Source organism: Rhinichthys klamathensis, unplaced genomic scaffold (genome assembly GCF_029890125.1).
Source record: "Rhinichthys klamathensis goyatoka isolate OS25496 unplaced genomic scaffold, OSU_Roscu_1.1 h1tg000661l_1, whole genome shotgun sequence".
Taxonomy (NCBI): domain Eukaryota; kingdom Metazoa; phylum Chordata; class Actinopteri; order Cypriniformes; family Leuciscidae; genus Rhinichthys; species Rhinichthys klamathensis.
Genome location: NW_026607103.1, coordinates 622,123 through 686,064, shown reverse-complemented (window position 1 = coordinate 686,064; position 63,942 = coordinate 622,123). Strand labels below are relative to the sequence as shown.

Genomic DNA, 63,942 nt, shown 5'->3' with positions numbered 1-63,942 from the left:
GAAGTAAATGTATATAATTATCAGAATATTAAACAAATTAAATATACACGCTATTTTTTCACAGACGTCGCTGGAAAGTTTGTAGTTTGGTCAGTTATGGCAATAGCAAAGGAAGTAAAACGAGGAGCATATTACTAACGTTAACTGGGGAGAGAGAGAGACAATTAAATCGAGTTCTCTTTCATGTGTTATTGTGCTTGAACAGACAAATTCACACAAAATTATGTCAAAATTAAACATAAGCCCTATTCGCACGGGATTAGTACTATATGGGGGGGACCTCTAGTCATTTGTAATAATTGCGGAGGTTGTCTGTGTTCTTAATCCCGTGCGAATCGGCCATGTCTGTAATTTGTAAAGTGAAAATTCCCCCGCAAATGACCTACCATATTTCGCCGAACACCGAGGTCCTGAGGTAATATTAGTCCCGTGCGAATCGGCATCTCTGTGCTTTGGCGGGATCGTATAGAATTTTTTCAAGGTTTTTGTTTCATGCGCGCCTTTTTATCCATCTTTCGCGAAAAATGGAGCCTGCGTTGGAGTGTTTTGATAGTATTTTGGGTGCTGGATCATATCGCTATACAACTACTGCACAATTTGCAGAAAGAGAAAGCTGAAAATTATCAGAAGAGCAAAAACAAAAAGAACGATTAGATGGAGATGAGTGACATGTAGGCTATAGCAGCATGCGGTAAGGAACATTCTTCTGTTTATGATAGATCATACAGCTAGACCATAATAACGGCAAGATATTTCCTAGTAAAGCCTATTGACGTCATATCTGGGAGATAAGTCAGTAAATTTGAGTAAAATCACAGGCTTCGGTTATCCCGTGCGAATGCGCCACACGAAATTCAGATGTGGGGGGGCAATTTCTAAATCACACGTGGTCCTCAGATAGTACTAATCCCGTGCGAATAGGGCTATAGTCGGTTATGTCTTAAGTGAACGTAAACAGTTGAAAATAAAACACGTCGTGTGTATGTTGGTCGCGCTCATATTTAAATTGCGTAAGCTTATTTCATCAATTAGATCTAAAGATCTGATTAAGCCCAAGCCCATAGACCTCCCCTCGAAGAAATCAGGACAGAAGTGGGTGAAAGTGGCAAAAGACGGATTAAAACACCAGGTGTAAACAGGAATGTGTCTCCCTCGTCCACTTGTGATCGAATCTGGGCCATAAGTACAAACTTACATACGCATCAAACACTTGTACATACCAGAGGAGGTTAGGGTTAAAATACTTTGAGGGCGTCCTGATGAGATACTCTTTGCCTTCGCTCTCATTCTTCTTCTTTTCTTAGTCTCTTCCATATTCAAGCAGGAAATCTTCCTTATCAAACTCAGTGCAACTGAACACTCCTCTCCCTGCACAACAACAGAGAAGAAGAAAAATCATCACTGTAAATAACATATAATGTACATGACACAGCTTTATTAAACATTAATTTCACTTAAACTTAGCTCTATAAAACCATTTAACTCACCTTTAAAATCATTGATGAATCTGTCTTTGTTCTGAAGTGAAAACTACACCTCGTCCAGTGGCTTGGGCTTTCTCACTGTAACCAGTGTCTGCTGTCATAGAAAAGACCCTCATTAATACTGAATATTGCATTTCATTTGACATATTCAGCAGGTTTGTTTTCAGTATAAACATTAAGACTGACAGTTCTATTGGTACAGATTATATGTTATTACATTCAGGAGGAATAAGAGCACATCTTGACCAATCAGCCAGCAGAACTGCAGTAATATTTACAGTAGTCAGGATACTGTACTGGGGAACCCCTCCCCTTCACAGAGTGTAGTCATGAACTCCTTATTTTGATCATGGGTAGCCTATTTAATGTTACAATTACATTTATATTGCAAACTAACACTAGTTAAACTGACAAGCATCTCAGATTCCCTCCTGACAGTCTGTAAACAGAATGGCTATTATCACTGTGAGGCCGTTAGCATCGTTAGCATCAGGCGCTAGCGGCTTTATGACAGTAAACCGAGCAGCAAATAGCTTACAAGACATGCACAAACAAGACAAACTGACCAACAAGCGATTAAACAGCAGTACACCTTACCTTTCCAGTAATAGTTGCTTTAATCAGGTCCAAATCACAGGTGTCTTCTCTTCTCAGCTGCAGTTTCCATCCGGTCCAAACAAGAAATAAACGCGACGCTAACCTCTGATTATTAGACCATATGGATTATAATATAAACGAGATTGTAAAATAATAATACCATTATGTCTTTAAATAGCCATCTATGGTATAGTTTAAGCAGTTAACAGTGTGGTTAGGGTCGCGTTTCTCCATTAAACTGATTGATAACAGCTTTCAAGCTATTTTTAAATTTTTTATTCTTCTTTATATGATATTTAAGGATTACTTTTCATTGCAGGGTCACTCTGCATTCATATATTTCATTGACAATTGATAAATTATAAACAATAATGTTTAAATAGTTAGTCAAAAGCATTAACTCACTTGTATGAGGCAATCACATTAACACAGTGTTCTGACAAAACCCGACATTATGAGGACTTCCGGCGGTCACAGCCAATCACAAGCTGCGATTCCATACACAAGCGAATATTCATGAGGAGGTGCAGTACCCCAGACCCACCTACAGGGGCACTGTCTCGATACACACGTTTTACACAAAATCAGGTAAACGTGAACTATGGGGACTTGTGGAGAAATTTTGGATTAGAGCTCCCTCTATGTGTAGAAGCACTTCTACACTGTTAGAATTATGAGGACACCGGCCATGTCCTCATAACTCAAAATGTCCTCATAGTGTGGTGTGTATTCATATGAAATGTCCTCGTAAATCACAAAGACACACACACATGCTCGAGCTGGTGCAGACGACGCGCAGTTTCGTTTCATTTCACACACACACACACACACACACACACACACACACACACACAGTGCGAGTTATCTGCACAAACACAAATACTCTTATCTCGCTGAAATCTGGACGGATTTACAAACGGTTTGGTTTCTTACTAACGTTATTAACGTGGCTATACTAGCCTATAATGAATGTTAACATAATTAATACATAATTATCCATAAGTGTGCAGTGTCATAACTACATCTCTGACGTTTATAACGAACCAACCCATTTGAAAATCGGTAGAAAATTGAGCAAGTTATGGTTATTTAAAAAGTACATGCACCATAAACACAATGTTACGAGTGAGCGAGCAGCCTGTGACAAGATGGCCGCCAGGTGCGGACGTCCACCACCATTGGCCAACAGCGCGGACGACATCTAGCCTTTATATAGATATCTATACGTGTGACGCTCGACCTGTTGTTTTTGCCTATATGAGGACACGAATGCATGAACTTCCTCTCCAGACTCTAGATCCGCTCCGTGAGCATTTAACCGCTTCATTTGAGAAATCTATCGTCATGTCATAAACACAGAAACTCAAAGGTCTTCACGGCAACCCGTCAAAATAAAAGTTCGGTTTAACTTGACAGAAATATATTACTGTTGTACAGTAGAATTTAGATGCATCTCAATGTAATAATAATACTAACACTAATACAAATAAATTATGATCTCAACTTTATATTTTAAGGAATAATACATTTTTCTTCCATGTTTTAATTTTAACAGTAAAGCTCATTGTGCAGCACGTTGTTTGACAAAAAAAGTTTGTTCAATTTCATGATTAAAAGAAATGTAATTAATGTTTTGTCTTCATTTGATCATTTGGTGAAATCGTGAGGAACAGTTCTGACAAACACAGTAGTAAACTCACAGAAACAGCAGCTATATCACTAGATTAGTTACCTGAGCCCGTGGTCCAATTCCACTTCCCTCTGTGGGAAGGCCACAGGCTTCCCCGACCTCCTCGCGGCCGTGTAGATGGCAGAAACCGGGTGCGCCTGGTCATAATAATCTGCCATTTTGTTTTTTTTTGTTCCACGTTTCTTCTTCTTTTATGGGTGTACTTCTTCTTCTTTGGGCTTATTGGCGGTTCGCATTCTTAAAAAGAGCATTACCGCCATCTACTGTAGGTACCCAGATAGCAAGCACAGTTGGGCCGATTCCGGCTGAAATGCGTCACTGTCGGCATCGGTGAACAGATAATGGGCCAGATCCGTGCCGACTGTGCATAACACATCTGGCTGACTGACGGCTTTTTCTGAATGGGCCAGTATCGGCTGAAAGCAGTTGTACTGGTGTCAGGTCCACTCGGTGTAGCTGTGTGTAACGTTATTTACCATCGGCCCGAGTTCGTTTTGTCTCAAGCGGGCCACTACTAGAATTAAGGAACTCAGCCGCCTGAAAAAGTAGAGGTGGGCGATACTGCAAAATTTGGTATCGATCCGATACCAAGTAAATACAGGGTCAGTATCGCCGATATCGATACCGATACCAAATACTTTTTAATTTTAAAAGCATGCCCTTGAACTTAAATGTACTTTCTTGTGCTAGAGCAGTGTGTCATAATTTATGAGGCTAATGCATTATTAATATTAAATCTGAATACATTTTAATGACCACTAAAATATTTTGTGATTTTTGATCTCAACTCGCCTGTTTATATAGCCTAATTATAGTAAATGCACTATTGTACATTATTACTGTTCAGAAGTATGGGGTCTGTAAGATTTTTAATTCTCTTCTGCATTTATTTGATAACGAATATTATTACAATTTAAAAAAAATCTGTTTTCTGTAATTTATTCATGTGATCAAAGCTGAATTTGCAGCATTATTTTAATATGCTGATTTTCTGCTCAAGAAACATCTCTTATTATTATCAATGTAGAAAACCGTTTCATATTTTTGTGAAAACCCTGGTAAATGTTATGCAGAATTATTTGATGAAAGTCGAAAGAACAGCATTTATATGAAATATATTTTTTTTTTAACAGTGTAAAACCCTTGACTGTCACTTTTGAACAATTTAATGCATGAACCTTGCTGAATAAAACTATTAATTTCATTAAAAAAACTTACTGATGTCAACATTTTGAACCGTTATGTACACTTTTAGTTTCTTTATTGTGAAATAACTCCTGATTGTTTCTCTGTCATCTAACGTTAAGCATAGAGGGGTTTCACCAACGTCACGTTCTGGGCGGTAACCCGGATGCGCGGCCATTATGGAGGCACTCGGATGTAAACAACAGCATGGATTGCACTGTTTATGTACGACTGAACACATTGTTACACTAATAAACCACGGAAAAAACACGTGGTAGGTGCGAAATCATATAGAGAAGGACTTGGGAAGCAAGAGAGAGCGCAACATTTTGACAAACTAAAGTTAATATGTGGTAAAAATCCGAACGAGTTAGCTTCTCTAGCACGTAACATTACTGCAATTTTTCCATCTATTTATTATCCCGACATAGGATACGTTCAGATTGTCAGTCCAAAAAAGCACATGAAATCCGTTTCAAGTTACATCCATATGTGGTTTGAAATCCTATTCAAATCACATATCAGGACATCAGCCAGCCTCAGTCTGAACGATCGGATTTCGCGTGGTATGTCTTAAAATGCAAACGTCATTTACAGGAAACATGCTGAAAGTCACTGCCGAAACAATGCTGTGTTGTTGCAAATTGCCGGACGAGCAGAAAAGTATTTTTTCTGAAACCGGCGCAGACGAGCGTGGGGAAAAAGCAGTAACGTTAGCCTAGGCTACATACCAGCCTCCAGTAGTCCAGCGCGCCGGCTACACATTTCCATGTTGTAACATTTAAATAAGACAACATCTAACATTATATTGCAAATGCAACCCCCTCCATCAATGCAAAGTCATTGCCATATTACCAAATAACATGCATGGACACACACACGTCGGATCTGAACAGTTGCGATACACAGTGTGGACATCATTTTAGATCAGATTCCAATTTGATACAAAGATCATCGGACTTGGTCTGACAGTGTGAATGTAGCCATAGTTAATACGTCAACATTTTAGCCATAGTCAACGCTTCATTTACACATGTAGCTGCTGATGCTGTACCTCTCTCAACCACAAACGCCTTCTTTCATCAGTTTTTGCACTCTTCTCTTTAACTTTTGACAGTCTATAGCACTCAACATGTTTTTTCCCAATGTGACTGATTGGTACAGACCAAAACTCGACCATTTTTTAGCAGCAATAATCAGCCAAATTTGCAAGTCCATTCAGTTCAGTGGCATTATTTACGTTCTGTGCCTCCAAAATGGCCGACTTCCGGATTGATGACGCGTCGTGAAACCCCTCTATTGAGGCTTCGTTTCCCAAACGCACTGTGAGCCAGTGAAGCCCCAGTCCAGCGAACGCTCTCTGTGATTGATTTCGTCTTGTATTCAGATGACTAGGAGAAATAGTTCTATCCTACAAAATTCGCTTATTTTTCCACTTAGAAGCATATTTTACGCACTGAATTTCGTTCTAAATTAATAAAATGACTGTTAAAAAAACACACATTTGGATCGATATTTTTATTTGAGGATCGATCCTTTTCGATACCACGTTGTATCGCAAGTATCAATATTTTAGGATCGATCCGCCCACCTCTAGAAAAAAGGTTTTGGCGGTTAATTTAAATCCTGAGGAGCATCCTGCAGACGCAGTCAGAACATCGGTGTCGAGAGGAATCATTCAGCTGAAAAAACGAGTAAGTAATTTAATTAATTTATTGTTCTAGTGTTGTTTGATGTTTTAACTGTCAAGATAAAAATAGTCATATATATAGATGTTTGCGATGATTACTGGGCCTACGTAACGTTAGAATACCCATTCGGTCGCGGAGAGTGTTGATGAGAAGGCCTAACGTTATACGGTCTCTTTTTAGGATGATTGAGTAATTTTTTATTAGAAAAACTGCTGTGATGCACACTGTGCACTGTAATGTTAGCTAATGAAATGATATTGAGTTATTGTAGTAAATGGGATGCTATAGTCAAGGTTGTCCAGTAGAGGGCGGCATGGGTTTGCATATGGGTTACCTCTGGTGATGCACGGGTATAGAGAGCAGTGGGTGTGTTAGTCTGTGATCTGCTGAGCCGGTGTCAAGAGGCACGTTGTCCGCTCTGCATCTGTTAATAAAGATTCACATTTATTTATCTACCTGTCTCCTCATGTATGATCACCAAAGGATATTACATAAATGGCGACGAGGATAAAAAGGCACTGAAGAACCAGGCTGAAAAGTGTACACGGCACTGACCGCGTGCAGAGAAGAGCAGATTGTGGATAAACACGATGGCAGCGCTGTTAGGAACGGTGAGCCCTTTTGACGGTGAGACACAATTATGGGAGGAATACAGTGAAATGTTGGACTTTTTCTTTCAAGCAAATGAGATTACCGACGCTGACAAAAAGAAAGCTGTGCTATTAAGTGGGGTAGGTGCAGCCACTTATAGTTTGTTGAGAAGTTTACTATGTCCCATGACTCCAGGGGAAAAAACATATGAGGAGTTGATAAACGTGCTCAAAAGCCATTATAATCCGAAACCGAGTGAAATTGTGCAAAGATATAAGTTTAATTCACGCACACGGAAGAATGGAGAGACTGTTGCTGACTTTGTGGCTGAGTTGAGAAAGTTAGCACAACATTGTGAGTACTTTCGCAAATGCTGCGAGACAGACTCGTGTGTGGAGTGAATGATGACCAGATGCAGCGACGGCTATTGTCAGAAGTGGACTTAAACTTTGAGAAAGCATTTAATATCTGTCAAGGAATGGAGTCGGCAAACAAAAATGTAAAAGATTTACAAGGAATGTTAACAGATGAGACAGCGCAAGCAACGAGGATGCTGAAAGGACAAACACCGGTGCATAAAGATGCGCAAAAATGCGCATTTCCTGCGCATGCGCGTGCGGTGTTTGTTTGTGTTTAGAGCTCCGTCGAATTGATTCATTAATCCTTGATTTTCTTCTTTACCACTCATTTATTAACAAGCACTTTCTATTTTTATATCGTGTGAACCTATCCTCGATACTATTCCCTATAAAAAACAATCGGATTGCTTTGATATCGCTACTTAGATCCAACTTTGCGAATCTCGGCTACTAGCCTTTAGCCCGCTAGCATTTCACGCGTGGGCTCACCGAGCATCTGATTTTACACCCGTTTCACTGAAAGGATACAGGTTATATCCAGCATTCCAGTCCTAAATTAGTAGTGATATTGGTAGTATCACTGCTAATTTACTGTTCATCTGTTATAATGGCGAACATATCGGATGTGTGTCTAACGTTACCTCTGAGTGCAGGTGAGGACACATTCGAGCTGATGTCCGTACGATTGGAACTGGAATCGGTGGAGAAACAGATCCGTGGTCTGCTGGAGAGGCAAGCCGAGCTGCGGGATCGGCGATCAGCGCTTGAAACGTCACGCGCCGATGCTCACAAGTCAGTGGTTAGTAACTTTTTGACTCCGACTTCCTCTACTCCGTGCGTTTCTCTGCCCAGGAGGACGCGATCATCTCTGGCTTCATTCACTCCGGCACCGACACAGCACCATGGACCCTGGGTGATCCCACAGCGGAAGACACGAGCCAGGACCAGAGCAAGAACCTCTCCGCCCCTCCCGGTCTTCGAGATCTCCACTCGGAACCGCTTCTCCCCTCTTCGCGAGTCGGAACGCGACGACGCCGTGATCATCGGCACTTCCATGGTCCGTCATGTCCGCGCTACCTCAGGTAAGGGTAAGGTGCGCACTCACTGCCTTCCTGGTGCTCGTGTTCTTGATGTCGCCGCACAGGTTCCCGAGATCCTGAACGGTGACGAGCGCGTCGGAGCCGTTGTCCTCCATGCGGGAACGAACGACATCAGGCTGCGGCAGACGGAGGTTCTGAAGAAGGACTACAGGAGCCTGATCGAGACGGTACGCAGAACAGCGCCTGAGGCAACGATCATCGTGTCTGGACCGCTTCCCACGTACCGACAAGGACAAGAAAGGTTCAGTAGACTATTTGCTCTAAATGAATGGTTAATGTCATGGTGTAATGAACAGAAACTGCTCTTTGTAAATAATTGGAATCTGTTCTGGGAGCGACCTAGGCTGTACCGTGCTGATGGCCTGCACCCCAGCAGAATCGGAGCGGCTGTTCTGTCGGACAACATCTCCAAGACGTTGCACACCATCTGACTAGTAAGTCAAAGTCCAATTCACAGTCTTTGCTGTCCCAACTTAATTGATATAAGTAGTGTAGAACATTATATAGAAACTGTGTCTATTCCTCGTCTAGTGAGGCCAAACAATAAACATCTTAGTGTAGGATCTAGGAAAAATCTTATTGTAATTAAACCAGAAAATCTAAATATCAGTGAACAAAAACAATTTCTAAAACTAGGTCTTCTAAACATTAGATCGCTCACACCTAAGGCGGTTATTGTAAATGAAATGGTCACAGATAATAGCTTCGATGTACTTTGCCTTACTGAAACCTGGCTTAAACCAAACGAGTATTTCGGTCTAAATGAGTCCACTCCGCCAAGATACTGTTATAAGCATGAGCCCCGTCTGATCGGTCGTGGCGGCGGTGTTGCAACAATCTATAGAGATATTCTTAATGTTACTCAGAAAACAGGTCACAGGTTTAACTCGTTTGAAGTACTTGTGCTAAATGTTACGCTCTTAGATGTAAGAAAGAAATCCCTATTATCTCTAGCCTTGGCTACTGTATATAGACCTCCAGGGCCATATGCTGATTTCCTAAAAGAGTTTGCAGACTTTCTCTCAGATCTATTGGTCAATGCTGATAAAGCAATAATTGTTGGAGATTTTAACATACACGTAGATAACACAAATGATGCGTTAGGGGCTGCGTTCACAGATTTATTAAACTCCTTTGGGGTCAAGCAAAACGTCAGTGGTCCCACTCATCGTCTAAATCATACATTAGATTTAATTATATCATACGGAACCAATCCAACCGATATAGATATTATACCGCAAAGTGACGATCTCACTGATCATCACATGGTAACTTGTATAATACGTACTGCTGAAATTTGTCATGTTGCGCCGCGTTATCGACCAGGCAGAACAATCCTTCCGACCACTATAGATAGATTCTCAAATAGCTTACCTGATCTATCTCAGCTGCTCAGTGAACCCAAACAAACAGATGAACTAGAGGAAATGACCAGCAGTTTGAGCACCATTTTCTCTAGTACATTAGATATTGTTGCACCAATTAGATTAAAAAAGGTTAGAGAGAAAACTAAAGCACCATGGTACAATAGTACTACACATGCTATCAAGAGAGAAACTCGTAACCTAGAGCGTAAATGGAAACAAACTAATTTAGAGGTCTTTAGAATCGCGTGGAAAGACAGTGTGTCACGTTATAAAAAGGCTCTAAAAGCAGCCAGGGCTGAGCATCTCCGCAAACTAATAGAAAATAACCAAAATAATCCAAGGTTTTTATTTAACACCGTGGCTAGACTAACAAATAAACAGACATCACCCGAGCAAATTATTCCGTTACAGTATAGTTGTAATGATTTTATGAATTACTTCAATGAGAAAATAGAAAGCATCCGAAATACAATTGTAAATGTACAATCCTCTATGGTGTCTTGTGATTCAGCCTCAATTATCGCCCCTCAAGAACAACTACACCGCTTTACAACTATAGGACAGGAAGAGCTAAATAAACTTATCATTGCATCTAAACCAACAACATGTTTATTAGATCCAATACCCACTAAACTACTGAAAGAAGTGTTACCTGTAGTGGAAGAGCCTCTTCTCAATATTATTAACTCGTCTTTATCTTTAGGTCATGTTCCAAAAATATTCAAGCTGGCAGTTATAAAACCTCTCATTAAGAAACCGCAATTAGATCAAAATAACTTAGCAAATTACAGACCCATTTCAAATCTTCCATTTATGTCTAAAATACTAGAAAAAATTGTGTCCGCTCAATTGTGCTCTTTCTTGCAAGAAAATGAGATATATGAAAAATTTCAGTCAGGATTCAGACCGCATCATAGCACAGAAACTGCGCTAGTTAAAATTACAAATGATTTACTTTTAGCTTCTGACCAAGGCTGTATCTCAATACTAGTTCTACTCGATCTTAGCGCTGCGTTCGACACTATAGATCACAAAATACTCTTGGATCGACTACAAAACTACACTGGTGTTCAGGGACAGGCATTAAGCTGGTTCAGATCGTACTTATCGGACCGTTACCATTTTGTTTGTTTAAATGGGGAAAAATCGAAGATAACGTCAGTAGACTATGGAGTGCCGCAAGGATCGGTGTTAGGCCCTCTGCTATTCTCAATATATATGCTGCCACTTGGTAATATTATAAGAAAACATGGAATTAATTTCCACTGCTATGCTGATGACACTCAATTATATATTTCATCACGACCAGATGAAAACACTAACTTATCTAAATTGACAGAATGTCTTAAAGATATAAAATGCTGGATGACGTGTAATTTCCTGCTATTAAATCCAGATAAAACGGAGGTATTACTTATTGGTCCTAAAAACTACCCACAAAATCTCTTACAATACAACTTTAATTTAGAAGGATGTCCTGTTACCTTATCGACTACAGTAAAAGACCTGGGTGTTATACTAGACCGCAACTTGTCTTTCGAAAATCATATTTCATATGTTACAAGAACTGCCTTTTTCCACCTTAGAAACATTGCTAAATTACGTAACATGCTATCTGTTTCCGATGCAGAAAAGTTAGTTCATGCATTCATGACCTCGAGACTAGATTACTGTAATGCTTTATTAGCTGGTTGTCCTGCATCCTCAATAAACAAGCTACAGTTAGTGCAAAATGCAGCCGCTAGAGTTCTTACTAGGTCAAGAAAATATGATCATATAACACCGATTTTATCATCTCTGCACTGGTTACCTATTAAGTTCCGTATCAATTACAAAGTACTACTACTGACCTATAAAGCCCTAAATGGTTTAGCTCCTGTGTATTTAATGGACCTTCTATCGCCCAGACTGATCTCATGAAATGGCGTATGTATGACACGCCAATTCGTATTTCCATTTTTGGCGTGCTATCAACACGCATAATCGCTTTTCAGCGTGTTTATCAACGCCTTTGACTTAACGTTATATTACTGTATTATGTATATATAAATATATGACCTACCCCAACCCCGTCCCTAAACCTACCCGTCACTGGGGTTAATACCATTTATGAGTCTTCTCCTACCATCCTAGGAAAAGAAATATCGCTCCACAGATGTAGATATAGATTTTGCTTCGTTTCGCTCGGACATTTAACGGCGTACACATACACGCGGAATCACTCGGACATTTAATGGCGTAGACATACACGCAAAAGATTTCGGCGTGGACATACACGCGGATAGCTGAAAATGCGTATAGATAACACGCCACTTGAATTGAAAGTGGCGTGTATGTTTACGCAAAGTCATGATGTCATGTTGTATCGCCCTACAATCCATCGCGTTCGTTAAGATCACTAAATTCGAGGCTTCTGGTCATTCCTAGGATATCTAAGTCCACTAAAGGAGGGAGGGCGTTCTCACATTTAGCTCCTAAACTCTGGAATAGCCTTCCTGATACTGTTCGTGGCTCAGACTCGCTCTCCCAGTTCAAAACTAGATTAAAGACGCATCTCTTTAGCCAAGCATTCACATAATGCTTACCTTCTATTGTTGAATCAGATCGAATGCATTAATACTATGAACAGCAGCTACGCTAATTATTTCCCATCTGCTTTTCTGCTGTTATCTCGGGACGCTAGTCCCGAGGTAAATAGCGTTCGTCAGCTCCAGTTTGTATCCAGACTCTCACGGAGACTTCAGATGCCCCAACACCTGCGATGAGACGACTCGACGCCTGTGAAGAGACGACTCAACGCCGGCGATATGTTATGCCCTAAATTAGTACATGATGACTAACTAACTATATTCTTCTATGTACATTTCTGAAATGCACTTTCTGTAAAGCTGCTTTGAAACAATATGTATTGTGAAAAGCGCTATACAAATAAATTTGAATTGAATTGAATTGAATAAAGTGTACTCAGCGGAAAGGAAAGGCCCGGAAAGAGACTTTGTGTGTTATAGATGCAAAGGAAATCATGCGCCCGAGGAATGCCGGTTTGTGAACGAACTCTGTCATAAATGTGGGAAGCGTGGACACATAAAACGAGCATGCAAGTCGAAGCAAGCTGGGGCTAGTTTACAGAAAGCACCGTTCAAAGGCCAAAGAGGGGAGAGAAAGGAAAAAGAGAAAGGTAGGAGGTCACATTTAGTCAAAGAGGAGGAAGTGAGTGAGGAAGAGGATGCAAGTGGTATCAATACAATTTACAGTGTATCACAAAACCTACCTAAAGTGGCTCCTATCACACCAAGTTAAAGGTGAATGGCATGGAAGTGGAGTTTGAAGTGGACACAGGATGTGGTGTCACAATCATCAGTAAGGAGCAATATTCTAAGCTATGGAAAAGAACAGACATGCCCGAGTGGAGATCATGCAAATTGAACTTGAAGACATATACAGGTGAGAAGATGGGGGTGCTGGGACAAGTCACAGGAAGAGTGACAGGCCAGGAAGTAGAAAAAAAACTGGCAATGGTCGTAGTAGAAGGGGCAGGACCAAATTTGTTGGGCCGTGGCTGGCTAAAAGACTTAGGGCTGCTGCCACAGCTGGTAAATAAAGTAACAACGACTCCAGCGCTAAAATTGTCAGGAGTTTTAGACCGGCACACTGAAGTGTTCAAAGAAGAGCTGGGACAGCTTAAAGGCACCACAGCGAACATTCATGTTAACCCCGAAGCACAGCCACGATTCTATAAGCCTCGACGTTTACCCTTTGCAGTAAAACCCCTGGTGGAGGCAGAGCTTCAAAGAATGGTGGAAGAGAAAATTATAGAACCAGTACAGTTTTCAGAATGGGCAGCACCCATTGTACCCGTGAAGAAGCCAGATGGCTCAATTCGAATTTGTGGGGATTACAAACTCACAGTAAACAGAGCATCCAGTGTGGAACAATATCCTATTCCTAAAGTGGACGATTTGTTTGCACAGTTAGCTGGAGGGCAGAAATTCTCAAAGCTGGACATGAGCCACGCGTATCAGCAGATCATGCTTGACCAAAGTGCCAAGAAATATGTCACTATCAATACACACAAAGGACTGTACACTTACTGTAGCCTACCATTCGGAGTAGCGTCGAGCCCAGCCATCTTCCAACGCACTATGGAAGGAATCTTGCAAAACATGCCACACGTCACAGTTTATTTGGATGACATTTTAGTCACAGGGACTAGTGAGGAAGAACATCTGAGAAACCTGGAAGAGGTATTGTCTCGGCTAGAAAGAAGTGGGCTGAGGTTGAAACGCAGCAAGTGTGAGTTCCTTGGAGAGGAGGTGGTATTTCTTGGCCACAAAATCAGTGCCGCAGGTGTGCATCCAGTCGCAGAAAAAGTCAAAGCGATCCAGGAAGCCCCCACACCGCAGTCTGTGAGTGAACTGAAGGCTTATTTAGGCCTGTTGAACTATTATCATAAGTTCCTGCCTAGTCTATCCACTTTGTTAGCACCATTACATGCACTGTTGAGGAAGGAGACAAAATGGGCATGGGGCTCTGAACAAAAAGAAGCCTTCGCAAAGTCAAAAAACCTTCTGCAGTCCTCAGCCATTCTAGTGCATTATGACATAAAGAAACCGATCATTCTGGCTTGTGACGCTTCCCCATACGGGGTTGGAGCCGTGTTGTCGCACATGATGGAGGATGGCACAGAGCGGCCGATCGGATTTGTGTCACGAACACTGAATGCAGCTGAGAAGAATTACTCCCAATTAGAGAAGGAAGGTCTAGCTGTCGTTTTTGGAGTAAAGAAATTCCACACATACTTGTATGGGAGGCAGTTCACCATTGTAACGGATCACAAACCGTTGATTTCATTATTTAATGAACTGCGAGAAGTGCCACAAATGGCATCGCCACGTACAGAGATGGGCTGTGACACTGTGTGGATATGAATACACCATTGTATACAAAGCTGGCAAGGAACATCAAAATGCGGATGGACTAAGCAGACTGCCGTTAACGGAGAAAGGAATAGAGACTCAAGAGGAGGAAGAAAGAGTACTTTTGCTTGAAGAAAATGATGTGCCCCTTGTCAAAGCAGAACAAGTGAGAAAACAGACAAAGATGCAGTTTTAACTCGAGTGAGAGAGTATGTGCTCAGAGGATGGCCAAAGAGAATGGACGAGTCCGTTTTTGGAGCATATACTAAGAAACGAGATGAACTCAGTGTACAGGGAGGTTGTGTTCTGTGGGGAGCAGAAACAATTACACATCAATCACCCTGGAATAACCCGAATGAAAGGTTTGGCACGAAGTTACATGTGGTGGCCACAGATGGACGCGGAAATAGAAGGCATGGTAAAAACTTGTGCCACATGTCAAGAGAATAGGAATTCTCCCCCCTGTGCACCTTTACATCCATAGGAGATGCCAAACCTGCCATGGAGACGAATCCACATTGATTATGCTGGTCCGTGGCTAGGGAGAATGTTCTTAATCTTAGTGGATGCCTACTCTAAATGGCTAGAGGTGTACCCGTTACATAAGTCTACCTCTACTGTAACCATTCAATGCCTGAGACAAAGTTTCAGCCAACATGGGATACCTGAAATGGTGGTGTCGGATAATGGCAGCAGTTTCACAAGTGCAGAGTTCCAAGAGTTTATGACCCGAAATGGCATCAAACACATCACCACAGCACCGTATCACGCAGCGTCTAATGGACTGGCTGAACGGGCGGTGCAGACGTTCAAAAGTCTGATGAAAAAGAGCACAGGAGATTCCATTGAGACAAAGCTTGCTAGAGCATTGTTCAGTTACAGGATCACACCACAGTCGACTACTGGGAAATCTCCTGCGGAACTGTTGTGTGGAAGAAAGCTAAGGTCTACCTTGGATCTCATCCATCCTGATTTTAAAAGTCAAGTGCAGGAAAAACAGATGAAACAAAAATTTTACCATGATCGACATGCTAGGGAGAGACTTGTGACTGAAGGTGACCAAGTGTACACTAAGAACTTTGGATCAGGGCCTATCTGGGTTCCTGGGACAGTTCAGAAACAGACGGGACCGGTGTCTTGTACGGTTGCACTTGGAAATGGCCAGATAGTGCGCAGGCACATAGATCAAGTGAGGAACAGGCATGTTGGGCCTACAGAGGAAACTCTGGTGTTGGAGGAACAATCAGGGAAAGAGGGGGAAGAGTTAACATCAATCGTGGGTGTCACAATCTCCAAAGACACTAATGTGGAGCAGACAGAGGAAACGACCAAGGAGGTGTTAAGGTCAGAAAATCCTGTGGTGAAAGACAATGTAGAGTTAAGGAGGTCGACGAGACCGAAGAAGACTCCGAGATACTTACAGGATTTTGAGTAGTTAGAAGTGAGTTCCCCAGCCACAGGGCAAGAATGCGTCCTGGAACTCACTGGGACGGAGGTAGTCCACCCAAAGTCCCTAGTTTATGTTGTAAATGCACACATGTTATGGTTTTGTGTGGTTTTCTTGCATATTACTACTTGGTCAAATTTACAAAAGTTATAAACGTGATATATTGTAAAGAGTAATGTAAATACTATTGGAAGCTAGTGTTATCTGGGAAACGGGGATGTAGTAAATGGGATGCTATAGTCAAGGTTGTCCAGTAGAGGGCGGCATGGGTTTGCATATGGGTTACCTCTGGTGATGCACGGTATAGAGAGCAGTGGGTGTGTTAGTCTGTGATCTGCTGAGCCGGTGTTAAGAGGCACGTTGTCCGCTCCCCAGCTAGAATTTTTTTGTTCTAAAAATGTTCTGAGAACATTACCATGCATTGTTCTAATAATGTTTTCAGCGGGTAGTTTTCTTTTTGTTCCCAGAATGTTCTCTTAAAAGTTCTAATAACATTCTTTAAAAACATTCTAAAAATGTTTAATGCTAACATTGTTAGAACATTATTCCCTAATGTTCTTATAACATTTTCAGCGGGTAGTTTTCTTTTTGTTCCCAGAATGTTCTCTTAAAAGTTCTAATAACATTCTGTAAAAACATTCTAAAAATGTTTAATGCTAACATTGTTAGAACATTATTCCCTAATGTTCTTATAACATTTTCAGCGGGTAGTTTTATTTTTGTTCCCAGAATGATCTCTTAAAAGATGGCATAACATTCTCTAAGAACACTCTAAAAATGTTTTGTGATGACCTTCTATAAAGGTTTAATCATAACACTTTTAGAACATTACATCCCCTAACATTCTTATAAAGTTTTTAGCCGGAAGTTTTATTTTTGTTCCCAAAATGTTGTCTTAAACAAAAAAAATGCTTAGCTATAACATTGTTAAAACATACAATTTTATTAATCTCAAAATTAAAACATCAAAATCTAACAGGTTTATAAATGGCATCCACATAAATTATTAGAAGTTCTGCGTACAGTAAATGCCCAACATTACATGAAGAACTCAGTAAAGTCACTCATGCGTCTTGACTGCTGTGTTTGCTCAGAGCGCTCATCATCAGTCTTTGCTTGTCTTGGTTCTTCAGAAGAGTAATCCAGTCATCTGTATTAAGATTAGGTGTTCTACTGTTCTTCTCTTCTAGTTGTCGCTGCTCGCCCAGTTAGCAGCATTGAGCTCTGTTCTCTGTGTGCATGGTAGTTTTTCCTCATAGCCTATACAAGAAGATCATGCAAAAGTGTAAACAGAAAGAATACAAATACATACATATTAAGATCACAAGCAATATTGACATTGACAACTTTCAAAATTAGCCAGCCTAATTAGTAATCAGAAATTATGTAAAGACTAATTTATTTAAAGTATAAATATGATACCTTATGAGTATCTTTTTTTTCTGTAATTTAAAACATATACTTAATCCATTATATACATGTTAATAACACAACTAGAGGCTAAATTATGTGAACAAACTATGATGTTGGCTTGAGAAGCCTGAACCTCGAACCAAGACTGGAACTCAGGTCGCCCTGAGCACAGCTCCAGCATCACAGCGCTCGTTGCCCACTGGGCTATTGATTAATTCAAAAGGCTGATCCATCAGCAATGAAACATTTAATTTTATTAAATAATTAATTCAAGTTAAGACAAATTAGTTGGACAGCAGCAATTAACATTTTGTCAAAAAATCATGATTCTCAATTTACCAGAATCATGCAACTTTATTCTTTTATTATATTAATTTGAATATTTGTATTAATTTGTAAAAAAAATAAAAATAAAAAATATATATATGTATGTAATTGTATTTTATAATACTGTCACATCTTACATTTGCTCTGATGTTCTGAGTTACCAGCAAGTAACTGATCAACCTTGTAATGTATACCCTTTCTCATTAATTGGCATACATTTTTTTCCCCCAGCTTTTTTAAAGTTTGATGTCCCAAATGTACCCGACAATGTGAAGGTTGTTGATGAATCGGGGACTGAGGTGGATGAGGATGTTTTTGAGGATCTAGTTAAAGATCCCTCGGTTGGTGTTCTCACCATAAAACATGGTGCAGGTTTGCAAATTTTTTTATTTACTTTCTATAAATTTTCTCAGTGCTTGCTTATTAGTATCATAAAGATTTTGACCACCCTATATTCAACTAGACTTGGAATCTGCCTCTCCACAAGCCTCTCCTGTGCAGTTAAATGTGTCACTGTCTTCATCAATCGACTCCACTGACTCACAGGATACAGTAATAATTGAAGAAAGCTCTTCAAGTAAAAGAACGAGACTAGATGATGAAGCTAAAAAGGTGGGCATCAAAGTAGTTCTTTATACATTTTGGGGGGGTTGGGGAAAGACTGTTAAAATTCATCAATCTGAAATAATAGCCTTTTTTTTATTACATATTTTTTTTCAGGTAATGTTTTGTACTTTAACATGCCATATTTATGTTTTTTTTTTAAGTTGGTGGAATCCATTCTTGTCCATAAACCTGGTGGAGAGCATATAATAAATGAATACAACCGATTTAAGACTTTGGGAGATGAAACGAGGAGGAAAATGGTGAACATCCTGGCAGCTGACATGACAGAAAAGAATGGGTAATCTGCATATCTTTAACTGGTGTATATGGTCTCTCAATGTAGTTCCATAATTTGTTTTTTTTTTAACCTGTGCTAAAGATAGATTATTTATTTATTATACAGTACATCACCACCAAGGCAGGTTAAAGAAAAATATGCCAGAGGAATTGTCTCTTTGTTCCCTTACCTCAGTGACCCCTTGTCCAAAAAAGGCTATGTAAGTATCACACCATTTTTGAATTTTAATTCTGTGTTGACATGTCTTAAATGCTGATGATCACACACAATACAGGTGGTGTATTTTGCTCTTGAATTAAGACTTTTTCTCTTTATGTATTTTTGTCTTTCTAAGGAGCATTACTATGATGGTGAGAGTGGCACTGGGTACTTGGCATGGAGAATCAAAACTATACAAAGAGGCCTGGCTAAAGAACGAAGAGCATCATTTGATGGTACAAAATGAAATTCAGAAATCACCCTTTTTGCTTTTTTTTTCCATAGCTCATTATGCCATCTATCACAGTTTGGAGTTTTGTTGCTATTGAGTTGCCTTAACTGACATTTTAATTTGTATAAAGATGAACATCTTTTACTTTTTTTTTTTTTTTTTTTTACTCCATTCTTCTTTCTTTTCGGTAGGAAGTGGTTCATCCCAGTCATTCTGCTCAGCTGAGATTTCACGAAGGAGAGCTTTTCCCTGCATTGTTATAGGAGCCACAAATCCTAAAGGGTCAAACAAACTGTTGACTGTGGCCAAAACACCTCTCTTAGTGTATGGTCTATCCTCTTGAGACACTTTGAATGTGAAACTGTCTGTTTCCAGGTTCCACAAGACCCCCAAGCTGCGCTGTAAGGGAGATCATCTGACGTGAGGTCCAAATCCTTCAGATCCTTGGCCCTCTCATCAGCTGGAAAAGCTTCCATAACCTTGTGACTGTTGGATGCTATCTTGTGCAATTTCAGGTTGGAGTCAGCTAGCATCTTCTGTGATCTTGTTAGGATGTCAATTGCTTCTTCAGGGGTTGGTGCAGATGCAAGTCCATCATCAACATAAAAATGTCTTACAACAAACTGCTTGGCATCAGCGCCATGTTCTCTCTCACCCTCTGCTGCAGCGCGCCTCATGCAATAAATAGCCACGGCTGGTGAGGGGCTATTTCCAAATACATGGACCTTCATTCTGTAGTCCCTCACCTTCTTGCTGAGATTGTTCTCTTCATACCAAAGGAACCTGAGGTAGTCTCTGTGGTCTTCGTATACAACAAAACTGAAGGGTTGGTCAAAATCCCTTGCCTCTTCAAATACATATATAATCATATATCCTTTTGAATGGTTATATACTTCCTTTATAAAAATCAATAATCAAATATATTCATTATCACATAATAATTTTTATATTCTTTGTGCTTGTGAAATTATATTTTCTTAAATGCATGTGATCTAAATAACCAGTTTCTTTTAGGTGCATTCCAATCTTACTTTGAGATTGCACGTAGTACACGCAGGACACGAAGGCCACGTAACCCACAAGGCCGTTTGTCTCTTTCTCTGGTATCAGTAGAGGGTCCTAAAGGCAGCGTGGACACATATGATTCTTCGCTGGACATATGGTCAAGCTATATTGAGTGTTACTATCAAACTTTAATTGTTGTATTAAAATGTATTCCTTCCAGTATATTTCCTTCCTTGGGAGTAAATGCCAGTGATCTGTTTTTCTCCCAAACGAGTGAATGTTTTAGCATTATGTTTTGGTATACTTAACTGATAATAAGGAGCTCAGACTCTCTTCAGCCTTGATGGGAGCTGTTATTTGCTAGTGTCTGTTATTTGTGTGTGTGTGCGTATGACATTCTATGTAGGTTCTGGACGGTCGGACCAGACACCCCGGCGCCCTTCTCTAACCTGCGAGGCCACCACAGACCTAAATCCAATGAGTGGACGACAACTATCGTGACTAATGGCGATAGGCACCCCTATCTCCTCACATGTGTTAAATTGTTTAGGCTTTCATGTTTCTTAGCCAATGAGAATCATTCAACCTGTAAGCAATGACGTAGCTTAGACCTTGGAAATGGTATAACTGCTGTGATCTTTGTAACTGTAAGCGGGGCGGCCTACGAACTCTTGTGTGAGTCTTGAAGCTGACTTCTGCTGATGAAAATGCAAACTATCTTCAGTAAAACTTTTCTTTAATTTTTTATAATTCTGACTCCGGGTCTTCATTCTTCATATCTGGTTCTGGGTCTTTGACTGTATACCCCTAACAAAACAATAAAACATTTGCTGTATATCAGCTGTGAATGCAATGGATTCTTTTCTGAAACGTAGAAGAACCCCCAAAAGGCTGTTATTCAAATCAGGACCACTAAGCAGCACTTTGTTTAAGGACACTCCTTCATATTCAGCACTTGAATCAAATACCACTCTTAGCTGGTCAGGTTTCTTAGGGTGATATACGCCAAATGAAGGTAAGTACCAGTGTTCTTTATGTTTCTTCAGTGGAGGAGCAGGCTCTGAATGCTCGTTTTCTAACATTTTCTGCATGAAGTCAATGTACTGCTTCTTCATGTCAGGTTTTCTGTCCAGTGTTTTCCTGAGAGAATAAAGACGCGTCATTGCTTGCTCTGTTACTTGGAAGGCACTGTCTGGTGGAGCGAAATGGTAATGGCGCCACCCAGCTGTTTGCTTCATTTTGATAGACTTCTCTGTCCATCAAATCAAGAAAAACCTGATCATCCACTGAAAACGCTGATTTTTCATCTTCTCTGGTTCTTTCAAAAACAGCAGATCCCAACATGTCTATACTACCACTATGGCACTCTTACTGTGTACAAGAGGCCGGAGAACAGCCGAGATGTGATGACTGACTGAGACTCTCCTTCACTAAGATTTTGTTTGGGCATGGGCTAAGAAAAGATGTGCGGCCGTTACTGAGCACATGTGTTTTCAGGACATTAACACTTGATGGCTTGTGAGTTGTTCCTAGGCAGATGTCGCCCACGATGACCCATCCCAGGTCCAGCCTTTGCGCATAAGGAGCACTGTGGGGTCCGTTAATTTGCTCTCTGACCTTGTGCACCCGCAGGATATCTCTTCCCAAGAGTATGAGGATGGGAGCGTCTGGATCCACAGGAGGAATCCTCTCAGCAACTCGCTGCAGGTGGGGATGACAACGTGCCACCTTAGGAGATGGGATCTCTGTGCGGTCATCAGGAATCATGTCACATTCAATTAAACTTGGTAGTGATAGTTGTATTTTGCCATCCATGGATTCGATCATCAAGTTTATAGCTCTTCTGCCCATTGCTTTGGTTACCCCTGAACAAGTTTTCAGTGTGTATGGGTCTGATGTGGTTGTTATGTTAAAAAGATTAAAGAATTCTGATTTAGCGAGTGACTTATTACTCTGTTCGTCTAACACCGCATACATTTTCTTTGCTTCCTCTCTTCTTCCAGCAGGATACACTATCACTGGACTGATTTTGGAGCAGGAATGTAGACCATCTGAATTGCCGCATATCTCTGTGCATTTGGATGTCACTGGTGTCAAAGCATTTCCATTCACCTCCCTGCCATCATCTTTGTCAGCTTCTTGGCTCCCTGTTGTAGTGGGTGGAGGACCAGGATGCAGTGCTGAGACGTGTTTCTCACTGTTACACTCTAGACATTTAAGTGTCACTCTGCAGTCTTTTGCCATATGCTGTACTGACCCACAACATCTGAAACAAATACGGTTCTCTTTCAGAAATGATTTTCTTTCATCAATATGTTTAGCTCTGAAGCTCCTGCATTTTTTTAGTGGGTGGGGCTTTTTATGTATGGGACATAACTTATCAGGACTTTCCATAATGTTCTCACCAGAGCTACACTGGATAGTCATAGAATCTTGTGGAACTTCTGTTTTGTGCACAGTTACAGAAGCTCTGTTGCCACTTCTTGTGTATTTCTCAGTTTTCAAGCTCTGGGTGCTGGAGGATGTAAAGGCAAAACTGGGGTCGTTTTTCACTCGTGCCTGTTGTCTTACAAAGCTGGAGAAGAAACGAAAAGGTGGGAATGCGACTCCATTGTCATCCTTATATTTGGATCCTGTGGCAACCCATCTCTCTTGCAAGCTGTAAGGTAATTTCTCCACGATGGGATTTACTCCACGAGCTGTGTCCAAATATGACAGGCCAGGTAAATATCCTCCCTCTTTTGCACACTCTATCTCCTGAAGAATGTCACCTAACTCCCTTAGCCTGACATTATCTCTGTTGGTGAGTTTAGGGAAATCTTCAACCTTTTTCAGCAGAGCATGTTCTACTGCTTCTGATGACCCATAACATTCTTCTAGTCTTTGCCAGACTAAGTTGAGTGCTGCTGTTGGGTTGAACACATGTACAGAGCGAATGCTCTTTGCCTGCTCTGCAGACTCCTCACCAAGCCATTTAGTTATCAAATCCAGTTCTTCCCTCGATGAAAGGTTGAGATCTTGGATGGCACTTTGGAATGATGCCTTCCATGCCCAGTAATTCTCAGGGCGGTCGTCAAATTTCAGGAGACCTGCACTCAACATTTCCCTGCGAATAAGGTATTTTGTTACGTCTTGCACACCTTGAGTGTCGGATAAAGGCTTCCCTTGAGGATGAAATGACTCTCTTGCAGGTTCTTTCTTTCTAACTAATCTATCTTCTTTCTTTCTAAATAATCTATCTATCTTTTATCTTTCTAACTAATCTATCTTTCTTTCTAACTAATCTGTTTTTTTCTTTCTAACTAATCTTTCTTTCTTTCTTTCTAACTAATCTATCTTTCTTTCTAACTAATCTATCCATCTTTCTTTCTAACTAATCTATCGTTCTTTCTTTCTATCTAATCTATCTATCTTTCTTTCTAACTAATCTTTCTTTCTTTCTAACTAATCTATCTTTCTAACTAATCTATCTTTCTTTCTCACTAATCTATCTTTTTTTCATTCTAACAAATCTATCTATCTTTCTTTCTAACTAATCTATCTTTCTTTTTTCTAACTAATCTTTCTTTCTTTCTAACCAATCTATCTATCTTTCTTTCTAACTAATATTTCTTTCTAACTAATCTATCTTTCTTTCTAACTAATCTATCTTTCTTTCTTACTAATCTTTCTTTCTTTCTAACTAATCTATCTTCTTTCTTTCTTTCTTTCTTTCTTTCTTTCTTTCTAACTAATCTTTCTTCTTTCTTTCTTTCTAACTAATCTTTCTTCTTTCTTTCTTTCTAATCTTTCTTCTTTCTTACTTTCTAACTAATCTTTCTTCTTTCTTTCTTTCTTTCTTTCTTTCTTTCTTTCTTTCTTTCTTTCTAACTAATATTTCTTCTTTCTTTCTTTCTTTCTTTCTTTCTAACTAATCTTTCTTCTTTCTTTCTTTCTTTCTTTCTAACTAATCTTTCTTCTTTCTTTCTTTCTAACTAATCTTTCTTCTTTCTTTCTTTCTTTCTCTCTTTCTAACTAATCTTTCTTCCTTTTTTTAGCTAATCTTTCTTTCTAACTAATCTTTCTTCTTTTTTTCTTTCTTTCTTTCTTTCTAACTAATCTTTCTTCTTTTTTTCTTTCTTTCTTTCTTTCTAACTAATCTTTCTTTCTTTCTTTCTTTCTTTCTTTCTTTCTAGCTAATCTTTCTTCTTTCTTTCTTTCTAACTAATCTTTCTTTCTTTCTTTCTTTCTTTCTAGCTAATCTTTCTTCTTTCTTTCTTTCTAACTAATCTTTCTTTCTTTCTTTCTTTCTTTCTTTCTTTCTTTCTAGCTAATCTTTCTTCTTTCTTTCTTTCTAACTAATCTTTCTTTCTTTCTAGCTAATCTTTCTTCTTTCTTTCTTTCTAACTAATCTTTCTTCTTTCTTTCTTTCTTTCTTTCTTTCTTTCTTTCTTTCTTTCTTTCTAATTAATTTTTCTTTCTTTCTTTCTTTCTTTCTTTCTTTCTTTCTTTCTTTCTAACTAATCTTTCTTCTTTCTTTCTTTCTTTCTTTCTAACTAATCTTTCTTCTTTCTTTCTTTCTTTCTTTCTTTCTTTCTTTCTTTCTTTCTTTCTTTCTTTCTTTCTTTCTTTCTTTCTTTCTTTCTAGCTAATCTTTCTTCTTTCTTTCTTTCTTTCTAACTAATATTTCGTCTTTCTTTCTAACTAATATTTCTTCTTTCTTTCTTTCTTTCTTTCTTTTTAACTAATCTTCTTTCTTTCTTTCTAACTAATCTTTCTTCTTTCTTTCTTTCTTTCTTTCTTTCTTTCTTTCTTTCTTTCTTTCTAACTAATCTTTCTTCTTTCTTTCTTTCTTTCTTTCTAACTAATCTTTCTTTCTTTCTTTCTTTCTAACTAATCTTTCTTCTTTCTTTCTGTCTTTCTTTCTTTCTTTCTTTCTTTCTAGCTAATCTTTCTTCTTTCTTTCTTTCTTTCTTTCTTTCTAACTAATCTTTCTTCTTTCTTTCTTTCTTTCTTTCTTTCTTTCTAACTAATCTTTCTTCTTTCTTTCTTTCTTTCTTTCTTTCTTTCTTTCTTTCTAACTAATCTTTCTTCTTTCTTTCTTTCTTTCTTTCTTTCTTTCTAACTAATCTTTCTTCTTTCTTTCTGTCTTTCTTTCTTTCTTTCTAGCTAATCTTTCTTCTTTCTTTCTAACTAATCTTTCTTCTTTCTTTCTTTCTTTCTTTCTTTCTTTCTTTCTTTCTTTCTTTCTTTCTTTCTTTCTAACTAATCTTTCTTCTTTCTTTCTTTCTTTCTTTCTTTCTAACTAATCTTTCTTCTTTCTTTCTTTCTTTCTTTCTTTCTTTCTAACTAATCTTTCTTTCTTTCTTTTTAACTAATCTTTCTTCTTTCTTTCTTTCTTTCTTTCTTTCTAATCTTTCTTCTTTCTTTCTTTCTTTCTTTCTAACTAATCTTTCTTTCTTTCTTTCTTTCTAACTAATCTTTCTTTCTTTCTTTCTTTCTTTCTAGCTAATCTTTCTTCTTTCTTTCTTTCTAACTAATCTTTCTTTCTTTCTTTCTTTCTTTCTTTCTAGCTAATCTTTCTTCTTTCTTTCTTTCTAACTAATCTTTCTTTCTTTCTAGCTAATCTTTCTTCTTTCTTTCTTTCTAACTAATCTTTCTTCTTTCTTTCTTTCTTTCTTTCTTTCTTTCTTTCTTTCTTTCTTTCAAATTCATTTTTCTTTCTTTCTTTCTTTCTTTCTTTCTAACTAATCTTTCTTCTTTCTTTCTTTCTTTCTAACTAATCTTTCTTCTTTCTTTCTTTCTTTCTTTCTTTCTTTCTTTCTTTCTTTCTTTCTAACTAATCTTTCTTCTTTCTTTCTTTCTTTCTTTCTTTCTTTCTAACTAATCTTTCTTTCTTTTTAACTAATCTTTCTTCTTTCTTTCTTTCTTTCTTTCTTTCTTTCTTTCTTTCTTTCTTTCTTTTTTTCTTTCTAATCTTTCTTCTTTCTTTCTTTCTTTCTTTCTAACTAATCTTTCTTTCTTTCTTTCTTTCTTTCTTTCTAGCTAATCTTTCTTCTTTCTTTCTTTCTTTCTTTCTTTCTAACTAACATTTCTTCTTTCTTTCTTTCTTTCTTTCTTTATATCTTTTTTAAACTAATCTTTCTTTCTTTCTTTCTAACTAATCTTTCTTTCTTTCTTTCTAACTAATCTTTCTTTCTTTCTAACTAATCTTTCTTTCAGTGAAACCAATCCTTCTGTCTATCTAACTAATCTTTCTTTTCTTTTCTAACTAATCAATCTATCCGACTTCAAACTACTTTAAACTTCTTCAAACTCTCTGGTCCGGCTTTCTCAAGCCAACTTAAAGTTTGTCTCATCAAACTTTTTTTCTAGTTCTTCTTCTTCTTCTTCTTCTTCTTCTTCTTCTTCTTCTTCTTCTTCTTCTTCTTCTTCTTCTTATTTTTCTTACCCAAAAAATTCTGACTGCTACTCCTCCTAGAGTTTTAACTCTACAAACTCCAAACTCGGGTCAGACCTTCAGACTGTTCTGACTCGAGTTGCTATATCTTTTCAGACTGATTTGACTTTCAGATTTCTTAAAAATTAATATTAAAAATCATAAAAATCCCATTGACTTTCATTGCAAAGTAGTCCCATTAGTGTACAACACAAACTCAAATCTAAACTCCCTGAAGCCCTAGACTCAATTAAACTACCATTCTATATGTACTAATGAACTTATCTATCTAACTATCTATCTAACTATCTATCTATCTATCTATCTATCTATCTATCTATCTATCTATCTATCTATCTATCTATCTATCTATCTATCTCTCTTTTTAACTAATCTTTCATTCTTTCTAACTAATCTTTCATTCTTTCTAACTAATCTTTCTTTCTTTCTAACTAATCTTTCTTTCTTCTAACTAATCTTTCATTCTTTCTAACTAATCTTTCTTTCTTTCTAACTAATCTTTCTTTCTTCTAACTAATCTTTTTCTTTCTAACTAATCTATCTTTCTTTCTAACTAACCTTTCTTTCTTCTAACTAATCTATCTTTCTTTCTAACTAATCTATCTTTCTTTCTAACTAATCTATCTTTCTTTCTAACTAATCTATCTTTCTTTCTAACTAATCTTTCTTTCTTCTAACTAATCTATCTTTCTTTCTAACATTCTAACTAATCTTTCTTTCTTTCTAACTAATCTATCTTTCTTTCTAACTAATCTTTCTTTCTTTGTAACTAATCTATCTTTCTTTCTAACTAATCTTTCTTTCTTCTAACTAATCTATCTTTCTTTCTAACTTTCTAACTAATCTATCTTTCTTTCTAACTAATCTTTCTTTCTTTCTAACTAATCTTTCTTTCTTTCTTTCTTTCTTTCTAACTAATCTATCTTTCTTTCTAACTTATCTTTCTTTTTTATTTCTAACTAATCTCTTTCTTTCTAACTAATCTATCTTTCTTTCTAACTAATCTATCTTTCTTTCTAACTAATCTATCTTTCTTTCTAACTAATCTTTCTTTCTTTCTAACTAATCTTTCTTTCTTTCTTTCTAACTAATCTATCTTTCTTTCTAACGTATCTTTCTTTTTTATTTCTAACTAATCTCTTTCTTTCTAACTAATCTATCTTTCTTTCTAACTAATCTATCTTTCTTTCTAACTAATCTATCTTTCTTTCTAACTAATCTTTCTTTCTTTCTAACTAATCTATCTTTCTTTCTAACTTATCTTTCTTTTTTATTTCTAACTAATCTCTTTCTTTCTAACTAATCTCTTTCTTTCTAACTAATCTATCTTTCTTTCTAACTAATCTTTCTTTCTTTCTTACTAATCTATCTTTCTTTCTAACTAATCTATCCATCTTTCTTTCTAACTAATCTATCGTTCTTTCTTTCTATCTAATCTATCTATCTTTCTTTCTAACTAATCTTTCTTTCTTTCTAACTAATCTATCTTTCTTTCTAACTAATCTATCTTTCTTTCTCACTAATCTATCTTTTTTTCATTCTAACAAATCTATCTATCTTTCTTTCTAACTAATCTATCTTCTTTCTTTCTTTCTTTCTTTCTAACTAATCTTTCTTCTTTCTTTCTTTCTTTCTTTCTTTCTTTCTTTCTTTCTAACTAATCTTTCTTTCTTTCTTTCTAACTAATCTTTCTTCTTTCTTTCTGTCTTTCTTTCTTTCTTTCTAGCTAATCTTTCTTCTTTCTTTCTAACTAATCTTTCTTCTTTCTTTCTTTCTTTCTTTCTTTCTTTCTTTCTAACTAATCTTTCTTCTTTCTTTCTTTCTTTCTTTCTTTCTTTCTTTCTTTCTTTCTAACTAATCTTTCTTCTTTCTTTCTTTCTTTCTTTCTTTCTAACTAATCTTTCTTTCTTTCTTTCTAACTAATTTTTCTTCTTTCTTTCTTTCTTTCTAGCTAATCTTTCTTCTTTCTTTCTAACTAATCTTTCTTCTTTCTTTCTTTCTTTCTTTCTTTCTTTCTTTCTTTCTTTCTTTCTTTCTTTCTTCTTTCTTAGTGCTTTACGCTTTTTAACTAACTCTGGTTACCGTACTCCTCATTGTACGCTGTATGAACTGGCAGGCTGGACGTCACTAAGTCTACGTAGACAACTTCATTTGCATATTTTTCTATAGAAAGCCGTGTTGGGTAAATTGCCGGCATATTTATGTAATCTCCTTAAAAAGAATTCCAGCAGTTTTCATCTCCGTTCCACCAGATGGCTCTCTTACCAGGTTCCAAGGGTTTTTACTGAGCTGGGAAAAAAAGCCTTCTCTTACTTTGCACCATGGTCCTGGAATAATTTGCAAGATTTGCTACATCTAAATGATCTAGTCCCATTAAACAAATTTAAGGCCATGTTAAAATGCCATATAACTCAAAAATGTAACTGCCATATGTGACCTGTTCTTTTTTTTTTTTTTTTTATGTGTGATGTTTGTTTGTTTTTGATTATGTTGTATTTGTATTTAAATTGTAACTGGTGTGCCGTCTTGGCCAGGTCTCCCTCGGAAAAGAGACTTCAGTCTCAAGGGACTTCCTGGTTAAATAAAGGTTAAATAAAAATAAAAAGCCCTGGAAAAAGCTGTTGAATTAGGACATCAGGAAATTGTGCTGACATGTGACTCAGAATATGTAGCAGATGGTTTGAACAAGGAATTAGAGATATGGAAAGCCAACGGTTTCCACAATGCCCGTAATAAACCTATGCCACAGAGAACAATGGGAGAAAATAGCTGATCTCATCCAGAAAGTAACGGTACATTGTTATCACCAAGTTAGTCACACCAAACAAGAAAGTGATAGACAAAACGCACTATTTAGGAATGGAATGGATGAGAGAAACTACACTCTTAAAAGAAATGGTTCTACTTAGAACCAGAAATGGTTCTATCACCCGCTTCATATATGGAACTCCAAAATGGTTCTATATAGAACCATTTTAATAGGTTCCATAAAAAGAACCCCCAATGGTTCTTTAAATCCAAGTTAGATGGTTCTATTTAGAACCATTTAAGGGTTCTATATTATTAAACCAGTTAATTATATGAATACAAAAATAACCAATCCAGAAAATTCCAAAAGTTTAAATTTATTCAATTGATTATACAAACATATTAGTGTCATACTTAAAATTGCACATCCGTATACTGTGTTATACAGCAAAACTTTTTTTTACATTTAAGATGTTAAATTACATTCAACCATTTAGTTTGAATTATTTAATTTAAGCATTTTCACTTAGCAATAAGCATACATAAGCTTGTTTATGTACTGTATGTACATATACAGTACTTAACTTTTACATGCATCTCTGAAATGAGGAAAAACCATACAATATATTTTTGATATTTGACAAAGCAGATAAAAAAACAATACATGAACAATTAAAACATCTAATAAATAGCACTACAACTTACACAAGTTGACAGTACATTTTTAGTACAGGTATTGGTGTTCTTGTGTCATGCTCTTGTTTAAGTTTATGCATATATTTTTGAATAAAAGTCATTGTGCGACTGCAAACAGGCATTCCACAGTCTTTGTCATGTCTGCCTCCATTATAATGCTGACACTCTCAGTCTTGAGGAGATCAGGAGAGCCGTTAAACACTGGTTGGTGTAGGACCTTTGGTTTCCTGTAAAACAAACATTTCACCTTTTGAGTGTTTTTCACCAATTAACAGAAGTCATCAAATAGACCAAAAATTACCCCATAATTTACCAACAAGCCAACCTATGTGTATGACTATTTCTTCACTTAAACCAAATCTGAGATATATTTAATAATATCCTAGCTCTTCCAAGCTTTGTAATGTGTTTGAATGTCAACATTACTGATGAACATTCAACATGCTACCACGTCAGCTCCAGTTTGATTACTTTGAATTTCATTGGTTCTTTCATTCTTGCGACTGAATCGTTCATGACAACACGGATATGACAGCTAGGCACGTGACACGCAAGAACCAACAAGACTCATAATTATTGATGTGGAGCTGATGTGCCACCCCATTGGATGTTATTCTCTTATCTATACATAGTCTAATTATAGCAACCTATCTTGGCAAATTTAATCTTTTTTTTTATCTCACTAACGTACCATTTGTATGTAACATTGTGCTTTAGAAGACAAGTATTAACCCCTGGAGTTGTATTTATTTTATGATCGATGCGAAGTCGACGTAAACTACACATTCGAGTTAATCGATAAAATCGATTTATCGCCCAGTCCTACTGACTAATTCAAGTCAAGTGCATCAAATGTTAATGAAAATACAGAAGACTTTATACTTACACTATCTACACAGTAGAGGAAGGTGGCGTTTTCTTTAAATAGTGCTGGCAATAAAATGAGTGCAGCATTCCTAAAGAGACCTACAAACAGATACAAATTATTGTCCATTAGGTACAGAAATCAATTAAAGGCATAGTCACCCAAAAATAAAAATTCTGTCATCATTCACTCACTCTTGTCATTTTAAACTTATATGGCTTTCCTACTTCAGCATAACACAAAAAAATATATTTTGGAGAATGTTGGTAACCGAACAATGCTGGTACCCATTCACTTCAATTATATGGACACAAAACTAATGCAGCAGGTCAATGGGCACCGCCATTGTTCGGTTACCATCCTTCTTCAAAATATCTTTTGTGTTCTGAAGAAGAAAGTCATAAAGATTTGAAATGACAAGAGGTGAATAAATTATGACAATTTTCATTTTTGGGTAAACTATTCCTTTAATACTTTCATTATTTTAATACATGTTTTCACTCATTCAATTTAACCTTTACATTGACAATGCAACGTTACACTGGGCATGGAATAGATAGGTTGGATGGGGAAAATGGTGGTTACCTTCTGTGGTTTCCTCTTCCTTCCTTCTTTTTTTACTTCCTTCTTTTGCACTCCTGATGATGTTTGGGCACCATTTCATTTAGAGATGTTTCCATGTTCTTCGCCAAGTCTGTTCCAAACCTCATCGTCATTTCATGCAGCATCTTTAAAAAATACAAAACATTTGTTTACTTCAGGTGCTTATATCCAAATTACACACTTTCAGCCAAACAAGTTCCTTAAAGTCAGCATGAACTGGAGGTTGCAATTGACTACCATATAGTGAAGCATTTCTGATAATGTTCAATAAGAAAAATACTGGGCGTGGTAATCAAAATTCTTACATGCGTTGAGTCCCACTGCTGGCCAAGGTTTGGCAACAAATGAGCCCTCATCCTCACAGGGTTCTTGTTTGTAAACATGAATACAATGATGAAGTCTTTTTATACAGGATATTCATTTTACTTGCCACAATACAGTCTGCTTAAACAGTTTAAACAATGTTACTTACTGAGTACAAGATATTTGAGGCACTTCAGTTTCCAGGCTGTTTGAAGAAAAAGAAAAAATATAAATTAAGATTGAGATAAGGATTTTAAGCTTGCTTAGCACAAGTTTGTTTATTTAGCAACAATGTTTAATATTTAACAACACAGACTTACTTTTTTGACTTAAGTTCTTTTTGTCAACCATCGTTACCTGGGGGGAAAAGAAAACAGAGCATAAATAACACTTCACAAACCAACTATGCATTAAACACACCTACACATTTAACCACGTGCTATCACCACTTTAATCCAGCGCATGCATCACGGTAAACAATGAACATAAGAGTATGTGCGGATACGAACGCTGCACTGACTGCAACCGTGCAGTTTTAATGGAGACCGGCCGGAAGTTCTCATTTGTAACGTTAGCAGTGTCCACTCACCTGCTGAGTTTAGCTCCAACCCTGATAAAACACACCTGAACAAGCTAACGTTAGTCAAGATCTTCGGGATTACTGAAAAGTAACAGTCTGATCTGGGTTGGAGCTAAAAACTGCACGAAAGTGGACCTCGCGGGCCAAAGTTAACAGTTAAGAACGTCTAGCAGCTAGCTGCTACACCTGTTAATATAGGCCTGGGAAAAATACTCAACGCAAACTTAGTAACGTTTGGATGTGTGAAACTGCGACAAACATTAACATATCATACACCTCCGTCTTGCACCCGGTTCGCTTTTAACGTTATTTCAATCGGCGCCTATCGTTAACTTACCATTAAAGAAAAACGAGCGTGCGCTTCATTGAAATTAAAATTCACGCTTCTGTCTCGAAGCTCGTCTCCTTATAACACAGCTGTCTTATTGTTATTGACCATTTCATTAACTAACGTTATAACAAGCAAATAAAGGGAGACTGTAACTTAATTACTTTAAAAACCGGAGCAAAATCAATTTAACAGGGCTTTCTGAACCGACGGCTGACGAAGCCCATCGGTGCTAAGTTACACAGCAGTGTTTTTAACTGAGGTAACGTTAGCTGCTAAATATAATCCATTTTGCTTCTAGTATCAGTATTTAACACAAGGACTATACTCTAACCAATAGAAATATTAACTGCAATACTAAATATTTCAGTAAAATGATTTCAAAAATGTAAAAACTTAACTTACCTGAGGGTATGAACGGGCAGAAATGGCGGACTCCTCAGTTTGAAAAATTAACTGTCACTTGTAGGTTCATCTTCGCCAATCCACCAATAGAAATTCAAGGATGATGCAACGCATATACGCCACCATGGGCATTTTTACGATTATTATTTTTAATGTTCCCTTCGATAGATTAAACCCATAACTATATGGTACACAAAATAAAGAAAACACTTTGTTAGTTTATTATTAGGCCTATAATGTTTTATTACAAAATGATTGGTCAAAAAGGCAAACTATAATGTATTAGGAAATATAAGTTTCATGCTAATGTACAAACGTGCATAAAGAAATCTCAAATCATACATTGACTAGATATTAACTACAGTCATTCTCATGGGTCTTCTTGACTCAAAAAGCTTTGTGAATGTGTTGTGTATAATTATTGTGTAACGTGAATCTTTAGTTTACACTTCAGTCATAAAACATGAATCATAGAACCATTTTAATAAAAAAAGGTTCTTTGCTCTCCAAGGGTTCTACATAGAACCATTTTGTCGGTAAAGGGTTCTATTGGCCAAGTATGGAACCCCAGGGTTCTATATAGAACCCCGAGGAACCCTTTTTTTTTAAGAGTGTATGTGCAACCGCAGCATCCAAATCATCGGGGCAGATAGCTTCCCGAGATGGTTTGATGAACCCAAATTATTCTTTGAAACAGGGGTCCAGGGAGTAGTCAATGCCACGACAGCCGTAGTCAAGTTCGTAACACAGGATGTATGGGAATGGCTAATAAGTTTCTTGATCAGACTAGGTTGGTATGCTCTATATGGTGCAGCAGTAATATTAGGTATAATGTTACTCCTAATTATAGTGAAATGTTCATGCAATGACGTCATATAACTGACGTCTTGGGACGTCTTTTGACCATACGTCAATATCCGCCTTTTTAGGGTACCCTTAAACGTCGGTTAGATTACGTTATCGGATCCTAACTCTACCCCAGACCTAAACCTACCCCGTCACCTAACTGACGTTAAAGGTAAAGCGTCAGTTGTATGACATCCCAGGATCGTCATATGCCAACGTTTAAGGGTACCCTAAAAAGGCGGATATTAACGTATGGTCAAAAGACGTCAGTTATATGACTTCTTGGGATGAGACTGTGTTAACTAGGGAGAAGAATATGCTCGAGAAAGGAGAAAAATGACCAACTAGCTGTCCTAGAAAAACTTGTGACATTGCAGAGCTCGCAGTTGAAGAGGAGGAGGAGTCATTCTGAAAAGCCACTCCTGTCATAGAAAATGGGCTATATATATATGAATATATACTATTCATGTATATATCTTTATGGGAAGAAGTTATAGGGATTACAGCGGTATAAAAATACAACACTTTGTATATTTATTTATGTATTTATTTATGTATTTTTGCTTTTTTTTACATTTCTTTGTATATTTATTTATGTATTTATTTTTTATTAAGTCAGCTTTGGCATTCCATACTAAAGACATCTATCCATAAAATTCCTTTTTCGTCTTCTTTGTGCTGCGTGGTGATTGGAGACCAACAGCCAATCACAATTGACCTTTAATTTTCCGATTGGTTGATTGTGGCACACTTATAACGCTGTTGCAAGTTGAGCGCGCGCGTGCGTCAAGAGTTGAGCGCGCGCGTGCGTCAAGAGTTGAGCGCGTCTTTTGACCATACGTCAATATCCGCCTTTTTAGGGTACCCTTAAACGTCGGTTACGTTAACACCACTAACCACTCGGTGAGTTGCACAGTTTTGAAAACGAACGTTAAGGGTTGTTTTAAGGACATGTTTGAGCATGCCGGTCGACAGCCACTCTGAAGCGCTCAGAGGCGATTCTAAAATATTCAAAAAGTCGAGACAGGACCCATCGTCAAAATTTCTAAGTCCACCACTCTAGTTCACCCAAAACAAACTAAAAAATAGACTCAAAGTGTTAAATACCGGAATTATCCTTTAAGAGGTTGAGAGAGAGAGAGGGACTTGACAGGAGCGCAGAGAATAAGTTTGTGAGAGAGCACCTGAGTAAACTGCGTGAGAGGGGTTATTATTGCACGTTAATATGGATAATAGCAAATACATTTATTGAGCACGGAATCGTTTTTTCTTTGCTCAAACCATTTTTTTTTTGCGATTGTTTATTTCTGTTCAAAATATAATGCAATGTGCTTGCAAAATATTGTTCTCTGTGCTCAAAACTTACAATTACTCGCTCAGGAATGAGGCACATATAAATAACGCCATATTGCCGCAGCACAGCCAATGAGTGAGCCAGATACTCACCGCGCTAGCTGTGCAGCTGGAAAATGCGTTTTGCCACTCGCAAAGCAGACAGCCGGAGACTTTTTCAAGATGGCTCCTTGAACGCACGCGTTTCGATGAGCTCGCAATCCTAATCACTTACACAGACCTTCGTAACGGTATTGCAAAGACAATTTTGTAATTTAACTCAAATTAATATTACAGTGATTCACCAAAGGCCGAAATGGGTGGCTCAGAAAAAAGGAAAAGTTCTGGAAAGAAGGCTGGAAAATCCGAACCAACTGTACATGCTAACTTGGCTAGTAAAAACAGCAACAGTTTGCAGGCGACTGAAAGTTCTGGTAAAGTCTCTTCTAGCGACTTGATTGCAAACAACTTGCACGACTATCATAAACAGGGTAATGCTCCAGAAGAATTGATGCTGGTAGAGGAGGAATTTCCGTGTCTCCCCGAAACTCCCTGTAAATCGCCAACCCCAAAACAACGCCGAATTGTGGATACAGATAGCCTACATCGGTCATCCTATCGCAGATCTCGGACCTTTCTCGGCTGGTGCAGGATAGATCGGATACTCTAGAGAAGTTGGTGGAAAGAAATTCACAGGTAATAAATGAAATGAAAACAGAAGTCTGTGTCAACACAAAACAAATCTCCGAGTTAAAGGACACGATTGAGTTTATCTGCGCAGACGTCAATGCCATGAAACCTCGACTGAAACAAGCTGAAAAGTGTGCCGAGGAGCATGAAAGACGTCTAACGTTGTTGGAGGGCTATTCCCGCAGATGGAATTTAAGAATTCAGGGGATTCAAGAGAAAAATGGAGAAGATGTTCGTCACGAGGTCATCAAAATATGTCAGTGTCTCTTGCCACAGCATAAAGATAGACTGCCTGACGTCGTGGATGTTGCACATCGCCTCGGTCGTTTCAAACCTGGAAGCAGCACTCCTAGAGCAATCATATTTCAGTTCACATCACGTGTTTTCAGGGATGCTGTCTGGCGTGCTGCCAAAGATGCAGACTTTCTGAAGAACAACCACCTGAGGATCTCGGAGGACTTGTCCCCTGCCGACAGAGAAATGAGGCTGAAATTATGGCCTGCTGTCGAAAAAGCACGTAAAGAAAAGAAAGCTTTCTTCGTTGGTGGCCGTGCTTTTGTAGACGGCGTTGAGATTCATCCACCCACTTAAACTACGAGGGATGCCCTATTGGTGAATAAAACTGGAAGAAAATATGTCTACTGCCTCTTTCAGTGCAAAGGTACTTTCCTTCTTTTTTTGTTTAAAGTCTCGAGTGAGACTGAGACTGTTTTGTAATTTTATAAAAAAAAACAAAAAAATAATGTCTCTGCTTTACAAAAGAAGATACTCTTCTCCTTATGTTTAAAGACTTGAATAAGACTGAGACTGTTCTGATTTATACATTTATAAAAGCAGCAATATACTTAAAAAGCAGAAGAGAAGAGAGAGAGAAAAAAAATAAGGGAAAAAAAGAATTCTTTGCATTAAAAAGGGATTGCTGTTCTCATCCCGGTGTTGTTATGTGGGTGAGGAAGGATGAACCCAATAGCAGACAGTAGTCAAGGCAACACGATTTATTAAACAAATAACCGGGAAAACAAAGCCCACGAGGGGGCAAAACAAGACAGGACTATGAAGACTAACTAGACTGAGACAGATAACTATAGGGACACAAATAACCTTTACAGGCAATAGCGCAACAGGACTAAAACTCTTGACAAGATACTCACAGACTCTGACAAGGATTAACACTCAGGTAACAATCACAATGAACCGACAAAAGACAGCAGATACAAGAGGATTAAATAGGGAACACTAATGACGAGGACAGGTGAAACTGACTAGACAATAATCACAAGACGAGGATAACAAGGGTAACGTAACGAGACACCACAAGCACATGGCCAAACAATCGGCCATGCTTGTAAAACATGATTCTGTCATGATCCTGCCTCACAACTAGGAAAATCAAGGATACTAAGGCAGAATCATGACAGGTGTTGTAACCGTTTAAGATTTGCTATAATTTTCTATAGGAATCTTCTGGATTTAACTTTGTATTTTCTATACATTTTTGGTCCATTGTTTCTCTTAATTGTAGAGGGTTACGTAACATTGTTTAGAGGAAAGCCATTTTTTTGTATTTGAAGCGCTTTAATACAGATTTTTGTTTTTTGCAAGAATGCCATTCAGATAGTCAAGATGTTCATTTCTGGAGGTCGCAATGGGGACTGCTCACGGCACTACTCATTCTGCTGGGGTTTGTATCTTGAAAAATCGTTTTAAAGGGAAAATATTAAGTACTGAGTGTGATAAGTCTGGACACTACATCTTACTTGCCCTTGACATTTTGAATTCAACCTGTATTGTTATTAATGTACATGGTTTCAACTTACAAAGAGAAAATAATGCCTTTTTTGACAGATTAGGTGATCGGGTGACTCGTATGTTAGCTGTATATCCTAACTCTTATCTGATCTTTGGAGGTGATTTCAATGTCGTCCTGGACAACAGGTTAGATAGATGGCCTCCTCAGGCTGGAAATCTAAGTCCTGATTATGTAATTACGTTTATGGAGAAATTTTCTTTAATTGATACATAGACAAAATCTCACCCAACACAACAATGCTTTACTTGGAGTAATAATTCGTTATCTAGTCAGTCCAGGATTGATTATTGGATTACATCAAAGGATTTAGTTAATATTGTTACTGACATAAAACCATCTCCATTCTCTGATCACAAGGCTATTTCAATAAGTATTCCCTTTAGTTCTTCTGTAAATTTAACTAAAAAGTCTGGATATTGGAAATTAAATAATTCAGTACTTCAACATAAAGAAGTAATCACTGGCATAGAAAAAAAATTGGACTTACTGGAATAAAGCAAAAATTGAAGAGAAATATTGTAGCAATTGGGAACTTCTCAAATTTGAAGTAGGAATATTTTTTAGGAGGCACTGTAGCGAGTTTGCTAAAAAGAGGAAAGCTGAAGAGGATAACATTTTATTTAAAATTTCTACTTTAGTATCCAAAAGATTAGAAGACTTATCAGAAATCGATAAAGCAGAACTTACTGCACAGAAGCTTAAGCTAGAGCAGTGGTTCTCAACCTCTCCTGCAGGGACCCCCTGACACACCATGTTTCTGTTTTAACCCTGAAATGGCACACCTGATTCAATTAATTAAAGGCTTAATGAGTCATTATTAGAGTAGGAAGTAGGAATTAGTTAATTGATCAATTAGTCAACTACTCATTAAGCCTTCAATTAATTGAATCAGGTGTGCCATTTCAGGGTTAAAACAGAAACATGGTGTGTCAGGGGGTCCCTGCAGGAGAGGTTGAGAACCACTGAGCTAGAGGAACTTTACAAACTAAAGGCTGAAGGAGCTTTTGTTAGGTCTCGAAGGAAGTGGCTTGAAGAGGGCGAAAAGAGTTCTGCTTATTTTTTCAGACTTGAGAGGCAACAAGCTAAAAATAATCACATTGAAAATTTGAGGATTAAAGATAATATTGTGGAGGATTATTGCAAATTTTTGTTCTAATTTTTGAGTCCTTACATAATATGAAGCAGATTAATAATGAAGAGTTCAACATATGTGAAGCTCCTCTTAGTTTACAAGAAATTACTGATGCAATTAACTCTTTAAAAAATAATAAGTCTCCAGGAACAGACGGGTTAACGGCTGAGTTTTATAAAGCTTTTAACAAACTTTTATCTCCTTTTTTGCTTGAAGTTTCTAAAGAGAGTATAGAAAGAGCCCTGCTTCCTCCGACTTTGTGTCAAGGACTTATAACTTTAATTTCAAAACCAAATAAAGATCCCTTGTTAATTGATAATTGGCGGCCAGTTACATTGCTAAATAACGATTATAAAATTATTGCTTTGGTTTTATCAAAAAGAATAAAATGTGTTTTGAATAATTTAATTGATGAATGTCAATCTGGCTTTTTACAAAAAAGGCACATCTCTAATAATTAGACATTCTAGATTATTCAGAATTTTTCTCTAATGATAGTCTTATTAGTCTCTCCTTAGACTATTATAAAGCCTTTGATTCCCTGGAGCATGAATTTTTGTTACAAACTCTTCGCAAGGTGGGATTTGGTGACTTCTTTTGTAGATCTATTAAAATGCTCTATCAAACTCAGCAGTGGTACCTCTCCTAGATTTACTCTGAATCGGGGAGTCAGGCAGGGATGCCCAATCTCCCCATATCGGTTTCTGATAGCTACCGAACTTCTAAATTTGCATATTAGAGAAAGCCCTTTAAAAGGAATAACTGTTGATGACACTGAAGTGGTAATGAGTCAGTTAGCGGATGACACCGTTTTGTTTTTAAAGGATGCCTCTCAGGTTGCGGTAGCATTAGAGACTCTTGAGCCCTTCTCTAAAGCCCCAGGTCTTCGCCTGAACATAAACAAATGTGAGTTACTCCCAGTTGGTAATTGTCTGGAATCCTTAATTTGTAATATTCCTGTGAGAGAGAGTATTAGCCTACTTATTTGGGAGTTAAAATGATAAAATTAGATGCCCTTCCGATTATTGAAAAGACACGTAAGGTATTGAACCATTGGTTGTTCAGAGATTTATCACTCAAAGGCAGAGTTCTGCTTACTAAAGCAGAGGGCATCAGAGGACAAAATTCCTGTGGAAAAACAAAATTCATTATATAAAAAAATCAGTAATACTGAATTCATATGATAAAGGAGGATTGAATTTGATTGATTTTAGCTCTCTAAACAGTAACTTTAAAATAAATTGGATAAGACAATACCTTCAAAACTCTTCATCTATTTGGAATATAATTCCTCGGTTTATTTTCTCTCATGTGGGTGGCCTAGAATTTCTTTTGATGTGTAATTATAAAATTGGAAAACTACCAATCAAACTTTCTAAATTTCATCAACAAGTACTTGCTTCCTGGAGTCTTATTTATAAACACAACTTCTCCCCTCATAGTTTTCTTATTTGGAATAATACCAACATTTTGAATAGAAATAAGTCTTTATTCTTTCATAATTGGGTTATTATTAGTGAATCAGTTATTTAATAATGAAGGGAATTTATTTTCGTTTGCAGACTTTCTCAATATACAACATACCTATTACATTAAAAGAATTCAAGGTGCTTACTAAGGCAATACCTGCAGGTGTACAGATGCTGTTCAAAAGCAGTGTATATACATCCACACTCTCTGTCTGTCCTCCTAGACCTGAACATACTTCTGTCGGCAATATCGGTTTCTCTGGAATAAAGCCTAACAATTATAAAATTAGAGAGAGATTATTATTTTGTTATTTTCTACTGGAACAATTTCTTTAATAATGTAAATTGGACTCAAGTTTGGTCATTACCCCAAAAATTCCTCCTTACAAATAAGGTTAAGGAAATCTCATATAAATTAATTCATAGAGTTTATCCTACAAAGGCATTCCTACAAAAATTTAAAATTGATATTGATTTAAAATGCTCTTTCTGTGAATGCTCCACTGAAACAACTTCTCATTTGTTTTGGTCTTGCCAATATACCCAGTATTTTTGGAATGATGTGGAGATTTTCATTGCTGATAATATCTTAAAAACATTTAATTTATCTTACAAACATGTGATTTTGGGTTATTTTATCAAGGATCGCTCTTTAAAGGATACTGGTTTTATTATAAATTGTAAATTTCATATTCATAAATGCAAGTTTACAAAAGGCAAACCTCTTTTTATGGTGCTCGAAAAAGAGATTAAAATGTATGTAGATATGATGTCAAAATCTAAAAATAGTAAAGCAATTAAAGTGATTAATATATGCTCCTCCTTTAACGTTTTCATATAATATTAAAAAATATGTATAAAATATAATGAATGGTGCTGACCTGTAAAGTATATTTTCTGTATCTAAATTGCATTGTAATATCCCATGGAATTGTTAAATGTATAATGTATATCTATTTGTAAACTGATGCTTATGTGCCCTCTTGTCTTTTTAAATTATTTTTTATATTATTTTTTTTATTCTTGTTGAGGCATGTGAATTATCTTTTGTTATATGAGATATGGAACTGTACATGCTACCTGTTGTTGACAATAAAGCATAAAAAAAGAGCAGACAGCCGCGCCTCTGCTACCGCGGGCGTGTCTTGCGGTCGGCGGACTGTGAATCGGAATCGAAATTTAAACTTTTGAACGATTCCGGGAAAATCGCAAAGCTAGTCCCGGTTCCAATCGATACTCGATACCCGATACCCAACCCTAGTCAGAACAACTGAACCAAAAGCAACGCATTCAATCTTTGTGAAACATTACCTTGATCTGGAGAGATTCAGACGCAATGAATGAAACAGAACCAGCCGCTAGAAAGATGTTTTATAGGCTACCTGTGCTGCGGTGCATCATGGGAGGTGGAAGAAACCAAGTGATTGTTTGGGATTGTTTGTTGTTGTTTTTTTAAAGAAGTGCTTTACAATGATGAAATTAGTGGATGTTAAATAATAATTAGTTGGTTAGGGCAGCAAGAAAGCTTATAGAACAGAATGAACAGAACGTTTGTAGAGTTGAGGTCCGGATATTTGGTGAGTTTAATCTCTGGTTGTTCGCTAATTATCGATGGTTTAGTCCATGTCTACTAAAGCCAGCGAGCTCAGCCGGCTCTGGTCAGTCCGGTGAGTGTTCCTCGTCTGTGAACAGCTCTGCTGTGGTTACACACGCTATTGGGTTGGTAAGTTATTGGCCCTGCTTTTGTATACTTGTATAGAGCCTCTAGAGTAATGGTTTGTTGTTGTTGTACTTTTGAATGTTCTAGTTTAGTTTGATAAATATCTTCAGTCAGTATTGCCAGCTGTAAATCCTTTCTTTTTCTTCTGACTGGTTTAATACGGGCATTGTTTAATTCAGACTTAGTTGGCAATTGTGGAGATTTCTCATATATATATATATATATATATATATATATATATATATATATATATATATATATATATATATATATATATATATATATATATATATATATAATATATATATATATTTTTATATTATTCGTAAAATTGCATCAACGTTGATGCTATAGAGGCTTCTAATTTGTGAAATCTTATCAATTTTATTGTAATTTAAATATCCCACAACTATTTATACAATATCCTTCAACTATGTATAGCCTAACTATTTATCCATATTGTGGCAGACACACAGACAGACACATCATTGCTATTTGCCTTTTAATTAGGACATAATATTCCATTTCCACGATTATTTTTTAAAACATGAATTTTGTTATTTTAATGTTTGTATTCCCAGGATATGTTGCTCCTTTGAGGGTTAGGATAACTTAAACTAAACATTATTTGTCAAATTAGTATGATGCCTATTTATGGATATGTTAGCCTACTGTATCATGTTTAATATGCACATTTCTAGGGCCTATACTTTCTAAATCTAAATATTTTTGTACTCTACAAAATGCCTACATTCATACTTTAATCAACTCATTTTTGTTCAGAAATCTGTAATGAATTTTATGAAGTAAATGTAAGAAATATCTTCTGGGCTGAGCAACTTGTTTACTTGATTAATCACATTATTTTTTTAATGTTAAAAATTAATCTTTTATTGGCAAAGTAATTTATTTAACGTGTATGAGTGTTCATAATCTGCCTAAAAGTGTTTGTGATATATGAATACATGTATGATACAATGTAAATTAAGCTAACACTCAACAGCAATTTTTAAACAAGTCCTCCGAATATCGTAAATTTGTGAAATATATCAGAAAGTGGGCAGATTTCCAACTACAGGTGGTCATGTTGATTTTAAAGTTAACAAAAGCATTAAAGAAAATAAAAATGAAAAAGAACATCTAGGTATCATGTTTAATAGTGTCCCACTTTACCTGCATTCACCCGCTTGACATTGCTTGACATTGCTTGACATTGCTTGGCATTGCTTGACATTGCTTGACAGTGCTTCTCCACACAGGAACTGTGAGGATTAACGGTTGGGAAGTGGCTTTACTGTAACGGAGACTCGGGTTACACACAGAACGGCAGGAACTGGAGGATCTTTCCTCACTTCTGCTCTGGACTTCAAGCTGCTTCACTTTCACTGGAATAACGCGAGTATATAGTTATATCCCTGCAGTTTCTGTCTCTTATTTTTTTTCTTGACAATAATAGTTTTACACGCTCACGCTCTCTCTCTCTCCCGCGCGCTCACTCTCTCTCTCCCGCGCGCTCTCTCTCTCTCTCCAGCGCGCGCTCTCTCTCTCTCTCCCGCACGCTCACTCTCTCTCTCTCCCGCGCGCTCTCTCTCTCTCTCTCCCGCACGCTCACTCTCTCTCTCTCCCGCACGCTCACTCTCTCTCTCTCCCGCACGCTCACTCTCTCTCTCTCCCGCGCGCTCTCTCTCTCTCTCCCGCACGCTCACTCTCTCTCTCTCCCGCACGCTCACTCTCTCTCTCTCCCGCACGCTCACTCTCTCTCTCTCCCGCACGCTCTCTCTCTCCCGCACGCTCTCTCTCTCTCACACGCTCACTCTCAAATCAAGACTCAAAAAAACCCCATAGTGGCTGAAAACAGCCACAACAGCACATAATCTCTTAAAGATGTGGAAAAGTCGATCAAAAGTGTGGGTACATTTCTCCAGGCTCGATGCCAACAGCGCGCGATGCAGTATTTGCAGTAAAATAATTGCAAAGACCGGTACCACGACAAATATGATGAAGACCTTGACAGTGCACGGAGTAAACCTAAAAGTTGCTCCTCTTCGATTGGTAAATGAAGAGATATCTTGTTGATCAGTCTGACAGTGTTTATATTGCAATAAATAATAACCTACTGAATGTACACTGCCGTTCAAAAATGTGTTGGTTAGTCAATTTCTTTTCAGCAAGGATGCATTAAAGTTATCAAAGGTGACATTAAAACATGTGTAATGTTACAAGATATTTAGTTTTTAAATAAATTATGTTCTTTTGAATTTTTTATTCATCAAAGAATCATGAAAAAAATTATCATATTTTCCAAAATATTAAGCAGCAAACTTTTTTCATATTTCTGAAGGGTCATGTGACACTGAAGTAATGATTTTGAAAATTCAGCTTTGAATTCAATTCATTTCAATAAATTACATTTTGAAATATATTCAAATAAGATTTTAAAGGTTTACTGTATTTTTTTATTTGAAAAAATTCAGCTTTGGTGAGCATGAGCTCTTTATAAAACATTTTTTGTTCCTTTGTACACTGGCTAAGGAGCATGAGTCAAACTGACAGACATGTCTTATGTAATTTTGTCAAAATGGATTTCATAAAATTGGTATCGAAAAAAGTATCGTTAGGAACCAGTATCGAAATTGGCACCGGATTGAAAGATTTTGAACGATACCCAGCCCTAGATGCCACGCAGATGTGCTGTTCCTGGCTGTGGACAAACATGTTTGAATGCGCTGCCGAAAGATCCAGACGTCAGGGAAAGAAGTTGGATGCAGTTTATTTGCAGCATTTATATGCAGCGAGTTTTTGTCCCGCCAAAGCCTTATTTGATCAGTGAGTGATGTAGATGAGTGTGACAGGGCGCATGTTACTGAAAGAACGAGCAGAGAGAGAGAGCGAGCCTTCAGACTGTCTTGCTCTCGCTCCCTCCCTCGCTCTGAATCAAAACCTATTGAGAATTGACACGATGGTAAAAGATCGGAAGACCGAAGTTTCACGTGGTGGAGCATTGTGTAGCCTACATGTGATACAAAATAAAAAATTGCCATATCAATGCTGCATCTTCACATATGGCCTGTGCATGCATTTTGTCCATGGCACACCCTATCATTTCATTGAAATTAGTTATTGTTCAACTGTTATCAAATTATGCAGCAATAACCCGTTTTCAAGTGTCTCGGGTTACAATCGACATTAATTCAAAATAGTTTCACACTTTCCATGTGGACACAGGCTGATCCGTTCTTAGTTGTGGTGATGTTAATTTTGCATTCGCACCCGCTACTACTGTAAACCGTTCTGCAGAATCCGCACATGTTCTGACTAGGGGGCGTTAATAATTTATGCATAAGCACTGACGTTAGCCAATCATAACACTGGGTGTTATCAATCATCAATTCATAAATTAGTTCATTTAATCTATAAAGCCGTTCAGTTTTCATCCAACAGTGTCCGTGCAGTCAGATTAATATTACTGAATGCTACAGTATACTGTATCAGGCAATGATAATTCTGAAAGAAACCATGTCGAGAGCACAGATCAGTGGTCGACAGCGGACTTCCATGCGCAATCAGGTGCGCGATCAGGTGCGCGATCATCAGGTGCGCATGGAAGTCCGCTGTCGACCACTGATGTGACAGATAAACTGTGCGCTCATTTCGGTGACAGAAGAAGAATGCTCCACATACAAGCGTGTCAGGACTGATCACACACTGAGCTGTTTGTGCACAACATGTACATGAACAAAGCATCTACAAAAAGAATACATTCATTATATCCTCCTTCCTCCTCTTTCCCTCTGTTAGATTCACGGTCCGGGTCCGGCTGGGCGAGGAGGAGTTCCCGGAGGGGTCCGGGTGCAGCAGGAAGGAGGCGAGGACGGCAGCGGCCCGAAACGCTCTTCAGGAGCTGAGGAGGAGAGGGCAGCTGCCCGAGAGGGTGAGAGAACCACTGACACCACAGAAACAGTGTGATGATAATTCTCAACGCTTCCCTTCAGACGATGTTTTATTCATTAGTGAACCGTCACCAGTTATTGTAATCTAGTCTCTGTGAGAGATGATTGACTGACAGCTAGTGAAAGGCATGAGGCAGTGAAAGGCAGTAGTGTTGTCACGATACCCATACCAAGTCAAGAATTGCGATTTCGATACTTTTCCTGAAAAGGGAGAAACGCTCTCAAATATCATTGCTGTGCTTTATTTTAAAACCAGGACAACATTCTAATCATACAACGCACTAATAAATGAACCTATGAACAGCAGATATGTTAAACATTTGAACAAAATATGAAATATAAAAAATAAATTAGAGCAATGACATTCAAGGTAAAAAAATAATGAATTTAGCACCATTATCTCAGTTATCATAAGAAACATAAGAGTTACCGGGAACTGATAAGATTTTATCAATGCCACTGACGATTCTGCTTATCGATCCGATTCTTTAACGATTCTCTTATCGATTCCTGATAGCACTGTGTGGGAAAAAGTAGTCTGATGCTTTTTCGGGGGGGGGAACAAGTGGTTTTAGTTGTTTTAAAGCTTTCACTTGAGTAAGCAAACTGTATTTTTATGTAATAATTGAAACCTTATTGTAAAGTGTTACCGATTAGTTATACACCGATTCAGACGTCTCGTGAGTTCAGTGTTGGAAAGATCAGATGTTTAAACCATTCATTAAAACGAATCGGTTCAAATTAGTCATTAGTTTGCGAATTGGACGTGTCATTATCGGACGTGTGCGCGTTGTGATTATCCTGGCGGTTAGGACATCCCACACGATCTGTGTCATCACAGAAAATCACTGGATAGTTTTTTTTGTTTATTTAAAGTGTGGTTTATGTCAGCTGAATGTGCGGAATGCTTTTCAGAGAAGATAATAGATCCAAAAAAATGAGGTGATTACAGCCCAGTCATCTATGATAATACCATCGAGCAGGGGGATACCTAGAAGTATCTAGGTGTGGTTATTGACAGAGGTGGAAAGAGTAATAAAATATTCTACTCAAGTAAAAGTACTACTACTTCAATTAGGGATGGGGCCGATCCGATCCAGTATCGGTATCAGGACCGATACCAGCGTAATTCACGTATCGGATTTTACCGATCCAACCTGCGGAGATATCCGATATCCATGAGCCATGTCTGCGCTTTAACTGAAATGGCTCCAAAAGTGATTCCCGCCGGTTAGTCTGCTAGCTGGCTGCAAACTGTCGAATGGATTTCCTGAACGGAGGTGCGGCTCAATGAGACACTGAGCTTGAGCCCCCGCTCAAAAAATCCATTTCACAGTTTGCAGCCAGCAAGCAGGATAGCATTGAACTCGATTGAACTGCCAACATGTCGCGGTGTGGAAATTCTATGGTGGAAATACTTCACATTACAAGATGTACATACACCGCAGCAGAGCAAGACAGCAAAATGCAATGTTTGCAAAGCCGTATTAATTAAACCATTTGTCTGTGATGCATTTTTGCTTTTCGCAGTCCAGAGAGAGATCTCTCACGCGGTGCCACAGCGTGCACAACACGACAGCCCTGCTGATGACGGAGGTCTCTACTGTTGCTAAATTGTGGGACGCTTTTAATAATAAAAAGAGCTATTAAAAGCACAAAAATCTGCGCAAGAGATGCTGTTCCCAATGCGGCGCGCGCTCCGAAACAGACCGCAACGAGACGAGCAAATTATACTTTGGGCTTCATTTGCGCGTCTAAACGATCAAAAGTAGCCTACACAAAATGTCAAAATGACCGGCTTGGAGATTCACTTAAACAGTTTATGTCTAAAATGGACGTATGGAAATAGTTGAGAAAATATGGTGAGATCTAAATAATATTAGATCTGCACTCGTTCTTAAGTATCAAGTAGCAGTATCAAACAACAAAAGGCAAAAAGAAAATCACTCACAACTCTTGAATGAATAACTTTAGCTTTAATAAGCATAAATCTATCTATGATCAACTTTGCAGTGATATTTTACTTTTGATTACTTTATTATATTTTTAGACCATACCTGAATAGTAATGTTAGTAGACCTTCCTGAAATTAAAGCAGTGTGTAGGCCTGTATAATGTGTATCTTTGTTTAATTGTCCATCTTTTGTTTATCTATTGTTTAATATATTTGATGGGACATTGATGGGACATCATACTTGCCTGTAGAGAGGAGTTTATTTCAGCATCATATAAAATCAACAATAATGATAAAAATAATATTAAAGCAAACACCGCTCTGGTATCGGAATAGTATCGGTATCGGCCGATATCCAGATTCAGGTATCGGGATCGGATCGGAAGTGAAAAAATGTGGATCGGTGCATCCCTAACTTCAATGAAATTTTGAAAATGAAAAGTACAAGTAAAATTACCGGTCTAAAAATCTACTCAAGTAAAAGTCAAAAGTAGCTCATTTAAAATTTACTCAGAGTAAAAGTTACTGAGTTACTTTTTTTTAAAAGGGGTGGGGGGTCCCCTCTATGGGAATCCCCCATGTAGGGTTGTAATGGTATGAGATTTTCACAGTATGATAACGTCTCGGTTAAATATCACGGTTTACAGTATTAATCAATTATTAAATAAACTATTATTAAATCAATTCAATTCAAATTTATTTGTATAGCGCTTTTCACAATACACAGTCTCAAAGCAGCTTTACAGAAAGTGCATTTCGGAAATGTACATAGAAAAATACAGTTAGTTAATCATGTATTAATTTAGGGCATAACATATCGCCGGCGTCGAGTCGTCTCTCCACAGGCGTCGAGTCGTCTCTCCACAGGCGTCGAGTCGTCTCTCCACAGGCGTTTAGTCGTCTCTCCACAGGCGTTTAGTCGTCTCTTCACAGGCGTCGAGTCGTCTCTCCACAGGCGTTTAGTCGTCTCTCCACAGGCGTTTAGTCGTCTCTCCACAGGCGTCTAGTCGTCTCTCCACAGGCGTCTAGTCGTCTCTCCACAGGCGTCTAGTCGTCTCTCCACAGGCGTCGAGTCGTCTCTCCACAGGCGTCGAGTCGTCTCTCCACAGGCGTTTAGTCGTCTCTCCACAGGCGTTTAGTCGTCTCTCCACAGGCGTTTAGTCGTCTCTCCACAGGCGTCGAGTCGTCTCTTCACAGGCGTCTAGTCGTCTCTCCACAGGCGTCTAGTCGTCTCTCCACAGGCGTCTAGTCGTCTCTCCACAGGCGTCTAGTCGTCTCTCCACAGGCGTTTAGTCGTCTCTCCACTGGCGTTTAGTCGTCTCTCCACAGGCGTTTAGTCGTCTCTCCACAGGCGTTAAGTCGTCTCTCCACAGGCGTTTAGTCGTCTCTCCACAGGCGTTTAGTCGTCTCTCCACAGGCGTTTAGTCGTCTCTCCACAGGCGTCGAGTCGTCTCTCCACAGGCGTTTAGTCGTCTCTCCACAGGCGTTTAGTCGTCTCTCCACAGGCGTTTAGTCGTCTCTCCACAGGCGTTTAGTCGTCTCTTCACGGGCGTCTAGTCGTCTCTCCACAGGCGTCCAGGCGTCGAGTCGTCTTTACACGGGCGTCGAGTCGTCTCTCCACGGGCGTCGAGTCGTCTCTTCACGGGCGTCTAGTCGTCTCTCCACAGGCGTCGAGTCGTCTCTACACGGGCGTCGAGTCGTCTCTTCACGGGCGTCGAGTCGTCTCTACACGGGCGTCGAGTCGTCTCTACACGGGCGTCGAGTCGTCTCTCCACGGGCGTCGAGTCGTCTCTCCGCAGGCGTCGAGTCTCTCCACAGGCGTTTAGTCGTCTCTCCACAGGCGTCCAGGCGTCGAGTCGTCTCTCCACAGGCGTTTAGTCGTCTCTCCACAGGCGTTTAGTCGTCTCTCCACAGGCGTTTAGTCGTCTCTCCACAGGCGTTTAGTCGTCTCTCCACAGGCGTTTAGTCGTCTCTCCACAGGCCTTTAGTCGTCTCTCCACAGGCGTTTAGTCGTCTCTCCACAGGCGTTTAGTCGTCTCTCCACAGGCGTCCAGGCGTTTAGTCGTCTCTCCACAGGCGTCCAGGCGTCGAGTCGTCTCTCCACAGGCGTCGAGTCGTCTCTCCACAGGCGTCGAGTCGTCTCTCCACAGGCGTCGAGTCGTCTCTCCACAGGCGTCGAGTCGTCTCTCCACAGGCGTCGAGTCGTCTCTCCACAGGCGTCGAGTCGTCTCTCCACAGGCGTCGAGTCGTCTCTCCACAGGCGTCGAGTCGTCTCTCCACAGGCGTCGAGTCGTCTCTCCACAGGCGTCGAGTCGTCTCTCCACAGGCGTCGAGTCGTCTCTCCACAGGCGTCGAGTCGTCTCTCCACAGGCGTCGAGTCGTCTCTCCACAGGCGTCGAGTCGTCTCTCCACAGGCGTCGAGTCGTCTCTCCACAGGCGTCGAGTCGTCTCTCCACAGGCGTCGAGTCGTCTCTCCACAGGCGTCGAGTCGTCTCTCCACAGGCGTCTAGTCGTCTCTCCACAGGCGTTTAGTCGTCTCTCCACAGGCGTCGAGTCGTCTCTCCACAGGCGTCGAGTCGTCTCTCCACAGGCGTCGAGTCGTCTCTCCACAGGCGTCGAGTCGTCTCTCCACAGGCGTCGAGTCGTCTCTCCACAGGCGTCGAGTCGTCTCTCCACGGGCGTCTAGTCGTCTCTCCACGGGCGTCGAGTCGTCTCTCCACGGGCGTCTAGTCGTCTCTCCGCGGGCGTCGAGTCGTCTCTCCGCGGGCGTCGAGTCGTCTCTCCGCGGGCGTCTAGTCGTCTCTCCGCGGGCGTCTAGTCGTCTCTCCGCGGGCGTCGAGTCGTCTCTCCACGGGCGTCTAGTCGTCTCTCCACAGGCGTGGAGTCGTCATGCTCTCTCTCTCTCTCTCTCTCTCTCTCGTTCTCTCTCTCTCTCTCTCTCTCTCTCTCTCTCTCTCTCTCGTTCTCTCTCTCTCGTTCTCTCTCTCTCGTTCTCTCTCTCTCGTTCTCTCTCTCTTGTTCTCTCTCTCTCGTTCTCTCTCTCTCTCTCTCTCTCTCGTACGCATGTGCGTGTTTGGCGTGGTGAGGAGTGTGAGGTGTTTGATTGATCTTTAAATTCTCTCTTTTTTTCCATACTTTATGGGTTTTTTTTCTCACCTTAGTCTTAAATAAATCGTGAAGTGGTAAGAACTTGTTTTTTATTTTGGTTGCATCCATTCGTGGATGATAAACATGGCTTCGCCTTCTAATGAGGGAACGCCGGTTTTCTCTATTGGAAATGGATGCAAATGTTTTCCCGATCAAATTTGTACGGTGGAGGATGTACTTTTGGCTATGGGAAGTGTTGTTGGCCATGATAAGATTGTGTCGGCGTCTAGGATGAACAAGGCCGTTGTTGTGTTTTTAGAAGAAGAGAAATTTGTGAACGTGCTTGTGGAGAGTGGAATTGAAATGTCGGATACTTTTGTGCAGGTGACACCTTTGCGTTCCCCTGCGACGCGTGTCATAATTTCGAATGCGCCCCCGTTCATAAAAAACGAAGCGATTATAAAAGAACTAAGTCGTTTTGGAAAATTTGCGAGTACAATTAGAGCTGTTCCGCTCGGCTGTAAGAACGAGGCACTGAAGCACGTAACGTCTTTTCGGAGACAGGTTTTCATGTTTTTGCAAGCACCGACAAAGTTTTTGGAAGTGTCTTTCCGTATACAACGCGGTGAAAGCTCTTACATGATTTTCGCAACAACGGAAAGTATGAGATGTTTTGAATGTGGGGACTTAGGCCATAAGAAATTGTTTTGTCCTCATAGAAAACAAAACGAGGAGAAAAGCGCAGAGACTGAAAACAATGAAATGAGAATTCAGTCGGATCGCGGTAAAACTGACAAAACCGAAAAAAGACCCACGCTGGTAAAAGAGACGTCTGCGCAATTGAAAAATAAAAAACAAAAAGTACAAAACGAGAAACAAATCGAGGAGACTCGGGATAAAGGCCCAACCAACAGTAGGCGTACTCATTCCCTTGAGAACTTACAGCTTCCAGAAGGGCAGGTTGAGTCCGATAAGGAGCCGATATCAAGATCAGAGAGAGCAGAGGTGAGTGGCTCTTCTTTTTCTAAAGTGCTTGGTGTTTCAGAAGGAGCTGATCAGAGTATTATATGTGGCAAGGATATGGAAATTGAAAAGGCTAGTGGAAGTGGTTTACAGTTTGATAAGAATGATGATGATGATGTGTGTGTAGATGAATCAAGATGTGATAGTGACAGTTGTTCAGAAGTTTCTGAGTTTGAGTTGAGTCAACCATTCGGGGATTTGTATACTGTGGAAGAAGTTAATGATTTTCTGGATCAAACAAAAGGACAGAAAGTTGATGTCCTGAAGTTTTTTTCTGATGCTGCCAAATTCTTGAGGTCAGTTATGAGTGTTCAGAAAAGTGTAGGTAGTGACGTCATATCAAAACAAAAAAGATTTCGTTTGAAGAAACTGGCTACAGTAGTTCGCAAAAGTTTAAAAGGAAAGAGAAAGAATAAATAGGTTCACATGGTTATGGGTTCTGCTCTTATATATTTCCTTCTCTGTCTCTTTTCTTTCTTGTGTCTCTTCTCCTCCTTTGACATGCAAATCCTAAGAGTTAGTTCTTTGAACGTTAATGGAGCGAGGAATAGAGAAAAACGAGGTTTATTAACGGAGTTTCTTAAGCTTAAAGAATCGCATGTTATCTTTTTACAAGAATCTCACAGTGATGAGAGCAATGAGACAGATTGGGGATTGTGTTGGGAGGGCAGTTACTCTTTAAGCCATGGAACAAATCTAAGTGCTGGGGTAGCCATACTTTTTTCACCTTACCTCAATGTTGATATCTTGTCAAGCATAGAATTAGAAAAAGGTCGCCTTGTTGTAAAAACAAAAATTGATGAACATAATTTTATATTTGTTAATATTTATGCTCCAAATAGAAGTACAGATAGAATAATTCGATTTAAAAGACTAAGTGAATATTTGAGAAATGTGAATGCAGAGGATTTCTTAATAGTAGGAGGTGACTGGAATAGTACAGTTGATTTTACTTTGGATAGGAATAATACTGAACCAGATTTTGAATCGCCTGCTTTGTTAAATGTTATCTTTCAAAACAATTTGTTGGATGTGTGGAGAGAGAGGAATTCGAAAGTAAAAAAATATACTTGGGTAAAAATTTCACAAGGGAGAATAAGTGCTGCTAGATTAGACAGATTATATGTTTGTAAGAAAACTAATAACAGGATTGTGGCTGTGAACATTGTACCATGTAGTTTTTCAGACCATCATTTTGTTAATTTTAATTTTACTTTGTCACAGACTCAGTGCAAAAGTCCTTACTGGAAATTGAATGTACGTTTGTTACAGGAGAAAGACTTTATTGAGATTTAATTGTTTTTGGTTTTTTTGGGTTTCTCAGAAAAGTGAATATGAAAATTTAATTCAGTGGTGGGAATTGGGAAAAACACAAATTAGGATTTTTTGTCAACAGTTTTCTTCTTTCTCTACAACACAGATTAAGAGAAAAATTAACGATTTAGAAAAGGAAATAGTACAGATTACTTCGAATTTGGTGCTGCAACCAGATACTGTGATGACTGAGAACTTCTGTGAGAGGAAGAATACTCTTAACTCTCTATTACAAGTGCAAGCTAAGGGAGCACTTATAAGGTCACGTTTTTTGTCAGTACGTGATATGGATGCACCAACTACATATTTTTTTAATCTTGAAAAAGTCTCAAAAAAGCAGAGTGTAATGCATTGTCTGACATTCCCAGATGGGCCTAAAACGTCTGACCCAAAGAAGATGAGGAAAATTGCTGTGGACTTTTATTCAGAACTCTTTAGAGCTGAAAACTGTGATTCACAGAGTACATCGGACTTGGTTGAACAACTTCCTACTCTTGATGAAAAACAACGTGAGAGTTTGGACAGTGTTTTTTCCTTTCAAGAATGGACTGAAGCAGTACAACAGTTGAAGCCTGGTCGTGCACCAGGTATTGATGGTCTGCCGGGGGAATTCTATAAAGCCATGTGGGGAATCATAGGTAAAGACTTCTATGCAGTTTTACAGGAATGTTATGAGGAACAATATCTTCCCAGGAGCTGTCCGAGGGCTGTTCTTGTTCTTATTCCCAGAAAAGGAGACATAAGTCTCATGAAGAACTGGAGACCCGTTTCCCTCCTCACTACTGACTATAAAATTCTGGCAAAAATTTTGGTCAATAGATTGAAGTGTGTTTTGGGTGATATCATTCATAAGGACCAATCATATTGTATTCCGGATAGAACTATTTATGATAACTTTTTTCTAGTGAGGGACTTACTGGATTATTGTAAATTAAATGGTATCAATTTAGGTCTTCTATCATTAGATCAAGAGAAGGCTTTTGATCATGTAGACCATGAGTATTTATTCAGAACATTAAAAGCTTTTGGTTGTGGTGATGGTTTTTTATCCTGGATTAAGATTTTGTATACAAACGCTTCGTGTTTAGTGAAAATTGGAGGAGATTTAAGTTCACCAATTGAAATGCGAAGGGGAATCAGACAGGGATGTCCTTTGTCTGGTCAGTTGTATGCATTAGCAGTTGAACCTTTGTGTTTATTTAGGAGAAATGTGTCTGGTATATGTATAGGAAACAGTATTCATAATGAAATTAAGCTAACCGCATACGCAGACGATATCACTGTGTTTGTTAAGAATCAAGAAGATGTTAATACAATTAGTAAGTGTCTATGTTTATATGAAAAGGCATCATCTGCAAAATTAAATTGGAGTAAAACGGAAGCTTTGTGGTGTCTTGAACATTCAACAGAAGTCTTACCAGTTATTCCTGAAAATGTAAAATGGGGAAAAATAGGGTTTAAGTTTTTAGGGATTTATTTAGGAAGTGAAGAGTTTTAAAAAAAATTGGGAGAATGTAAAGGATAAAGTATGTGCTAAGTTGTCTAAATGGAACTGGTTGCTGCCTCAGCTATCGTATAGGGGAAGAGTGCTGGTTATCCACAGTTTAGTGGCGTCTACCCTGTGGCACAGGCTGAATGTTCTGGACCCACCAATGGACTTTTTTGTGGATATCCAGAGAGTCCTCGTTATTTTTTTCTGGACTGGAAAGCACTGGGTGAAAGAGGCAGTCCTGTATCTACCAGTTCATGAAGGAGGACAAGGCCTAATTGAGTTAAGATCCAGGTATGCAGCTTTTCGTCTAAAGACTGTCCAAAGGTTTCTTCACCATCAGGACCAGAACTGGATGGAAGTGGCGTGTGCCCTCTTGAGGAGGGTGGGTCGTCTGGGTCTCGACAGACATCTGTTCCTAATGAACGTGAAGAATATGGACCTGAGCGGACTCGCATCTTTTTATGCTTCAGCTTTGCAAGTGTGGCAGATTTTTTCTGTGGAAAGAGTTAACGTCTGGACTTTGGAAGAACCTTTGTTTTTTAATGGACTTTTGTCTACTGAACTACTGAATTCAGGCACTCTACGTAATAATCTGATAAAAGCTGGCATTTACAAAATTGGACATTTAAAGATTAACAACCAGTGGATTACAGCGGAAGAATTGCATCTTAAAACAGACATTCGGTCTCTTCGAGTTCTTCAAAGATTTCTGGCAGAAATAAAGAGTCTTTTGGATCTTCGGATATTACATTTAGAGAACTTTGATGGATTATTCCCTGAAATACGTGTGTTTGTGGAAGTGGGAGATTGGGAAGAGACTGAAGGGAGTCTACTGACTTTTAGAACACCTGAACTTGGAAACTTTTAACTTTTTTCCAAGAAAGCCCTGTACATGACTTGTGTTAAAGCTCTTAATTTAAGAGCTCTTGACAAAGTGATCGAGTCAAAATGGATTGGAGAAGCTGAGCAAGGATCTTCCCCGAAAGGTAGTTGGAGGTCCCTGTACAAGAAGCCCACTGAGAAAAGATTGGGTGATTTTCAGTGGCGGATTGTACATTGGGCTATAGCCACAAACAGGTACAAAGCACATCTGGATCCTTTGCATAGTGTAGAGTGTAGTTTTTGTGGGGAATCTGAAACTGTTAATCATCTTTTTGTTGAATGTTTAAGACTAAGGGGACTTTTTTTGTTGTTAAAAGATGTTTGTCAAAGGTTAGGTTTTTTGTTTACTAATGGGTTATTTATATTTGGGCCAAAATATAGTGCTACAAATAAGCAAAAAGTTGTATTACTGAATTTTATTTTTGGTAAAGCAAAGATGGCAATCTGGTTAACCAGGAAAAACAAGACTCTGAATTTAAGTGGAGTAGATCCAGTGCAGATGTTAAAGGAGAACTCCGGCGCAAAATGAACCTTTGGTCTAATTACACATTGTTACCTAGTCAACCGTTATCTGAGATTTGTTTTCATGATTATCGAATGTAAATAGTTTTATCTCTAAAAACAGTTTAGTCTATAAAGCTAGTATAACGCTAGTATATTGGGCATAGTGGAATGACAAATAAAAATCGCTTGTTAATACCACTAACAAGGCTGAAAATAGCCCCACACTAACACGGTAGCATAATGAGGGTCCCTACCTTCAAACCGAAGCATTGAGAACTTTGTCAGTGTACAGACAGTTTAATAAGAAGATATTTTAAACATACAGTCAACTTCGCGTATATAGGCAGAAGCCATCTTTGAAACACAGCCTTTACCAGTCGATCTACGAACGCCGATATCATTTGATGCATATCATTTGATAGATCTCCTCAGGATGAACAACCTTCCCTCTAGAACCATTGCTGTCAATCAAATCGTTCATTAAATATTCACGAATATGTTAAAAACCTACTTTTGCGAACTAGTCCCTGGATTTTTGCCCGATTGGAACCAGACCAGTCTAGGACAATTCTCTGGACTCTCTAGATCAATAATCATTGAAAAAAAGTTGAACTTTTGCATTTTTCGTATGGCTATAACAGGGTCATTTAGAAAAGGGGCGTGTCAAATACACACAAAAGCCTATAAATCATAAATAAAAACTCAGAACTAAACAAAAATTGGTGAGCATATGTGTCATAACATGGTGAAGAAGCATGCAAAGTTTCATGGAGATCGGACCATAGTTGGCGCTATAACTGTCAAAAAGCTTTAAAACCATACATTTCCTATGGCAAATTGCCTGTATTGGCTGTAAATGCTGATCTCTTAAATGAATGCTCAGATCTTCTTTAAAAAAGGTCAAGAACATGTGTAATATCACTCTGTACGGCATTGAAAAATTTCAGACAAATCAGACAAAATTTGCCTCTATAATTAATTGTCACAGGAAGCCTCAAAACGAAAGTAAAACATTGGGCCACGCCCCCCCAAGCACGAATTCACTCATAACTCGAAAACGGAAAGTCTCTGCCCGCTGAAATTTTGATGGTAAGGTCCTCTCGGGGATCTTGATCCAAATCTTTCGTCGCGGGGCTCGGGAGCGCCCCCCCGCGGATCGCTAATCTGTGAGAACCCCAACTTGAAACGGCTGTAACTCTTGATCCAGACCATCTAGATCCTTGTGGAAGAGCTTGTTGGAAAGGGCTCGTCCTCATCTAGCTTCGATTCGAGTTTGGTGCGATTTGGCCTGGGCATTCCCGAGATATAAGCCCACAAAGATATGCATTTAAACGGACATTACTCCCGACAGCAATCACTCAGCAACACGGGAATGGTCTTGTTCAAGAGGGCTCCTCTAACCCTATCTAAGTTCTGAGTTTCAGATTTTTTCACTTTCTCGTTCCCGAGATATAAGTAAAAAAAAAAACGAATTTCCTGTCATTCATTTCAACCGTTTATGTAGGCTGTAAAACCGCTGTTGTCCACTAGAGGGAGCAACAGCATTAGATATTTTTAATCTTTTTTAACCAGTTTTCAGCAATGGCTAACAAACAAATGCTTATAATATAATATTAAATAATGATTTATTAGAAAGTTTAATATTTTTACATCACAAATAAATATCTGAAATGCTTAAGGACCACAAAAAGAGATTTTCACAATATCATAACCCACAATTGTGTGTTTGTGTGTGTGTGTAAGCATGCATAATGGTATTCACATTGAAAGACTGGTTTGCTTTAGTGCACAATACTCAGGGTTTCTGCAGGGTTTAGTCAGTCAAATTTAAGACCTTTTAAGACCTTTTTATGACCAATATTATTTAAATTTATGACCTACTCGAATTACGAAAAATAACTTCCTTTCAAAAGTCTTTTTTTATTGACTTTCATTAAAAGTAATAAGTTTAATTATTTAAAGGTTCCATTTTCTTAAGAGTAACAAACTGAAGGCTCCCTTTTCCTAAGTATCAATAACACAGGAACAACACAACACTTATCACGATAATATCAGTCAATATCGATAATTATGACGATAAATGTCAATTCTTTATTTCTTTGAACTTTGAAGGCAGATTTTTGTTCCTAACTGAAAGTTGTAGAAACCAGAGCGTTAATTGTGGTTTTAAACTACTCTTTATTGTCAAAACATATCATGACAAACACTTGCCAAACAGGTGAACATTTCACAAATCTGAGGTAGAACATTCAAACATTTGTATTTTTTCCTTAACAAAAATAATATCTTTATTTCAAAATTAATTTCTTAGTTTCTGCATGTGCTAATGGGGGATATTGTTTCAAGTCTTGAAACAGGTTTGTGTTGCCTGGCTTTGATGGCACGTATCTTTATGAAATGTATGAAAAACAGTAGGCTATAGCCTAAATACATAAATACTGTAATTATATTCCATTAGTCCTTTAATACATTGTCTACATTAATAATATAATACAATTCAATATGTATCCCACATTTCATGGTGCAGTTAATATTACTAGGCTAACGTTACAGTAAAACCATGGTAAAGGATGTAAATGTGTAGATGGAAAAGCTTTCTGACTGTATAGTTGCGCACAGTGTTTCTCCTGTTCGTCAGCGCTGTTTCATCTGCCTTTAAACTGGTTTAAATCACTGAGACATTTGTGTTCTTCGCTGAATTCAAGTGCTTCTCACTGGATCTCGTGATCGAGACTGATCAAAGTTAACCATAGACAGTAAAAGAACGTGTCTGCTCTAGTGAGCTTGATCGCGCTACGCTGCCGTTTGGACTTTGAGCCGAGCGGATAAACGCTCCGTGAGGCGCGCGCGGTTCAAATGAGTTTCGTTCCGCTTTTGGCGCATAAACATGATCTAACATTTATCGAACTCTTGATATCGTTTTATAGAGAAAACATTATATCGCGATAATGAATGAATGAGCATATCAATTTAAGATGTGGCTAAATGTAATTTATGACCTTGTATGGAAAAGCCGGACGTTTTTATGACTTTTTATGACCCCGCGGAAACCCTGATACTGATTAAACCAAGTAGTTCAAAATAAAAGTGGTACTATAGCAATAAGTGGTCTTCTACTACCCTCTGCTGGACATTATACTTATTAATAGTCTTTTCACATGTGCTTTTGCATTCATATATTCAGACACTAAAAAATAACCTTATGTGACAATTACTATAATAACACAATCATATTTTGTCTTTCAATTCACTTTACTGTTCTGAAGCTTCACATAATTGCTAACAACGTGGTAAATCATAGTAAATCATGCTACAATCCTGCTGAATCATTCTAGAATGTGGTATATCATGATAAATTATTGTGTAACATTCGGTCACAACAAGGTAACATCAAGGTAAACTAAGACAAACCATGGTAAACTGACTATTGTAGTACATTGAGAAATATGAATCCTGAAGGACAATTGCAGTAAACATTTCTTTTTTCCATCACATAGTTCAAATATCTGTATCTACAACAGAATGTGTGTGTGTAGTCCTAGGTTTCTGAATAAATGCTGAATAATCTGATTAATAGCTTGCAAAGACATTAAATGCTTATAGACCATTAAAATATATTTATATAATGACTTTGTGTGTATGTGTGTGTGTGTGTGTGTGATCAAATGTCTACATATGAGTGTAAAAGCACCTGTGAAAACACTTTATTAATAAGTAGAATGGCCAGCAGAGGGCAGTAGAAGACCACTTATTGTCTCACTCTCATTTTGACACACTTGATTTTCAACAGTAAATCAAAGCACTAAAGCAAACCAGTTTTTCCATGTTAACTATTATAACACAATCATTTTTTGTCAGAGTTTATCACTTCATTTTTATTGGCCCTTCACATCAATGCAGCAATGTGGTAAATCATGGTAAATCACGATAGAAACATGGTAAATCATAGTAAAAAATACTATTACATGGTGGATCATGGCAAATCATGCTAGCAATGTGATGAATCATGGTAAATCATGCTACAATCCTGGTAAATCATTCTAGAATGTGGTATATCATGGTAAATCATCCTATAACATGGGAAATCATGGTAAACTGTGGTAAATCATGCTAGATTCATGGTAAATCATACTGGAACATGGTAGATCATGAAAAATCACACTAAATTTGGTATATCATGGTAAATCATGCTAAAACATGGTCTATTCCATCTATGATGTCAATGTTTAAATGCTTGCTACATAAAACTTAATGTCTTTTGATGCTTTTGTGCTTAACGGCCTTAAAGGCCTTAACTGCTTGAACACCGCTAAATGCTGCTAGCAGCTTTAATTATTATTATTATTGTTATTATTATTTTATTTTTTCTAAAATTAAGGTTTTTGAAAATGTTTTATGGCGCTAAATTTTTTTTTTATTATGTTTTGGAAAAATGAATGTTAAATAAATCAGATTTTAAAGGTCTCTCTCTCGTTCTCTCTCTCTCTCTCGTTCTCTCTCTCTCGTTCTCTCTCTCTCGTTCTCTCTCTCTCTCGTTCTCTCTCTCTCGTTCTCTCTCTCTCGTTCTCTCTCTCTCGTTCTCTCTCTCTCGTTCTCTCTCTCTCGTTCTCTCTCTCTCGTTCTCTCTCTCTCGTTCTCTCTCTCTCTCGTTCTCTCTCTCTCGTTCTCTCTCTCTCGTTCTCTCTCTCTCGTTCTCTTCTCTCTCGTTCTCTCTCTCTCGTTCTCTCTCTCTCGTTCTCTCTCTCTCGTTCTCTCTCTCTCGTTCTCTCTCTCTCTCGTTCTCTCTCTCTCTCTCTCGTTCTCTCTCTCTCTCTCTCGTTCTCTCTCTCGTTCTCTCTCTCTCGTTCTCTCTCTCTCGTTCTCTCTCTCTCTCGTTCTCTCTCTCTCGTTCTCTCTCTCTCTCTCTCTCGTTCTCTCTCTCTCTCTCTCGTTCTCTCTCTCGTTCTCTCTCTCTCGTTCTCTCTCTCTCGTTCTCTCTCTCTCTCTCTCGTTCTCTCTCTCTCTCTCTCGTTCTCTCTCTCTCTCTCTCGTTCTCTCTCTCTCTCTCTCGTTCTCTCTCTCTCTCTCTCGTTCTCTCTCTCTCTCTCGTTCTCTCTCTCTCTCTCTCTCGTTCTCTCTCTCTCTCGTTCTCTCTCTCTCTCGTTCTCTCTCTCTCTCGTTCTCTCTCTCTCTCGTTCTCTCTCTCTCTCTCGTTCTCTCTCTCTCTCTCGTTCTCTCTCTCTCTCTCGTTCTCTCTCTCTCTCTCTCGTTCTCTCTCTCTCTCTCTCTCTCGTTCTCTCTCTCTCTCTCTCGTTCTCTCTCTCTCTCTCTCTCGCTCGTTCTCTCTCGCTCGTTCTCTCTCTCTCGTTCTCTCTCTCTCGTTCTCTCTCTCTCGTTCTCTCTCTCTCGTTCTCTCTCTCTCGTTCTCTCTCTCTCGTTCTCTCTCTCTCGTTCTCTCTCTCTCGTTCTCTCTCTCTCGTTCTCTCTCTCTCGTTCTCTCTCTCTCGTTCTCTCTCTCTCGTTCTCTCTCTCTCGTTCTCTCTCTCTCGTTCTCTCTCTCTCGTTCTCTCTCTCTCGTTCTCTCTCTCTCGTTCTCTCTCTCTCGTTCTCTCTCTCTCGTTCTCTCTCTCTCTCTCTCTCGTTCTCTCTCTCTCTCTCTCGTTCTCTCTCTCTCTCTCTCGTTCTCTCTCTCTCTCGTTCTCTCTCTCTCTCTCGTTCTCTCTCTCTCTCTCGTTCTCTCTCTCTCTCGTTCTCTCTCTCTCTCGTTCTCTCTCTCTCTCGTTCTCTCTCTCTCTCGTTCTCTCTCTCTCTCGTTCTCTCTCTCTCTCGTTCTCTCTCTCTCTCGTTCTCTCTCTCTCTCGTTCTCTCTCTCTCTCGTTCTCTCTCTCTCTCGTTCTCTCTCTCTCTCGTTCTCTCTCTCTCTCGTTCTCTCTCTCTCTCGTTCTCTCTCTCTCTCGTTCTCTCTCGTTCTCTCGTTCTCTCTCTCTCTCGTTCTCTCTCTCTCTCGTTCTCTCTCTCTCTCGTTCTCTCTCTCTCTCGTTCGTTCTCTCTCTCTCTCGTTCTCTCTCGTTCTCTCTCGTTCTCTCTCGTTCTCTCTCGTTCTCTCTCGTTCTCTCTCGTTCTCTCTCGTTCTCTCTCGTTCTCTCTCGTTCTCTCTCGTTCTCTCTCGTTCTCTCTCGTTCTCTCTCGTTCTCTCTCGTTCTCTCTCGTTCTCTCTCGTTCTCTCTCGTTCTCTCTCGTTCTCTCTCGTTCTCTCTCGTTCTCTCTCGTTCTCTCTCGTTCTCTCTCGTTCTCTCTCGTTCTCTCTCGTTCTCTCTCGTTCTCTCTCGTTCTCTCTCGTTCTCTCTCTCGTTCTCTCTCGTTCTCTCTCGTTCTCTCTCTCGTTCTCTCTCTCTCTCTCGTTCTCTCTCTCTCTCTCGTTCTCTCTCTCTCTCTCGTTCTCTCTCTCTCTCTCGTTCTCTCTCTCTCTCTCGTTCTCTCTCTCTCTCGTTCTCTCTCTCTCTCTCTCTCTCTCTCTCTAAGAATTAGTCTTCCTGCGATAATAACGATAAAGCCTATGACGGGACCCATTCGCAGTTCGCGCACATGGCGGAAGGCGGACGTGAAGCTGAGGTGAAGTTTATCGCTAAACGAGTAACTACCTCTACAATCTGGAACTGGTACACACAGATAGATTTTCACCCGCCCATCTCGCCGAACACTGACTGAGTGCTTGAGAGTTTCGTTCTCCGTCAAGTGATCCGTAAAGCCCATTATATCAGTTAAACTCAATGAATACACAGTGTATTTGACGCGCAGTAAACACTAGTGTGACTTGTAAATGTAAATTTAACGGAGTTCATTTGGAATTATTCAGCTTTTATGAGCAAGCAGAAACTAATGCACAAACACAGACGTGATAATATTCATGAACCCAGCAGCTCATCAATCCTTAGTGCAGTTTATATTGTAAGTAGTATCAGAATTCGTAGTAGCTAGTATTAGTAGGCCTATAACTAATCGTTGTTAAATTTTTTACATTTCAAACTTGTAAATTATTTGAATTATTACTGTGTGATGTTTTTCAGCTTTCAAATGAGAAATATTTCAGTTGGTGTGCAATGAATCTAAAATATATAAAAGTTCAATTTTTATCATTACATTATGGAAAATAATGAACTTTATCACAATATGCTAATTTATTGTGAAGGACCTGTATAGGAGACGCTTCAGCCGTTTAATACAGAACTAGAGTCAGACGTTCACTAACCACACACTTTTATTCCCTTCTGCTGTGTCACATGAT

The 63,942-nt window shown here is 38.6% G+C and overlaps 1 protein-coding gene and 2 long non-coding RNA genes across 3 annotated transcripts; 2 read left to right on the top strand and 1 right to left on the bottom strand.

The window, feature by feature from the left end:
• Positions 1 to 15,316: 15,316 nt before the first annotated feature.
• Positions 15,317 to 16,415, top strand: LOC130076548 (uncharacterized protein K02A2.6-like). The gene has a single exon (XM_056241666.1). It carries the CDS (start codon positions 15,468 to 15,470, stop codon positions 16,413 to 16,415), a length of 948 nt encoding a protein of 315 aa, XP_056097641.1. The 5' UTR covers positions 15,317 to 15,467.
• Positions 16,416 to 18,676: 2,261 nt separating this feature from the next.
• On the top strand, positions 18,677 to 19,502 carry LOC130076559 (uncharacterized). Its single transcript, XR_008805664.1, has 4 exons — positions 18,677 to 18,779; positions 18,935 to 19,071; positions 19,177 to 19,270; positions 19,406 to 19,502. It is a non-coding gene; the product is annotated as an uncharacterized LOC130076559 (long non-coding RNA).
• Positions 19,503 to 23,843: 4,341 nt separating this feature from the next.
• Positions 23,844 to 28,426, bottom strand: LOC130076552 (uncharacterized). The gene is made up of 2 exons (XR_008805662.1): positions 28,307 to 28,426; positions 23,844 to 23,938 (listed from the first exon to the last, which is right to left on the bottom strand). It is a non-coding gene; the product is annotated as an uncharacterized LOC130076552 (long non-coding RNA).
• Positions 28,427 to 63,942: the final 35,516 nt, after the last annotated feature.

Bases quoted from the DNA above. Each gene is read 5' to 3' on its own strand.
- LOC130076548 (XM_056241666.1), top strand. From the start codon at position 15,468: ATGCCAAACCTGCCATGGAGACGAATCCACATTGATTATGCTGGTCCG.